Source organism: Diceros bicornis, chromosome 26 (genome assembly GCF_020826845.1).
Source record: "Diceros bicornis minor isolate mBicDic1 chromosome 26, mDicBic1.mat.cur, whole genome shotgun sequence".
NCBI lineage: Eukaryota > Metazoa > Chordata > Mammalia > Perissodactyla > Rhinocerotidae > Diceros > Diceros bicornis.
The window spans coordinates 4661034-4729638 of NC_080765.1; the positions used below are offsets into that span (position 1 = coordinate 4661034).

The following is a 68605-nucleotide window of genomic DNA, read 5'->3' on the forward strand; positions in this document are numbered from 1 at the left end:
GTTCGGATCCCGGGCGCGCACCGACGCACTGCTTGGTAGGCCATGCTGTGGCGGCGTCCCATATAAAGTGGAGGAAGATGGGCACCGATGTTAGCCCAGGGCCGTCTTCCTCAGCAAAAAAAAGAGGAGGATTGGCGGATGTTAGCTCAGGGCTGATCTCCTCACAAAAAAAAAAAAAAAAAACAAAGATGGGTAGAGTGGATTTAAAAATATGATCCAACTATATATAAGAAACTCACTTCAATATATAGATACAGTATAAGTAGATTAAAAGTAAAAGGATAGAAAAAGATACACCATGCAAACATTAGTCAAAAGGAAGAAAAGTGAGGGGCCGGCCAGGTGGCATAGTGGTTAGGTTCACATGCTCCACTTTGACAGCCCAGGGTTCACGGGTTCGGATCCTGGGTGCGGACCTATGCCCCACTTATCAAGGCATGCTGTGGCAGGTGTCCCACATAAAATAGAGGAAGATGGGCACAGATGTTAGCTTGGGGTCAATCTTCCTCAGCAAAAAGAGGAGAATTGGCAACAGATGTTAGCTCAGGGCTAATCTTTCTCACCAAAAAAAAAAAAAGAGAGAGAAAGAAGAGTGGCTATGTTAATATCAGACGAAGCAGACTTCAGAGCAAAGAAAATTCCAAGGGACAAAGAAGGACACTACATACTGATAAAAGGGTCAATCTACCAAGAAGGCATAACAATCCTAAATGTGTGTTCACAAAACAACAGAACCTCAAAATACATGAAGCAAAATTGATAAAACCAAAAAGAGAAATAGACAAATCCACAGTTATAGTTGGAGACTTTAATACCACTCTCTCATGAATAGATGGAATTACTAGTCAGAAAAATTGGCAAGGTATAGAAGAACACTATCAACCAACAGGACCTAATTGATATTTATAGAACACTCTACCTAATAACAGCTGAATATTCATTCTTTTCAAGTGCCCATGGGACATTCACCAAGATAGATCATATCCTGGATCACAAAACAAATCACAACAAATTCAGATGAATTGAAATCATAGAGTGTGATCTCTGACCATAATGGAATCAAACTAGAAATCAGTAACAGAAAGATAGCAGGAAAATCTCCCAACACGTGGACATTAACACATACACAATAATCCATGTGTCAAAGAGGAAGTCTCAAGGGGAATAAACCACATTGAACCAAATGAAAATGAAAATGCACCATATCAAAATTTGTGGGACATAGCTAAAGCAGTCTGAGATGGAAATTAATAGCACTAAATGTTTACAGAAAGATTTCAAATCAATAATTTAAGCTACTACCATAAGAAACTAGAAAAGCAAAATAAGCCTGAAACAAACAGAAGGAAGGAAATAATAAAGAGCCAAAATCAATGAAATGAAAAACGTAAAAACAACAGAAAGGCTATTAAACAAAAAGCTGGTTTTTTGAAAGATAATAAAACTGAGAAACCTCTAACAAGACCGAAAAAGAAAAGGAAGACACAAGTTACCAATATTAAGAATAAAACATTAGACAGCCTCGAACTGGTAGATCTAGGACAAGGAGGCTGACATGCAACAGTCCAGGCAGGAAGACACACTCTGACTCTATTCCAGGTTCCATGATGTATTCTAAGTTTTAAGTCCAGGCCAGCACACCAGGGAAAGGGAAGTCCTCGCCAGAGAAGAGACCAGTGGTGAGAATGATGTTCCACACCAAATGCTCACCTCCAATCTGCCGACAGAAGTGGCTGGACACATAGCCAGGGAGGCCGCAGGTCAGGGCATGCAAGAATGGCACCATGTTAATGACCCCACGACGGTGCACCCTGAACATGCCCAGCAGCACCGTGATTATATTGCCTGCAGGGCAGTAGTGGAAAGCTACATTAGGTCTCACCTATCCCTCTTCTAGCAATTTCAGAGAAATCAGCCCCATTTCTCCCAGACCCAGGGCCTCCAGCAAAACAATCTTCCCAATTCTGTTGTCCAGAAAACCCACAATAGAATATACTCATCCTCCCTAGAGCCACCCCACCCCTTAAGTCTGCCCCTCACCTTGGATAGTAGATCTGCAAACCTTTTCTGAACAAACTACCTACTTAGTTCTACCCCTTGAGAAAAATCCCTGATTAATTTTTATCACCTCACCAGCACCAGGGGCCAGGAACTAGGCACCCACACTAAGCACAGCACAGAGCAGACCATGGTATGGAGGGAAGCAGAGAACATCTGTTCCAGCCATTCCAGACAATGACATTCCAGCCATTGTCACCCTGGTCAAAGTCATCACCAGAATCTCCAGAGGTCATCTCCTCACCCGAGTTGTACCAGGCCAGGTCATTCTAAAGCACACACACGAGAATGACAGCCACAACACCTACCAGTAAAAACATAAGCACCATGGAGCTGGTGATGGGCAAACGATAGATGTCCAGTGTTTGGGGAAAGACACCACCACCATCATCACCATGACACCTGTCACTCCAGTGATCCACTGACGTCTCAGACCAGTGTACGCTGTAAGTGTGGCCACAACTCATCCAGGCCGTGGAGCTTGATGTCCTGCACTCAGACACTGGTACATATAATTCAGTCTCCACAGACTTCCAAGTGGAAGTCCAAAGGAGTCCAGAGTCCTGTCTTGTGGCTGTGTGGCAGGACGCTGCTCTCCTCCATGTAGCCCACAAAGCCACGACTGGCAAGTCGCCCACTATAGTTTCAAAGCAGTACAGCCTCAATGGCCTGGCACAGCCACTCCGCCTATGGAGAGCCAGTCAGGAATCAGACAGGGTCTCCCGGCATAGGGTTAGAGTGGGGTTTCTCAACCTCAGCACTACTGACACTTGGGGATGGATGATTCTTTGTTGTGGGAGCTGTCCTGTGCATTATAGGATGTTTATCAACATCCCTGGCCTCTTCCCACTAGATACCAGTAGTACCCCCCAGGTGTGACAGTCAAAAATGTCTCCAGGGGCCGGCCCTGTGGCGTAGTGGTTAAGTTCGCGCACTCTACTTCGGCGGCCTGGGGTTCATGGGTTTGGATCCTGGGCACGAACCTACACACTGCTCATCAAGCCACACTGTGGTGGTGTCCCACATATAAAAAATAGAAGAAGATTGGCACAGATGTTAGAGCCAATCTTCCTCATCAAAAAAAAAAAAGATATCTCCTGCCATTGCCAAATGTCCCTTGGGGGACAAAACTGCTCCCTGTTGAGAATCACTGGATTAGACCTTAGTATGTTGGGGTCTCCAAAGACAGCAAATGTGATTCAACAGAGTTAAGGCCTAGAAAGGAGAGAGGCAGGTGTAAGATGGTCTGGAGTTGACTAAGGAAAAGATTCCTAAGATAGATTTACTAAAGAAAAAGCATAACAGGAAAGGTTGAGTAGAGAGTAAAGAAACCAGTTGAGAGAGAGCTGAGAGGTAGGAATGGAAGGAAATAGAACTCAGTAGGAGTGATAGTTGGGACCTTATTACCAACAGAGAAGCTTGGAGTCAGGGCCCCTGGGCTCCAACATCTGCAGCTCACTATCCATGCAGTCTTCAAAAAGTCACTTCTAAGCAAGTATGTTTCTTCGTCAACTAAATGCAAATGATATACCTGCCCTGCCTGCCACATGGGGTTGTAGTTAGAATCAAGTAGATAATTTCCATAAAGATGCTTTGAAAACCAAAAAAAAATAAAATATATGTTATCACTATCAACTCTCAAGACCTTAAAAGGATAATAAGGGAATACTATATGTTCAACAACGTGGATGAAATGGAGCAATTTCTTGAAAACCACAAAATACCAAAACTCACTCAACATGAAATAGATAATTTTAAGTCTTGTAACAATTTAAAAAATTGAATTCATAGTTTAAAAAAAAAACTTCGTGTCTCAGTAGCCCCACAGCTAGTGTGGTGATTCACTGGAAGGACTCATACGGCGCCACATAAAGTTATACTCAAGGTTAAGATTTATTATAGCAAAGCATACAATGCAGGAACAGCAGGAAAAAGATATTCTTAGGCAAAGGCTGGAGGGGCCAAGTGCACGCTTTCTTATCTCTCCGTAGGGATACCACAGACACATTTTCTTCACATATAAACTGCAGGACATGTATGAGATGTCCTTGCCCAGGACTTGAGTAAAGTCCAAAGTTCATAAAGGGAGCTGGTCACATACCTGCCATGTGACCAAGCATGGCCCCAAACCAGGCACCAGGTGCACATCATGAATCTCAATGTTTACTTTAAACATGCTGATAACCTGGTTTTTCTCAATCCACTGCTTTGGGCATATAGAATAACATCTTACCCATTGCTATGTGACTATTCCAGGAGTTTAGTTCTCAGAGTTTGACCAAGGGTCATCGCCGTGGAGACAAAGATAAATGAGAAATGAGTGAAACAGACCTGCTGTGTTCACTCTTACCTCACACTCTCAAAAAAGAAATCTGCAGACCCAGATAAGTTTCACTGGAGAATTCTACCCCTATTTAAAGAAATATTAACACTAATTATCACAATCTCCAGAAAATAGAAGAGGGAACACTTCCTACCTTATATAATGAGGCCAGTATTACCATGACACCAAAACCAGACAAAGACTAGAGACATGTTTATGAGACATTTCTCATAAACGCAGATGCAAAATCCTCGACAAAATACTAGCAAATTGAATCTAGCACTATATAAACACAATTTTACAAGTAGGATTAGTTCCAAAAATGTAAGGCTGCTTCAATATTCGAAAACCAAACAATGTGAGCCAGCCCTGATGGCCTAGAGGTTAAAGTCTGGCACTCTCGGCTTTGGTAGCCAGGGTTAGGTGCCCAGGCACGGAACCACACCACTCGTCTGTCAGTAGCCATGCTGTGGCGGCAGCTCACATAGAAGAACTAGAAGGACTTGCAACTAGAATATACAACCATGTACTGGGGCTTTGGGGAGGAAAAAAGGAAAAAGGGAGGAAGATTGGCAACAGATGTTAGCTCAGGGCCAATCTTTCCCAGCAAAAAAAAAAAAATTCAAACAATGTAATCCACCATACTAACAGGCTAATGAAGAAAACCACATGATCATATCCATTGATGCAGAAAAGGATTTGACAAAATTCAACACCCATTCATGATAAAAACTCTTTCAGCAAACTTGGAATGGAAGGGAACTTCAACCCAATAAAGAGCATCTACAAAAAACCTAAAGCTAACATCATACTTAATAGTGAAAGGCTGAATGCTTTCCCCTAAGATTGGGAACAATGCAAAGATTTCCGCTGTCACCACTGTTATTCAACATGGTACTGGAAGTCCTAAACAGTGCAATAAGGCAAGAAAAGGAAATAAAAAGCATACAGATTGGAAAGGAAGAAATAAAACTGTCCCTATTTTCAGATGACCTGATAGTGTACAAAAAAAAACCTCAAGAAATTGACAATAATAAAAAAACTTCTAGAACTAATAAGTGAGTTCCACAAGGTCTCAGAATATAAGACCAACATACAAGAATTAATTTTATTTCAACATACTAGCAATGAACATTTAGAAACTGAAATCTAAAACATAACATTTACAATCACTCAAAAAATTAAACACTTAGGCATAAATCTAACAGGATTTGTATACTGAAAACTATGAAATGCTTCTAAAGAAAGAAGATCTAAATAAATAGAGATACATACCATGCTCATGTATTAGAAGACATAATAAAAATGCCATTTCTTCCCAAATTGATCTATAGGTTTGATGCAATTCCTTTAAAAATCCCAGCAAGAATTTTGGTTGATATTGATAAATTTATTTTAAAGTCTATATAGAAAGACAAATGAACTAGAATAGCCAAAACAACTTTGAAAAAGATTAAAGTGGGAGATATCACTCTACCTGATTTTAAGACTTACTGTATAGCTACAGTAATCAAGACAATGTGGTATCAGCAGAGGGAGAGACACACAGCTCAACAGAACAGAAGAGAGAACCCAGAAATGGACCCACACAAATGTACCCAACTGAGTTTTGACAAACGTTCAAAAGCAATTCAACAGAGGAAAGATAGTCTTTTCAATAAATGGTACTGGAACAATTGGACATCCACAAGCCAAAAAACATGAACCTCAGGGGCCAGCCTCATGGCATAGTGGTTAAGTTCTGTGCACTCTTCTTTGGTGGCCCAGGTTCCAGAGTTCGGATCCTGGGCACAGACCTACACCACCCGTCAGCCATGCTGTGGTGGTGACCTACACACAAAATAGAGGCAGATTGGCACAGATGTTAGCTCAGGGCTAATCTTCCTCAAGCAAAGAGGAAGATTGGCAACAGATGTTAGCTCAGGGTGACTCTTCCTCAGCAAAAAAAAAAAAATGAACCTCAACCTAAACCTCACACCTTATACAAAAATTAATTCAAAATGAATCATAGACTTTGTATAAAATGTAAAACTAGAAAACTTTTAGGAGAATATCTTCATGACCTAGGGCTAGGCTGTGGTTCTCAACCAAGGGTGATTTTGCCCCTCAGAGGACGTTGTTCGATGTCTGGAGACATTCTCGATTTTCATGACTGGAGGTGGGAGTGCTGCTGGCTGTAGTGGATACAGGCCAAGGATGCTGATAAACACCCTACAATACAGGACAGCCCCCAGAACAAAGAATTATCTGGGCCAAAACGTCAGACTGCCAAAGTGGAAAAACTCTGGTCTAGGAAAAAGTTCTTAGGCATGACACCAAAAGCATAATCTGTAAAAGAAAAAAACTGATAAACTTAACTGTATCAAAATTAAAACGTTTGCTCTGCAAAAGATTAAGAGGATAAAAAGACTAGCTACAGACTGGGACAAAATATTTGTAAACCACATATCTGACAAAGGACTTGTATCTAGAATATAAAGAACCCAGTGTAAAAAAAAAACAAAAACAAACCAAAAAACCCCAAATAATCCAATTAGAAAATGGGCAAAATATATCAACAGACATTTCACCAAAAAGGGTATAAAATGTTCAGCATCATTAGCCATTAGGGAAATGCAAATTAAAGAGATAGCATTAAACATCTGTCAGAACTAAAATGAAAAATACAGATAATAGCAAGTACTGGCAAGAATGCAGAGGACCTGGATCTCTCACGCATTCCCAGTGGGTCATTCACCTTTGCCAGACGTCTGGGGCACTATGAAAACCAGAACCACTTTCAGCTAAATGCCCTGCTTGCGTTTTCTGGTAGCACCTCTGAGATGCCCATTTAGTCTGCTGTTCCTCAGGAAGCCTGGTTTGCTTTACTGTCTCGCAGGGATCTTTCCCCTTGTGCCAAGAGAACATAGGTTTACGTTGGGTCTAACTTGACCCTGAGCGTGAGTTTCCGCGTTTTCGGGCTGCTCACCTTAGGTGGCCCTTGGACTTTCACTTAGGGTGAGCAAAACCGCAGCTCAGTTTCACAACAGTTCCCTGCTGAGTTGGTAAATATGCCTTCAGGGCAAAAGCAGTCTTAAGAATTCATTTACACACCAAAAGCAAAGGCAACACAAGCAAAAATAAACTAGTGGGACTACATCAAACTAAAAAAGCCATGCACAGCAAATGAGAAAATCAACAAAATGAAAAGGCAACCTATGGAATGGGAGAAATATTTGCAAACTATATATCTGATAAGGAGTTAATATCCAAAATACATAAAAGACTCATACAACTCAATAGCAAAAACGAACGATCCAATTAAAAATGGACAGAGGATCTGAATAGACATTTTTCCGAAAAAGACATACATATGGCCAACAGGTACATGAAAAGATGTTCAACATCACTAATCATCAGGCAATCACAAATCAAAACCACAATGAGCTATCCCCTCACACCTATCAGAATGGCTATTATCAAAAAGACAAGAAATAACACGTGCTGGTGGGGACGTGGAGAAAAGGGAAGCCTGTGCACTGTTGGTGGGAATGTAAATTGGTGCAGGTACTATGGAAAATGGTATGGAGTTTCCTCAAAAAATTAAAAAATAGAACTACCATCTGATCCAGCAATTCCACTTCTGAGTATTTATCCGAAGGAAACAAAAACACTGAAAAGAAATTTTCACACATTGAGGCATATGGGGAGGCCGTTCTGGTTTATACCTGACTCAGCCTGAACTGTGTGTGAACTAAAGAAGCCTGACTTATGGCCTGTCAAACATCCATCGTATGTCTGCTTTAACCATTAAAGCAACAGATGCATTCAACCACTATCCTACAGGAAGGAATGTGCTCTTTGAAGATAAAAATTAATGCCAGATGAGTCTCCCTTCCCACAGCTCCAGGGTCATGTTGACCAGTTGTGTACGTGCTAATCTGTAAACAAAATATCTCCTTGAAACCTTGAGAAAAAACCATACCTCTGTCATGCTTGATGTATGTTCTTTGTTCTGAAATGGCATATAAACTGTGCTAAAACCATGCTTTTTCAGAATGCTTTCTTCTATGGTGAAGGCTGTGCTCCCCAGCTAGTCCTCAGCTTGGCTCAAGTAAAACTCTCTTCTGTTTGTTATTATAGATTGATTATTGATTATTTGCATCAGCAACACTAATTCAAAAATATATCTGCACCCCCATGTTCATTGCAGCATTATTTACAATAGCCAAGATATGGGAACAACCTAAGTGTCCATCGATGGATGAATGGATAAAGAAAATGTGGCATATGTATACAGTGGAATATTATTCAGCCATAAAAAAAAATAAGGAAATCCTGCCATTTGTGACAACATGGATGGACCTCGAGGGCATTATGCTAAGGGAAATAAGCCAGACAGAGATAGACAAATACCATATGATCTCATTTATATGTGGAATCTAAAAAACAAAAAAAAACAGAACTCATGGGTACAGAGAACAGATTGGTGGTTGCCAGAGGCAGGAGCAGAGGGGTGGGTAAAATGGGTGAAGGGGGTCAACAAGTACAAACTTCCAGTTGTAAAATAAATAAGTCCTGGGGATGTAATGTACAGCATGGTGACTATAGTTAACGATACTGTGTTGTATATTTGAAAGTTGCTAAGAGAGTAGATCTTAAAAGTCTTATCACAAGAAAAAAATTGTAACTCTGTGTAGTGATGCATGTTAACTAGACTTATTGTAGTGATCATTTCACAATATATGCAAATATTGAATCACTATGTTGTACTCCTGAAACTAATATTGTTTTATATCAATTATATCTCAATTAAAAAAAGAGTTCATTAACCACCTCTGACATCTCCTGAATTATGGCCTGGTAATTCTTTGCTATCTTGTTAGGTCTTTAGTGCTTTTGAGTTATTTTATCAGACTTCCTCTAGCATTTTAGTTGCCCTCAGTGGGAAAGTTGGCCTGAATAACCTAGGAAGTAGAAATGTCCACAACATACAAATACCCTATTCACTCTGCTTAAAATTCTCCTCTCCATCTGACTAGCTTATCCTCTAAGTCCCAGCCCAAATATTAACTCTGCAAAAACTTTCCCATATCTTCTAAGAAGAGCCCCAAAGCACTGTGTACACCGCACCATTACAGGCTTTCTCATTCTGTATCATGGGCATGAGTAGCGACAAGTACAAACTGTGTCTTCTTCATTCATAAAACAGATATTTCTCAAGGGCCTACATATATCAGGCACTGGGCTAAGTCCAGGACACATAAACATGAACTTTAGTCCCTGACGTCAAAGAAGGCTGTTTTTAAAAGAGAAATCTATAGAGATATTTATAACTGAGTATGATGTGAGCTGTGAGAGCTGGGAGCAGAAGAGGCTGAGGAAATGCCCAGGAGAAGCACCTCGCTGAGACCAAGAGGGTCATGGAGAAGATGCTTGAGCTGAATCCTGAAAGAATCTAAGTTAGCCGGCTAAGGGAGGAATTTGAGTATTAACAGCAAAGGAAGGTATATGTGCAAAGGTCCAGAAGTGTGAAAGAACCTGATGTCAGAACGGCTGTGAGAGATCAGACAGGACCAAGAAAACTTTAGGCTGAGAAATGCCGGGTGCTGGTTTGCAGTTTAGAAGGTTCTTGGGGAGCAGGGAGCAGATGGTCAGCAGCGTGAAGGGTGGGGATCCGGGACAAAGGGCGAGTAGATCTGGCAGAAGTGCTGTTGAAGTCGTTATCTCTGTCCTGTGTGTCAGTCTCTCCTCCTCTGCTGGCACTTTCCCCATTGGCACTTAAACCTGTGGAGTTAATTATTAATTATAATAATCGACTGACTGTAATAAATATATATGTAAATTTGTAGCCACATGTCCTCCTCTAGCTGCCACCTGTCTCATTTCTCCGAAAGACTTCCTCCGTCCCCTCTGACTGCACTGCCGCACTTCTTGCCGAGGCACCTGCCTTCCCTTTTCGCTAACTCCAAGCCATCATTTTTGGACTTGACTTTTCGGCAGCGTGCGATGATACTGCCCCTTCTCATCTTCTTCAGACACTCTCTGTGGTGTGGGCATACATCTTCCTGGTTTTCCTCCCTCGTCTTGGGCTACTCTTCCCACCTCACTGGAGTGGGTCTCCTAGTGCTTCTCTAAGCTCGCCTCCTCACTACAGTGAGGGAACGACAGCTTTCTTATCCAGCCCAATGCTGATGCCTCTCAGGTCCTCACATCCTGCACGGTGCAGCCTCTGATTTTTAAGTCCAACTATTCGCAACGTGTGGACCCCTGCTCTTCTTTTGCTGCACATCCTTCTCCCTCGCTCTCTACATCCAATCCTACACCAAGGCCTGGCGATCCCACCCTCAAATATCTCTGGTATCCATTTCCATCCCCCTGCCTTAATCCAGACCCTCCCTAAATCAGTCCTCCATCAACGCATCTCTCTGTCTCTCCTTCAATACCATCCTCCTTCGTGCTGCCAGAGTGATATTGTTAAGACATAAATTTGACTGTGCTATTCTCCTGCTTAGAACTTTCAATGGCTCCCCACGGCCTCCAGGATGAAGTCCCAGCTTCTTTAATTTAGCACACAGGCCCTGCCTCATCTGGACGCTGCTCCCTCGTTAGCCTCATCTGTCATCCTCTGCCATTCCCCTATAATATAATCTCCGTGGGAATCCTTCATGATCTCTTGACCACTGTAACAGCTATGATTTATTGAGCACCTGCTTTTTTCAGGCAATGTGCATTATTTCATTTGATCCTCAAAATAGCAACGTGAAGTGGTTATTATTTCCATTTTACAGATGATAAAACTGAGGCTGAGGGAGGTGGAGAAACTTGCTCAAGGTCATTCAGTTGTTAGGCATTGGAGCTGGATCCAACCCAGGAGCATCACTCCAAAGTCAGATTCTTAGCCTTTGCACTAAACAGCACTGGATCCCTTTCTATGCCTGGCCAGCTACCCTTCAGCTTTCAGAACTCAGCTCTGCCAGCAACTCTTCAAAACTTTTCCTTAAATTTGCAGTCTTGTATTCAAGACCCCTTGTTCCTGTGATATGCACAGCTAAGTAAGAACACTTTGCCCACCATATTGTAAGAATTGCTTTACATAACCATTTTCTCTCACTAGCCAATGAATTTGTGTTGGGAAGGGTCTGAGTTTTTCTTTGTCTTTGGGTTCTCGTCCTTAACCTAGTACCAGGCAGGTGGCAGGTCCTGAATAAAGGTGAACTGCATAGAATTCCTGGCTCTGCTACTCACTAGCCTCTGTAAACTGAGGAGAGTGATTTCACCTCTTGGTGCCTCAGTGTTCTCATCTGAGTCCTTTTTTGTAAAATGGGTATAATAATAGCTGATATGGAGAGTTGCTGTAAGGATGAAAGGAGAATTTCTCTCCAGGCTGGCATACAGTAAGTGCTTAATAAGTGCTACCTATTATTAGACTGTAACATATGCCTTCACAAAGATTGACCTCTCTACCCTGCCCTTGGGGCTAAACATCCTTATTGACATTTCAGTGTCAGCTGGGACCTAGCTCCTGCCCCACAGGCCCGGTGAGGCTCCAGGGGATATGGCTAGTACAGAGCCCGCTCCCCACACCCAGATCTCCCTGCAGGGTTGGCAGGGCCTGCTGAAGGAAGTAAGAGGAAGCCGAGTGACCCAGGCCTGGCCAGAGCAGAGGAGGAAAATGTGTTAGGGGGTCACATGCTAGCCCCTCACTGAGCATGAGAACTGCCACCCCACACAAGTCTGAAAGGGCATCGAAACTCAGCTCTGTCCCCTCTCTCCAGCCCCTCCTGTCCTGCAAACCCCTGCCCCAGAACACCGAGTTGGGTTATCGGAATGTCAGGGGCCAACAGACCCCTGTTCAGGGCCTGGGTGATCGCAGCAGCTATACAAAGACCCTTGTCTTAGTACCTTTGTGGAGTTGAGCACCGGTATCTGAAAAACTGTCTCTGCGTTCCACACTCAGAGTGAATGGCAGAAACAATCAGAGAGGCCAGGCATGCACAAGGCTTGCCTGGGAATCAGATCAAGAAAGCTCTGGAATAGAAAAACTGAACCCAAGGGAGGATTGTATTATGCAGCCATCAAGACTTTGTAAAGAAGATATCTGTATAGATATAAAAAGAAATGTTTTCTGGGGCCGGCCCCATGGCGTAGCAGTTAAGTGTGCGCGCTCTGCTGCTGGCGGCCCGGCTTCAGATCCTGGGCACGCACAGACTCACCACTTCTCCGGCCATGCTGTGGCGGTGTACCACGTAAAGTAGAGGAAGATGGGTACGGATGTTAGCTCAGAGCCGGTCTTCCTCAGCAAAAAGAGGAGGATTGGCGTGGATGTTAGCTCAGGGCTGATCTTCCTCACAAAATAAATAAATAAATAAATAAAATAGAAAGAAATGTTTTCTCAAGCAAAATGACTTTTGCATGTGGTATTAGTTTGCTGGGACTGTCATAACAAAGTAACCCAGACTGGGGGGCTTAAACAACAGAAATTTATTTCCTCACAGTTCGGGAGGCTGGAAGTCCAAGATGAAGGTGTCGGCAGGGTGGGTCTCTCCTGAGGCCTCTCCCCTGGGCGTGCAGACGGCCGTCTTATCTTCTCCCTGTGTCCTCATGTGGTCTTGTCTCTGCGTGTCTCTGTGTCCAAACCTTCTCTTCTTATAAGGACACTAGTCACGTTGGATCACGGCCCACCCTCACGGTCTCATTTGAACTTAATTACCTCTTTAGAGACCCTGTCTCCAAATACCATCATTCTGACATACTGGAGGTCAGGATTTCAACACAGGAATTCTGGGGGGACACAGCCCAGCCCGCAACACATGCGAAGCTCAGGCAATCCAACACTGAACAAAAGCCTTCCAAGTATATACATATATATAAATTTAGATAAATTTAGATTTATCTAAATTACAAATCTCTTCAGGCTCCTCTACTGCTTCCATCCTGTCTCAGCTGTTATATCAAGAAAAGTCGCAGCGTTTTAAAAATACCTTAACAACTTTGACATTTAGGAAGGTTCCAGCTCTTAGATTTGCCCAGCTTGATATGATCTCATTTTTCAGAGGAAGCAGCCTCTATTCAGCTCTTAGTCACAGCTGGCCTTCTGGAACATCCTTTCTAGCGTCTGAACACTTCTAAGTGGTGGGAGGAGATGGTTTTTATAATGGAACATTTTGAGTAATCTAGCTCACACAGACATTCTTCTTCATGAATGACTGCGCTACCTGACTTTTTACCAAAAACAGATGATTTTAAAAAAAGAATTACTTTTTTTAAAAGTTGATCTACCACATATGAAAAGAGATAACAGTGCATAGAAACATTGTGGACTGAGAACCAGGACACCTAGGAATTTTGAGAAAATTACTTCATCTCTATAACCTTGTTTTTTCCCTTGAAACATGAGTGGCTGAATTAAAGGTCTTCAGTTCTTTCCTGCTATAAAATCCTAAGTTTAATATAAAACAAACATGCAGCTTTCATCACACTGTCATCCTCCTAATTCACCCTAAAAGTACAGCTTATTCCATTAAATTCTGACCTTAAGCATAGTTACCCCCCTATTACCCATCTCGAATATTCCTTAGCAATGCAGAGATGTAGCCCAGGGGAGTGACCAGATTTATAGGGCACAGCCATGAACATGCTGCAGAGATATTAGAGTCAGCAGCCACAATTCTGCCACTAGACTCCCATTTCTTTCTTTCTTTTTTTTTTTTTGTGGGGAAGATCGGCCCTGAGCTAACATCCGTTGCCAATCTTCCTCTTTTTGCTGAGGAAGACTGGCCCTGGGCTAACATCTGTGCCCACCTTCCTCCACTTTATGTGGGATGCCGCCACAGCATGGCCTGACAAGTGGTGCGTCGGTGCGCGCCCGGGATCCGAACCTGGGCCGCCAGCAGCAGAGCGCACGCACTTAACCACTACACCACGGGGCCGGCCCCCTAGACTCCCATTTCATTCAAAACCGATTCTTCTGACTTGGCCCTCATGCTCGCTCGATGTCTTATGGAGTCCTGCCTCCATGACTTACATGACTTCGTTGCTTTCCTATATTTATTACTTTTTAGATCTAATAAATATGTATTAAAGACCCCAGGGTATGGGAGAAAACCTCATGCAAGTCAAAATACAAGACCATGTGCTAAGTGGCATTATAGAAATTACACTTGTATTATTTCTCTCCTGTGTGAATGACCCAATGTTGCCACCAGTTTGAGCATCCTCTGAAGGCCTCCCACTGTCATTACACACAGAGGGCCACTCCACTGTGAATCCTCTAGTACCTAAGAAGCTCTGAGGTCGGCCTGAAGGTTTTTCCACACGCTCTACAGTCATATGGCTTCTCTCCAGGGTGCCTTCCCTGATGTTGAATATGGTGTGAGGCCCGAATGAAAGATTTCCCTCATTCACAACAGTCACAGATTGTCTCTCCAATATGAATGATCATGTACGGAGTGAGTTTTCATTTTCCCTGAAAGCCCTTCCACACTGACTGCATTTCTCTCTTGTATGAATCATAAGGTTGTTTAAGGTTTGAACTCTGGTTGAAGGTTTTCCCACCTTCATAGAGTTTCCCTGCACTAGGAATATTCTTGCGTCTGAGAGGATCTGACCTTTGTTGAAATGCTCTCCCACATTCCTTACATTCCTATGGGTTTTTTCCAGTGTGAATTCTCTGAGGTTCAAGAAGATGGACACCTTGAATAAAAGTCTCCCCATGCTCATTACATTCAAAGATGTTTATCTCCAGCACGAAGCCTATGGTGTCGCTGCTGGAGCGACGTAAACATTTGCTCATATTTATGGGATTTCTCTTCCATAGAAACAGTCTGATGTACAGTAATTGTTGAGCTCAGACTGCACTTTCTCCCACAGGGATCACACACAGAGCCTCCCCAATGCTGCTTCAGGTTGTTTCCGTAATCACCACACCCCCAGACTCAGACATGGGGACAACAGCCTGTGGGCATCTTCTCAATTGAGCAATTGGCGATTTCACTTTTGCAAAAAGTTCTTGCTTTTCAGCCAACATCTTGTTCTCACTCCCAGTCTCATAAGCAGAAACCATAGAAAATACAAATATCACCAATTCCCTGTTCAGGGAAAAGAGAAACTATTTATTGGAGGATATCCTTGGGGTTTTAGAGTCGAGCTTAAGAGAAAGAGTGCTTTTGAGCGTCTGTCTCTGATAGTTAGCGCTTTCCTCACAATAGACAACAGAAACTGTCTGTGTATTGCTATGGTCTGAATATCTGTGTCCCCCAAATTCATGTTAAAATCTTAACCCCAAGGTAATGGTATTAGGAAGTGGGCTCTCACCAGAGACCTACCCTGCCACTGTCTTTATCTTGGACTTCCCAGCCTCCAGAACTGTGAGAAATAAATGTTATTTATAAGCCACCCAGTTTATGGTATTTTGTTAGAGCAGCCTGAACAGACTAAGACATGTATTGAATATAAATAGATATAAAGACATTCTTTTGTGAAGCTAGTTTTTGTATTTCTGGTCTAGAGCTCTTTGGCAGGTATGTTTATAATGTTTATTCTTGTGGGGGTGATAAATTGATTTTACTAAGGACCTATTTCTTGATGGATTCTAGTCAAGGTTTCCTTCAGAATGACCTTGAAACAGGTGACCAATATTGGCTGTCTTGGATACTTAGGAACTTGGAGCTAGGATTCTATGAAGGAAAAGTGGAAGAGGTCCAGTAGAAGTTCTAGAATAGCTACATGGGAGGGACTTGGGGGTGGTAATTTGATTGGAAAGGAGTGAGAGGCTGACTAGGGAATTTATCTTGAAGCCATGTCTGCATAGCAAGCATTCAGATTTTAGTAAGACTGTAATGTAATTACTTGATGTGATTTTGGGAAGAGGGGGCTAATGGAGACTGTGGGGATCTGAGTCTTCCTAAACCACTCCTGGTGCTGCCGCAATTCTGCATCATTGCAGTGATAAATTCTGGTCCAGAAGCAAAATCTTCAATAAGGATTCCTCTCCCTTTGTTTTTGTCAAAGTTAAGCAGAAGATAATTAAATTTGACATTTCTAGTAGCTGTAGACACTAAAAACTGCACATAAAGCCATTAAGTACACAAGATAACACCATCAAATACAGTGATTATAACTGTTACCTTTTAGATCTTGGGAAGGCAGAGACTAGGAATGCTATCCTTAACTTAGTTGTCAGCTGTAGACTCATTTTCCTACCAGTAATCTGCACATTTGAAGAACACTTGCTAAATGAGTAGGTGAATGAATGAATGAGCATATCTGGACCCTCTTGTTTAACTTAACACTTCTACTTGGTGAAAACATTGCTGAATTTGTTAAAGCTTAAGGAAAAGAAGCTAAGAACAAAATAAAGGGAACAGGCTGACTCGTATTTGATTTCCAACCAAAGGCTCAGTGGTGGAGGCCATGCCTATTTCACTCACCCTGGCCAGGAAAGCACCCCTTATCCGCAGTTGACCACAAGGCTTACTTCCAATGAGCTTCTGTGATTTTGTCATTAAGTCATTCTTCTGGCTGTCAGTCACAAAGGCAAGGCAGACAGAAAATAATGGGAGCCAAGTGAAGAGAGCAGGAGGGATGACCAAGAGGAAGTGAAGAAACAGAGAAATGGGAAATTCAGATGCAGAGTCGAGGCTGCACAGGACAATATCTTAGGGAACAGATTGTAGTGAACAGGCTGCCTGGCCAAAAGCTAGGCAAAAAGGGAAATGAATAAAAGTTACAGAAAAGCTTATTTAATTGGAAGAAAATAAAATAATGTTAACTGTGAAATCAAAGAACAGCACCACTTATAATCTCTACCTTGTTATAACTTATAGATTGAAAATAAATTTAATATGTGAATTCAAAGATCTCCTCTTTTTTGCTGCAAGGTGTTCCTGAGAATCAGGTTGCAAAGCAGATCATATTTTCCCAATGAATAAAGTTGCATTCCAGACCAGAGACAGAGCATCATCTAAACCACAGCTTTAAATGACAAAATAGCATGAAAGAAATAAAAGTTGGCTCCAAGTCCTACACAGTTAGTATAGAGGTACTTATAAAATGGATTCCTCTTTTAGTTGATATGATATGAAATATAAATTTAGAACAAAAACCATAACTCTATTGTATCAAAAATTTAAGGTAGTTAAAATCAGTGTCTAGTTATCATTGAAACTACTACTAAACATTGAACACTACATTTACTGGAGAAGCAGTGTGCTTCAAATTAATTAGTACACATCAGTTAAAGCTCAATCAGAACACAGGGCAACCCTGAGCTCCACAGAAAATGCCCCAGAACCTTTAGGACCAAAGAGTGGTCCCCAGATGCACCGGCCTCACTTGGATTTGTTTAGAAATACAGATTCTTGAGCCCTACCCTAGATCTACTCAATCAGAAGCTCTGGGGGTGTGATCCAGCTGTGTGTGTTTTAACAAGCTCTCCAGGTAATTCTGGTGCATCTAAAGTTTGAAAACTACTGTTCTAGAACTCAAGTGAAAACCTGAGGCTCGGCATTAGCTAAAACCAAGTCTAAATAGTGAAGCTGACAGTGGCATCTGAGTGAAAGTGTGCTGCAGGGTTTGGGAAAGGGGAAATGACAAGTCCCATACGACTAGGGTGACCAGATGTCTGGTTTGCCAGGAGCGTCCCAGTTTACTCCTGGTGTCCTTGTGTAACTATTGACATTGTAACCACCGTAGACCGAATCACACCGGCCCTATTGTATCATACCAGCCCTATTGTATCAATAACAAAATATCAAAGTTCCCTTGCAGCGGCAACAAGCAAACACTGCAAGTCATATAGCTGGAGCTTCTGCAGAAGATGGAAACCGTGTCCTCAGATGACCTCGAGCCACCTCAGAACCGAAAGTTCCCTAACTACGGAACTCGATGTGCTGAGAAAGCACAGGGAACCTAATAAGAGGCGAGGGGTCCCTTGATTTGTGGCACGCTGGACTTATAAGACCATTACACTCCCACCCTCCAATCAGATTCCGCCCAGCCAGCATTTTGCGTAACCACCCCCACTGCCAACTCCTTGAAAGTCTGTCCCCACTTCAGCTCAGGGAGACAGATTTGAGCTTTGCCTCTTGCTTCCTTGCTGGTCAGCCTTGCGATAAACCTCTTTCTTTTCTCAAAAGCCAGTGCCACAGTACTGGCTTGTGTGTGCGTCGGGCAGCAGGCCCTTGCTCGGAAACAATATCACCACTGTTTCACCCTCTAAAGTGTCCCTGTTTGGACAATAAATTATATGGCCACCAATATGATGCTTCATTTTATTAGATACGGTAGGAGGGGGAACACCACTGAGAAGACCTTTCCATGCCTTACATGCAAGCATGACAATCAGGTCCTTAGGACTTTTGATTATTTCTTATTTCTCTCCCATCTGCCTTGTCCCGTTTCTCTCACTGACCTGTGACAGCCCCTCTCAAGGCCCCTCTGTCCTCTTGCTCTCCATCAGCTGGACGATCAGAGCAGATGTGTTAGCTGGAAGTCCTGATGATGGCAAAGGAAGTGGGAAGACGTGTTTGTGATGGAAAAGTGAACCTGAAGCCAGCCAAGGTCAGTCTTAGCTCTTGAAATCTTTGGAGCAGAAGAGAGAAATGACCAGAAGGATGAGCATGAGTTGGCCAAAGAAGACTCAGGGATGAAGCTTCCCAGGACTGAGTTCCTTGAAGAAGGTAGATAAAATGATCTAAACGCAAAGGACAATTAACTCATTGGCTCTTTCTCGAGTAAGCATATCCAAATTAAAATGCTGGGAGAAAGGAAAAGCATTTTCCATAGAGATTTTCAAAGCTTAAAACGTAATGTACAACTTAAGGAAGCTTCCTATTATTGCCATAGCCCAGATTGGTGTATGTTATTATTGGTGTATGTTGATGGTCAGTTTACATTCATACAATAAGTCTCAAGGGGGCCGGAACTTACTCCACTCATCAGCCATGTGGTGGAGGCATCCCACATACAAATAGAGGAAGACTGGCACAGATGTTAGCTCAGGGTTAATCTTCCTCAAGCAAAGAAAAAAAAAAAAAGGAAGATTGGCAACGGATGTTAGCTCAGGGTGAATCTTCCTCACCAAAAAATAAAAATAAAAATGAAAAATAAAAAATAGAATAAGTATCCCTACATGAAGTAAAATAGTTGACCAGCAAAGGAAAATTTGGGAATATGTTTTATTTTAGTAGAAAAATAGATCTCTTCTGACTATTTAGCATGATTAACTGATTAAGTAAATTTGTAAACAAAATCTGACTTTAACAACATAAATGTTCAAGTGATCAATAAGATACATTTTCTTCTTAGAAATAATATTGGGTAACAATGACCAATAAAATGAAGTTAAAATTTTTTACCAGATGTGACTCTCCCTTTATCAATGATTTCAATTTAATTTGGAACCCTGAAAAAAACTATGTGATAACTTCTGCTTCTAATAATAGTAGACAAGGTAATTCAGCCCAGGTCTCCTACTGATAGACTAAAAAACCCAGGCAGAAGATAAAACACATCTGCTTGCAGGCATGAGAGAGCTAACAAGAGACTGAAGAATCACCAGCCCAGAATCCAGGAAAGGACGGAGGCTCTGCAATGTGACGCTGGCCTCAGGGCTGCCTTTCTCCTGGGGACATATGCCAATTCCAGAGCTGCTGGCTGGGAGTCCAATTAGCTTTTTTTTTTCTTTGTTAACATTTTATCAAAGTAAATTATACATACTGAAAGGTGCACAAATCATGTTTACAGCTCAATTTTTTTTTTTTTTGCTGAGGAAGATTCTCCCTGAGTTAACATCTGTTGCCAATCTTTCTCTTTTTGCTGAGGAAGATTCGCCCTGAGCTAACATCTGTGCCCATCTTCCTCTATTTTGTATGTGGGTCTCCACCACAGGATCGCCGCCAACTAGTGGTGTAGGTCTGCACCCAGGAACCAAACCTGGGCTGCCAAAGTGGAGTGTGCCGAACTTAAGCAGTAGGCCATGGGGCTGGCCCCCAGCTCCATTAATTTTTACAATGTGAATATAGGCACCCAGACTGAAAAATAGGACAGCATCCCAGAAACCCCCTCACAGTCCTTTCCGATCTCTACCTGCCCCCACAAAGAATGACTGCTAACACAATCTCTAAAATATAGATGACTTTCGTCTGGTTTTGCACTCTATTTAAATGTAATCATGCAAAATACAGTTGTTTTAGTAGATCCATACAATGGAATATTATGCAGCAATGAAAAATGAACAAATTGGAGTTATATACAACAATATGGACGAATCTCACAAACAAGAAATTCAGTGAGAAAAGCCAGACACTAAAAAGAACACGTAAGTTTAAACACACACACACACAACTAAACTATAGTATTTAGGGATGCATGCTTAGGTGGCAAAACTATAAAGAAAAGCAAAAGAAGAAATTGTGACCATAAACATCAGGATATTGGTTACTATTGGAGAGGTAGGAAGGTGTAATATCGGTAGTGGGTCCAAGTTGTAGGAGGGGGAGCTTCTGGAAGACTGGCAAGAAGTTCTGTTCTTGGCAGTTCTGTTTCTTGACTGGGTGGTGGGTACGTGGTGGTTCATTCTGTAAAAATCATTGAGCTCTACACTTTGGTTTGGTGCACTTTTTGTGTGTGTGTGTTACACTTCAAAATAAAAAGGTTTTTAAACTGCTCAACTAAATGATATGATTATAACCCAGATACAACTTATTTGGTTGTCCTGGGAATTCACATAATTGCCTGAAGCTGTGAAGACCTGTGATCAATGCCTGCCAGCTCTGCATCCGGGGTCTGTCAGAGAGCATTCCAAGTCTCCTGGCAGGCTTAGTGCTATGCTTCATTTTGTAATTTTCAACCGTGGGGATCAGAAAGAAACTCCACTAATTCCCTGCATTGTGTATTTGTGGCAAATAATAGAAACCAACTTGAGTTAACTTAAAACAAAAAAGAGTACAGACTTTCCCCCAGAATCTAACCTTAGGACTGTGGTCACACGCAGGAGGGACTAGCCAGGACCTGAAAGGACGCCAGCCCACCAAGCCAGCTCTGCCCTCAGGATCTTTCTCGTTGGGTCCACAGGTTCTCTTGTGTCCGATTTTCTCTGTATTTCCACTGCATTCTTCTCTCTGTATATGTAGACGAGCTTTGTCTGCTTCTCATGAACAGAGCAAAACGAGTACTCCCCACAGTTGCTGAGTTTACAGATCCCGCAGGTCAGCCACAGGCAGAGGCCGGACCAACGACAGCTAGGTCCCAAGAGAGAATCTGATTGGCTCATCTTGATCCAAAAATTGTGGGCCATCCAGTTCCACCCTTTCTCAAAGAAAAGACATCATGATGAACTGCACAGATGGTCTAAGAAAGATTTCTGCTGCAGAAATCGTTTTCCAAATGGTGATAGAGCAGTAATGAATTGCACAAGTCACATACTCAGATGTTTAAAAAAGTCATTTTCCTTGTATTTCAGAGAGTTCTGAAAGAAAACGTTTGGTCTCTATATTGAGGGTTGCTTCTGCCCGTCTGCCACTGTCTAATCCAGCCATCGCCAAATAGGTTTCTTATTTAAAATAAGTAATTACTTAAAGTTTTAAAATTAAATTTGTAGACAAATCCACAAAGATGGCGAGGGTTCCTCTTACAGTAAATTAGTTATAATTAGCATGAATAAAGCCAAGTCACAAAAAGCAGAGGTCAATACTGGAATCCAACATGCCAGTCTGGCCGCAGGCATGCTTTGTTAGGCTACATTGGTGTTACCCTAAAATTTGAGTTTGAATGCAGAAGGCTGCGCATGCACTGTCCAGCACCCCACAAGCTTCCTCACCCCTCACGTATTAACCCCTACCCTATGGATTTACAATCTTATTGCCAATAGACTCTAAAAGCATTAGTGTTTGTGGCTTCTTATCAATTTACATAATTAAATGATCAATGACTCAATCTCTCTTAATCTACCAACTATTTAAGTAATTAAATATGAAATGTAATGCATTCAAAGTAATTCTAGGCCAATTTGCTTAAAATCAACTATCTAAAGATAATTCACTTAAAGCTATTTATAGCTAATGGTTTGATTGATCTATTCATACATTTACTTATAATCAATCACCTAAAGTCTTGTCACATTTATAACATTTCTCTTTTTTCCAGCTTTATTGAGATATATTTGACATATAATATTGCATAAGTTTAACGTGCACAACATGATGATTTATACATGTATACATTGTGAAATGGTCACCACAATAAGGTTATTTGATACATCCATCACCTCACATAATTACCTTTTTTTCTGGTGTGGTGAGACCATTTAAGACCTACTCTCTTAGCAACTTTCAAGTATACAATACAGTGCTGTTAACTATAGTCACCCTGCTGTACATTAGATCCACAGAATTTATTCATCTTATAACTGGAATTTTGGATCCTTTGACCAACTTCTCCCTATTTTCCCTACTCCTCGGACCCTGGCAACCATTCGGCCTTTTTAGATTCCACATATAAGTGAGATCATTCAGTATTTGTCTTTCTCTGTCTGACTTATTTCACTTTGCATAATGCCCTCAAGGTCCATCCATGTTGTAGAAAATGGCAGGATTTCCTTCTTTTTTATGGCTGGGGTATTTTTCCACTGTATATATATACCACATTTTCTTTATCCATCCATCGATGGACACTTAGGTTGCTTCCATATGGCCCCAACATGGGGCCCTCTGCTCACCACAAGACATGCCAATAGTCAAAAGGCAAGGTGGTAGGAGAAAAAGGACTTTTTTATTACAGCTTGCTAGCAAGAGGGAAGATGGCGGACTCATGTCTGAAAAAAACTATCTAAAGGAGCACAAGGTCTTACAGCAGTTATATAGGCTGGTGGGTTATAGGGGAGGAGGTTAGGAACATTGACCTTCTGGTGTTACAGACTGGGAGTCGCCACACCAGATCTTTCAGTTTTCATTGATGACGGCTATCAGCATAGACTCTCTGTTCGGGGGTCATCACATTCCTAAGGAACTCAAAAGAACAAAGTTATCATCTTATTGCAGCTGGGAGGTACACGCACAAGCAGAGGTCGTAAAATCTACAGAGCAGTTAGATCTCCTGGAGGGTGCATATCCAGCTGGGCTAGTTTGTCAGAGGTCATTCAAAGTTACCATAGAGTTTTTCTTTTCTACAATATAGCTTCCGTTATGTCAACCTTGTCTTGAGCTGGTATCATCTTGGCTATTGTGCTGCAATGAACATGGGGGTACAGACATCTCTTTAAGGCAGTGATTTCATTTCATTTGGATATATACCCAGAAATGGAATATGGTAGTTCTATTTTTAATACTGGGGGGAACCTCCATACTGTTTTCCATAGTGGCTGCAACAATTTACATTCCCACTACCAGTGCACAAGGCTTCCCTTTTCTCTATATCCTCACCAACATTTGTTATCTTTTGTCTTTTTTTAAATTTTTATCTATTTATTTTTTTTGTGAGGAAGATCAGCCCGAGCTAACATCTGCCAATCCTCCTCTTTTTTTTGCTGAGGAAGACTGGCCCTGGGCTAACATCCGTGCCCATCTTCCTCTACTTTATATGGGACGCCGCCACAGCATGGCTTGACAAGCGGTGCGTCAGTGTGCGCCCGGGATCCGAACCAGCAAACCCCAGGCCTCTGCAGCAGAGCACGCGCACTTAACCTCTTGCGCCACCGGGCGGCCCCTTCTTTGTCTTTTTGATGATGGCCTCTGACGGGTGTGGGGTGATAGCTCATTGTGGTTTTGATTTGCATTTCCCTGATGATTAGTGATACTGAGCACCTTTTCATGTACCTGTTGGCTGTTTGCATGTCTCCTTCAGAAAAATGTCTATTCAGGTCCTTTGCCCATTTTTTAATCGGATTATTTGTTTTTTTGCAATTGAGTTGTATGAGTTCCTTATATATTTTGGATATTAACCCCTTATCAGATATATAATTTGCAAATATTTCCTCCCATTCCATAGGTTACCTTTTCATTTTGTTAATCGTTTCTTTTGCTCTGCGGAAGCATTTTAGTTTGATGTATTCCCGCTTATTTTTGCTTTTGTTGCTTGTGCTTTTGGTGTCATGTCCAAAAAAATCATTGCTAAGACCAATGTCAAGGAGCTTTTCCCCAACATTTCTTAAATAAAATGATTTCCTCCTCATTTGAAAATATTTGTATTTTTACATGCATTTTTTCTTTCACCTAGTTTTGAGTATTTCATGGAATTTTTAGCTAATTCATTAAGTGTATTTCCACCTTAAATTTACATTTCAAAAAAGTACTTATTAGACTAAATGCATTTCATACAGGACATATGGAGTTTATCCCTTTTTGAAGATTAACTATCCTTTTAGGTATCTTTTTTAGTTCTACCTACTTTCGAGCATCCAAGGATCTTTTTTTCCTCCCATTTTATGGTTGAAATGTTTAACAAAGCAAAGAAAGCAGCAGCAGCTACCACAATAAAAAGATATCTAGGGGCCGCCCCGTGGCGCAGCGGGTAAGTGCGCGCGCTCCGCTGCTGGAGGCCCGGGTTAGGACCCCGGCGCGCACCGAGGCACTGCTTGTCAGGCCGTGCTGAGGCCGCGTCCCATATAAAGTGGAGGAAGATGGGCACGGATGTTAGCCCAGGGCCAGTCTTCCTCAGCAAAAAAAGAGGAGGATTGGCAGATGTTAGCTCAGGGCCGATCTTCCCCACAAAAAAAAAAAGGACATCTAAAACACAGTGAGGGCAAAAAGACAAAAGAAAAAATTCGTTTAAAAAACATATCACACAATAAATATTTTACACTGAACTAAAATTAGAAGGCCAATTTGTCACTGTTTGGGTTGATTTTTAGTCAGCAGAGCTCGTATCCAAAGTTACCCAATTAGTTAAAACATGTCCTTGTTGGGGCAGCTCTGGTTAAAAGGCCTGGACCATTACTCACAACCTCTCCTTTTTCTTAGCAGCCCAGTGTATACCCCATTACCTCCACCACTAACATCAACAAAACGGAACTTACACACAAAATATGGCTAAATTAAGAGTTGTGGTTCTTAAAGCAATAAATATTAATTACAACAAAAACTCAAAAGGCCTTCTCTCTACATGGCAGAATCCTTACCCAGTAAAACCATGTTCCTGTAATTCTCCAGCATGACATTCTCTAAAGAGGGCCCTCTGATCCTGGTATGAGCAACTCCATTCATCTTTGGTGATGTATACAGCCATATCTGGAAGGTCAGTGAGTCCTGAAAAAATTCCTAGAATCAGGAATCCAGTAGCTCAGGGTGGGACGGGGGCAGTGTATGCGGTAGGGGTGAAAGACAGTCTGGTTCTTCTTTTCGCAGCTTGAATTCATTGCCAAATGAAAACTCACCGAGCCAGAAAATTCTCTTGCTTCTTCCTGATTTTTCCTTCTTATTCCCTTCCTCAAATCCTAAGACCAAAGTGGTGTTGAAAATAATAAGAAATTTTCACATATTGGAGGTATATGGGGAAGTCATTCTAGTTTAAACCTGATTTGGCCTAACTTGTTTCTCCCAAGAGCAGCCTGACTTATGGCCTGTCAAACATGCCTTGTACATCCACTTTAAACATTATCCCAAAGCAAAGAATGTTGCCTTTAAAGATAGGGATGAATGTGTCCCTTCCTCTGACATCAAGACCAGTATTCTTTTGAAGATAAGTTTTTCTTCCCAGAAGCCAGTGGCAGGTTGACCCGTTGTGTACATGCTAAACTGCCACAAAATATCTCCTTGTGACTTTGAAAAAGGATGTATCCCTGTCATGTTTGATATATGTTCTTTGTTCTGAAATGGTATCTATCATGCTCCAAACCATGCTTCTCCAGATTGCTTTCTTCCTTGGTGGAGACTGCACTTCCAGGCTCTAGTCCTCAGCTTGTCTCAAATAAACTCACCTTATCTCTCTTACCACTAGACTGATTATTGATTATTTGTGTCAACAGTGGTAAACAGCAAAGGTAATGTCATTTCCAGAATAGACAAGCAGGAAAATCACACCTAAATAGTTTAATTTAAGGTACATCTGTTGTTTGAAAAAATTCCTCTTTGTCTATGTCATTGCTTTCTGCAAGTCACTCCTTTGGAAGAGGCACTCCAAATAAGTGAAATGATATTATTCATTCTTCCAAATGAATGAATTTGTGGAAAATCACCATCAGTGAGAGGTAATATTGTTGTGGTCACTACCACTACAGCCCTGTCTCTTCTCCTTCAGTGGACTGAAAGAGTAGTTTAAAGTTATATCTCCATATGCTTACCTCCACGCCTCATCCCTTTTAAGATCTCTTTCTGTCCCTTAACACACTAGTGAAATTACTCTCTCTAAGCTCACCACCAGTGGCCAACTAGCGTCAAATCTAGTGGCCTGTTTTTGGTCCTCATCCTACCTAATGTCTATGCAACTTTTAGAATAACTGTCCACTGGCACCTCCTGAAATTCTCTCCTGACTCTCAAGACACTGACTTTCCTGGACTTCCTCCTGGCTGCTCCTAAGTCCCCTTCTTCTAAGACTCCCTTTCTCTCTTCTCTTTCTTTGCCTACGTCTTAAAAACTTTCTGATCCCTGTGGTTCTGGCTTTGATCTCTGTTTGTACTGTCTCTATTTACATATTCTTCCTTCTACATGTTTAGGGAATGTACACTCGTTCACTCCTATGCCAAGCTAGAAACCTGGGAGCGGTTATGGATTCCTCCCACTCCCTTGTCCTCCACATCCAATTAGCTACCAAGCTCTGTCCATTTTACCAAAGAAACATTTCCTCCTTCTAGCACTTTCCTGTTAATTTCACTGCCAGCACCTGAACATAAGTCTTCATTGATTCTAGTCTGACCTATCACCATAGCCTTCACACGGATCTCTCTGCTCCTCAGGATAGCATCCCCACTACAGTAGCAAGATTTGCCATCCTAATAAACATGGCAGATCCCCTGCTCCCCCTAAAGCCGTTTCCTCTGCCTAAAGAATGAAGTGTAAACATCATTGCCTGGCACCTAAGACCTCTATGACTTATTCTGCAGCCCCCTTTCCCGTCTTTCCCCCACAGCACATCACCTCCCACACCCAGCCCTTTCCTGAGACTACCTAGGGTACTCCCTGCTCCTAGAATGCATTTTCTCACCTTCCCTACTTGGCATCCCCATCCTGCAAGACCCTGGCTCAGATGTCAACTCATATTTCTTCCCTGAAGACTTTCCTGGCACCTCAGGCAGGTGGGTTACTCCTCCTGCACTGTCCGTTGGCAGTCCATTTGGATGGTAATGATAGCTAACTTCTATAGAATGCTTGTTATGTATGCCAAGAGCTTTACATCCATTATCTCACATTAACTCCTCATAATAGATTCACTAGGAAGGCATTAGTATTTTTATCCTGATTTTTCAGCTGAAGAAACTGAAGCTTAGCCAGATAAGGCCAACTGACCACAGCCAGAAGTCTGTGGAGGGGTGAGGTTCAATTCGACTTTTCCACTGTCCAGTGGTTCTCAAACTCCAGCGTGCATCAGAATCCCCTACAGGGCTCATAAAAACACTGCTGGGCCCCACCCCAGGACTTTGTGATTCAGCAGGTGTGGAGTGGGGTCCAGTAATTTGCATTTCTAACAATCCCCAGGTGATGCCCGCGCTGCTGGTCCAGGCACTGCACTTTGAGAACCATGTTTCACACGTTTGCTCCTCAAAGTGTCTCAGAGAATCTACAGCATGGGCATCTCCTCCTGGGAGCTTGTTAGAAATGCAGCATCTGGCGCCTCCCCCTAGACCTACTGAATCAGAGTGCATTTTTAACAAGATCCCAGGTGATTCGTGTGCGCATTAAAGTTTTTGTGTGCTTATCACACACTTTTGGACCGAGACGGACTCTAATAGAGGCAACAGGGAAATTTATTCTACAGACACCATCTCCGGGTCAAGGGTTAGCAAGGAGGACTTCGGTCACCCCGGGGCCATAGGTCCGGGTCTGGGGTGGGGAACGGCGGGGCGGGGCCTGAGGTTCGCCAGGCCTCTCCCAGGCCTCGGCACCGCCTCCTTCAACTCCCAGCCGCGGCTCGCCCCGCCCCCCCTGTGGAGCTGCGCCCGTTAATTGGCCGGCGGAGCCCTCGCTCCCCGCCCCGGGTTCTGCTCGGCCCCGCCTCCCCGCGGGGGGCGGCTACTGCGCAGACGCCGACGCCGTGCTTTCCCCTCGCTTCTCCCCGGGTCCTCCGCACCACCGAGCCCTCCTCCTAGAGCAGCCCGGGGAAAAGCACCCGCTTCTCTCTTCCTCCCGTGCCAACCGAGCCGCCACCCGGAAGTGCAGACGTCTCCGAGATTCCTAGCGTCTTTTTTGGAACGTCTGTCGTTTCTTTTTCATTCACCCCACAAACGATTCTTGGGTGCCTGCCCTTTGGCAGAGATGAAGGAAGCCCAGTCCCTGTCCACATAAAGGACTGTAAGACTGGGTGATAAATGCTGTGCCTCCTAGATGCTGGAGGCGCGGGGGCCAGAGAGAGGAAAGACGTCCCTGAGGGGGGCCGCCCCTGCGCCTGGCGCTTGCCATCTAGGCACTCAGGTGTCTGGTGGATGGAGATCTCCAGTTGGAGAGCACTCCAGGTAGAAGAAAGGTGGCAGTCGTGAAAACGTCTCCGCGGGCAGGGTGCATGGGTGCCTGGAGATGACGCTGGAAAGGTAAGTAGGCGATCCTTAAGGGCTTCTGTGCAGGATAAGAAATTTAAACAATGTCTTGGGTAGCCTCGACGGTATTTTAATCAGGATGTATGAGCTCTGATTTGCACTTTAAAATACAATTGGCAGCCAGGCAGAGTTGGAGAAGGAAAAAATCTGAAGGCTGTTGGAGTATGGCGGCAGAATGGAGGCGGGGGTGGCCTGACATTGTATATTATTCGTTAGCAGTCTTGTCTCTTCCACCAAGATGTAACTTCCATGAGAGGACTGTCTGTGTCTGTTTAGTTCATTTCTCTTACTCAGCACTTAGAAAAGTGCCCGGCACACAGTAGGCCCTTATCACATGTTTGTGGGATGGATGAATGAATCCGTTTCCGCTTGATAGCACTTCCTAACTGACTGGCTGGTAGATGAAAGTGGGAAGTACAGGAGACCCATCACTGAAGATTAGAAGAACACAAATAGTGGAATCCTGTTCACTGAGTGTTTGCTGAGCGCTTCTCCTTGGCTGATCACCGACAAGATGCTGTAGGGCAGAAGTCCAGAACAGGCTCCGACTTCTGGAGTAGTTAAGGGAGGGAGGGGCCCAGAGCACAGAATCTGCTAACAAGTACCGGTTCTAGGTTTTAGTCTCACCAACCAAAAATGTCAGTTTCCTTTCTGCCCACTGCCATGACCACATTTGAGACGTACACGCTTTTTTGTTTTGAATGTTACAATCTCCATGAGTAGAATCCAGATGACTGTGAGTTTAAGGCTGTTTACTGTTTCATTATGTTGATGTATTATCTTTTAATAAAAGCATTCCCTGGCATTGTTGTTGTTTTTTTACCTTCACAGATACGCAGGAATGAGTATTTTCATGCCTTCCTTTTTCTCTCTGTCTCTTTTTTTTTGCTTTTGTTGAATATTTCCACAGGTGTAGATTACTACTCAAATAATATTACATCTTGTAGCTCCTACCACATAGTGCCTCATTGCCTTCCAAAAAGTTAATAATGGCAACAGCAATATCCAATTATGCAACAGTTACAAATTGGTGCTAGGCACTGAGCTGGGTGCTGGGAGCATAACATGAGCGAAATAGACACAGACCCTGCCCGCATGTAGCTTCCAGTCTAGTAGGGGAGGGTGGCATCAATAGATCATCACACAAGTGTACAATGATAGACTGACAAGTAGGGTGAATTTAAAATACCAGGCATTAGCCAAGAGGCTGAAGCCAGTTTTACAACGATTTCAGCAGCACTCGTGGTAGTATGGGGGCTGTGTTTTTAATTTTACTAGTGTATTCCCTAAAAATGCTTTCTCAGGATTGCTTTGTCTTAGTTTCGAATTCACCTGAATTGCACCTTCCTGGTTCACCTACTGGTTAAGGGACGTGCTCTATTGTAAACCAACAAAAAACTTTACAAATTAGGCCTAAATTTTTAAAAGATGAATAACTAGAGTATACTTACAAACTCATCCTATCCTTTCCTTGTGTTTGTTCTTTAACTGGCTCCTCCTCTCTGAGCTGAAGAGGCGGCAGTGACCCGGCGCAGGGCAGGACTCGGGTTTGAATCCCAGCTCCTCCACTTTAGCTCTGTGACCCTGGACAGATTCCTGAACGTTTTTTGAGCCTCAGTTTCCTCATGGGCCGGATGGAGCCAATGATGGCACCTTCATGGGGTGATTTTCTTGGCCACATGTCATGTGTGAGCCTTCCTTTATGTGGGAAAAAAATAGGTGAGAGCAGCATAGAGTCTCTGGCTCCTGGCAGAGTGTGTTACCATACCCAAACCAATCCTTGTGTGGCTCACAAAAACACAGAGCAGGTTACACTTTCATTTTCTGCAGATGTAGGCCAGATAACACTCTCCCCCTGCACAGGAGCCCTCACCTAGTCTGGGTGCCAGAGAAGGCCTCCCTAAGGAAGAGCCTGAGAGCTGAGAACTTGGGATGAGTACGAGTTCACCAGGTCCATCCAGGCAAAAACCCTGTCATCCTGCTCTCTCTCTCTCGTGCATCCAATCCATCAGCAGATCCTGCCGACTGTACCTGCTGACCGTATATCCTGAATCCCGTCACCTCGACCACTACCGCTGTGGACCGGCCCACTTCTGGCTCCTGCCTGGGCCCTCCTGCTTTCCTTCTTGCCCCTGCAGCCTTTCCTCCACACAGCAACCGGAAGGATCCTTTTCCAAAGGATTCTTTCCCTCTGTTGCTCAACACCCTCCCATGCTTTCCTAGCACGTGTAAAAGTACATCCAGATTCCTCACCACAGCCTACAAGACCCTGCATGACCTGCCCCTGGCTGCCTCTCTGCCCTCACTTTCTGTCACTCTTTCCATTGCCCACTCCACTCCAGTCACATTGGCTTCCTGGCTGAATCTCAAACAACCCTTGTATGTTCCCTCCTCAAGGTGTTTGCATTCCTGCTTTTTCTGCCTGGAATGTTCTTCCCCCGTTTACCTGCATGGCTCATTCACTCACTTCAGTGCCCTGCCCAGGCGTCCCCTCTCCAGAACGGGCTTCTTCAGGCACTCCTCCGATAGTATCCTCTTTCACAATTCCTTTGCCCTGCTTTATGGCACTTTCACCTCCTGACATTATTGTGTTTTTAGTCTTTCACTTATTCAATTACTTTTTGATCAAGTAAATTATTTTTTCTGTTTTTCTGTTTTCCCCACTAAAATGCAAGCTCCATGAAAACAAGAAGTTTATTTTATTCAGTACTGATCCCTAGCACTGAAACAATGCCTGGCACATGGGAGGGGCTCAGTAAATACTTGTTGAATGAATTAAATCATGAATGAGTGAATGAGCCAAATAGGCAAAGGGGGAGGGACGATGTTCCAGATAGAGGGAACTATGTGTGCTGAGGGCCCGTGGCCACTGGGCATTTCAGAACTGAAAGAAGGCCTCTGGGGCTGGGGCACAGATGGAGAGGTAGTAATGGAGAGATGAGGCAGAGAGTTAAGCACGGCCCACACTAGAGAGAACCTTGTAGGCTGTGTTACAAGATTTTGGCCTTTTTTCTAAAGGCAATGAGAAGCCATTAAAGGGTTTCAGGTAAATTGAGAATTGTGTTTTTACAAGATCCCTCTGACTACTGGGTGGTAAAATTGATGGTAATGGGGCAAGAATGGATGCGGGGGACCAGTGAGGTGGCTGTCGAAGTCATCCAGGCAGAGATGACAATGGTTTGCATTTGGATGCTGGTTGAAGAAGATGGAGAAACATAATTGGGATGTAAAATTAACAGACACTACTTATCCCTGTGATCCAAAGTGGATGGCTCTGCTAACTTGACCCAAAAAGGGACAAACACAGGCTTAGGATCTCTTCACTGGCACAGAATTGAGCCACTTGAGTAAGGCATTCGTTTTTTCCCCACATGTATACATCCGGCAAACTCTGATGGAGCTTTTGCCATGGGCCAGGCCTGCGCCATGAGCTGCAGCAAATACAAAGATGCACAAGGTGGTAGCAGGCCACCGCAGAGAAGTAACGCTGTAGGAGAAGTAACACCCTTTTGGCCTTCCTGTCTAAATCCTAAATCCTGTCTTGCCAGCACTTGCCATCTGTCTTCGGTCCTGTTTTCACTCGTCTGCTTCATATTATGTACATCTTTTTATCCTCTCAGCTTACCCCAAGACGCAGCCAAAATCAGGTGCTCGATAGACGTTTGAATGAACGTGAATTTTTCTCCTTGACTCTTATGCTAGTGGTCATAAGGGAGCCGGTTCCTCAAACTGAAGTTTTTCTCAAGTTAACTGGGCTCATATCAAAATCATCTCAACTGTCCAAGCCAAATAGAGAAGAATAACTTGCCTACCTGACTCACAAGGCTATTACAAGAATAAAAAAATAATTCAAGGGGCTGGCCCAGTGGCGCAGCGGTTAAGTGTGCGCGCTCCACTGCGATGGCCCAGGATTTGCGGGTTTGGATCCCGGGTGTGCACCGACGCACCGCTTGCTAGGCCATGCTGTGGCAGCGTCCCATATAAAGTAGAGGAAGATGGGCACAGATGTTAGCCCAGGGCCAGTCTTCCTCAAGAAAAAAGGGGAGGATTGGCAGATGTTAGCTCAGGGCTAGTACTCCTCACACACACAAAAAATAAATAAAAAATTCAAGGGGCTTTGCAGATGTGAAAGGTGTTTGGATGACAATCCTCTGCATTTGCACTGCCTTCTTTACTATTGCTGGCTTTTTTTCGTGTTTATTCAGCAAATACTTATTGAACACTCACCTTGTGCTAGGCGCTGGTGATGCAAGGACAAACAGGACAGTCTCTGCCCTCATGGAACTCACATTCTAATGTGTACTGGAGCACTGTGGGTCAAGGTAAAAAGACTTTGAAAGTCACTACCTACACAGTCCCATCGCCGCACAGAACACAGCTGCCAGAAGAGCTAGCAGCACTTCTGCCAAGCTCCTTGCCAGTGACCCTGCAGGGCAGGCCTTCCCCTCGGGTACACCCAGAGGAGGCTTTGTCTAAATAACATTTCAAAGATCGGCCCCTCCGGACTGCCCTGGGGCCTAGCGGTTAACTTCTGAACCTTGGTGGCGGGGTTTGCAGGTTTGGATACCCTGCCTGGACCTACACCACTCATCAGCCATGCTGTAGCAGCAACCCACATACAAAATAGAGGAAGACTGGCAGCAGATGTTAGCTCAGGGCGAATTTTCCTCAGGAAAAAAAAAAGTAAAAGATTGGACCCTCTCTGCAAGTAATGACAACTTTTTTTTAAATTCTCAAAAACAGTATCCCCTGTTATTAGTACTCTGGTCTCTGGGTGTATGGATAACAGGTCCAGCTTTCTATCCTCTTGCACTGTAAGAGTCAGCAGAGGCCCTGGAAGCCCTGGTACTAGTTAGGATTTTCTTGCAGGCACTGAAAAGTCACGTAGCCTTCAGGGTCCTAGATTTCAGGGAGGGGAGAGCTAGGGGGTGGGGGTAGGATTAGACTGGTCCCTAAAATTATGTGATCCATGTCCGGTTCTCCACCGTCCTCTTTCCGCTATTTGCAGTCTGGGGGGCTAACCACTAAGACATAGTCTCAGACTTTCTGGGTGCAGCATCCGTGAAGGGAAGCACATGCACCTCACCCGGAGAGTGAGAGGGCGACCGCCCCGAGCATGCGCATTAGTGCCTCACCTGCGCGCCGACTGGGCGGGGGGGAAGGGCGGGGCGCCACTCGGCCGGCGGGGGGCGGGCTCGACGTCGGTTGCGAGAGACGATTGGCTCTGCATAGGGGAGGGGCCCCTCTTCCGGCCGAGGCCGGAAGTAGCTCTCCGCCCTGCTGGTGGGCCATGGAGGCGGTGGCACAGTAGTGCTTGAGGTGTGAGGTTTGCGGGGCGGTGGCCATGGAGGCCGTACTGAACGAGCTGGTTTCTGTGGACGACCTGCTGGTGAGGCCTAACCGGGGGGAAAGGAAAGAGATTCGGACGGGCGGGTCCTGAGGAGAGTCGGGTAGGGGCCAAACCCTCTTTCCAGCATCAGCTTTACCCAGGGAAGCCGAACTACGGCTCCCGGCAGCCTCTGCAGCGTCCGGCTCCTGCCCAGAGGTGCCACTTTGCCCCAGAGGCTAATGGGAGTTGTAGTTTCCTGCGCCACCCCGCCGCAGACTCAAGGCCTGGAATGTGGCGTGGAAAGACGGACGGGTTCTGGTTGCGAGCAGGAGTTAGGGGGTCAGGGTGCGGATACCTGTTTTTGAGTGCGACCATCACAAAGTTTCAGATATTGCTCACTGATTCCGGCACAGTGCTAAGTGCATTGCAGGCGGTATCTCAACTTTTGTAGCTTTATGAGGTAGGCACTCTTCTTATTCTCGTTTTGCAGATAAGAAAAGGTCCAGACCCGACATGGTGGGGCGGGTTGGGGGAAGCAGCTTCTGACAAGGGACGGCGTGGGCTGTTGTTGAGCCTTCTGACAGCGTGTTTACTGTTCGGCCGCTTGGGGTCAGCTGCTCTAGGAGCGGTGCCTGGAAGCGCCACCAGGTGGCATCTCCGCTCGGTACCACAGGGGGAGGGGAGCGGAAGGAGGACTGTCCGAGGAGACAGCCCGCCGCTAAAAGCAGAGTGCGTGGGTCCGAGGGATGGAGATAGCAGAACCTGGGGTGCCAGGTACCAAGACCTGCGAGGGAAGGGTGACAGAGGCTGGGGAAGATAGAGTGTAACTGGGAAATGGACACCAAGGTCCTGATAGAGAATGGTTCGCACCCTTCATGTCTAAATGACTCCTCTCCTCTCCTATGGCAGAAGTTTGAAAAGAAATTTCAGTCTGAGAAAGCAGCAGGCTCCGTGTCCAAGAGCACGCAGTTTGAGTATGCCTGGTGCCTGGTGCGAAGCAAGTACAACGATGACATCCGTAAAGGCATTGCACTGCTGGAGGGTGAGGTGCCAGGCTGCCCCACTCTCTCCTTCCCAACTGCCATTGGGGTCTGTCCTCTGCTGCCATTGGCCTCAGTCACTCCCTCCATCTCAAGTGCTGGGATCCTTTTTCAACAGTGGACCCTATAGTACAGTCACTTCACAGTTATTCTCCAGTAACTCACTGCGCTAAAGGGCTGTACTTAGCCTCACTTCTCCCAGCGTCCTTTTGGCTCATTACCACCTCATCATTGTTTTTCCAAAAAGTCAGAGCATGTCAGTCCCCACAGGACTTTGGTGATCTGGTCGTCCTAACCATAAGGAAAGTGGCTTTTCTGAGGTCACACAGCTAGCTGATTAATGGCTGAATTGGGACTGGAAGCTCTTCTCTTGTGTGTCTCGGTCCCATGCTCTCTGTCCCCCACTATGGTGCTTATTCAGCAGCTGTTTTTGAGAAGCTTTTGTGCAGGTGGCGTGGAAGACGTGCAGAAGACGGTCCCCAAAACCTGTGAGCAGATACTGCCTTTTTTGATTGGAATCCTATTTCCCGTTGGTTTGGGGTGGGTCACCATTTATCAGAGGCCACAATACTTGACCTTTAAATTTCTCTGTACCCCCATTCTCTCCGTCAGGTAATCATGTGTAAGCAATCAGTGTACTAGCAAAGGACGCCTATTGTAAATCTATAAGACTTAGAATCTTTCTTAATGCAAATAATCTCACCCTATTTGTTTATCTTGCCAATTCAGATTTTTCAGGTTTCCTCTACAGCAGGACACAGCTGTAGAAGAAGTGGTCTCTAAGCGTGGCCAGTCTAGTTAAGGAGACAGTACAGACACTTGGGAAGATTTATAAACACCTGCCAAACCACTTAGCATCAGTTTCTAGTGCATAGGGTACAACTGAGCACATAAGCCTCTGGGGAGTTACTGAATTAAGAGAGTCAGGTGGGGTCATTCAGGGAAGTCTAACTGAAGGTGAGTTTTGAGCTGATTTTTTAACAGGGAGGGAGTGCAAACTTATTTTCAACACTAATCTGGGCAGCAAGCAACTGTAGTGAAAACACACAGCAGATGCCACAACTGAGGAGAGATAGCTTTTGGCTTCTGCAGTGCCTTGATTTGCTTTCAGTTCACTTGGATGAACCAGAGTTGACTGTAGTATTGATACCGGGGTGTTGATCACCAGGGTGTCTGGGCAGCCTGGGCTCACGCTGCCCCAGAGCTCTGACTGGGAAGCCAAGAGTGACCAGAGCTGAAAGGGAGGCTCAGGACAGGGACTTTCTCCTGGGACTCTGTAAGGATTCAGAAAGTGGATGGGGTCTCGAGGACACAAATACTAGAAAGGAGAGAAGCGTTTTCACGTTCTTCCCTGCTCCCCAGAGCTGCTGCCCAAAGGGAGCAAAGAGGAGCAGCGAGATTATGTCTTCTACCTGGCTGTGGGGAACTACCGGCTTAAGGTGAGCAGAGCTCCCTCCTTCCTGTTCCACCCTACTTGACTGGGCCACAGGACCTTCTCACTTCTCTCCTCCAGGGTAGAGCCCTGGCCATCACGAAGGCTGAAGAGGGCAGTAGCGGGGGTGGAGTGGGGTGGGGGTGTTGGGTACAGAGGTGAGGGGTGATAGCAGGTCAGGACACTGGGGGAAGGTGAGGGATGGGATCAGGGCGCCGAGGGTGTGGGGAGCAAGGTGACGTCAGGATTGAGGTGCAGCCCCAAGCCTTGGGTTGTTATCTCCCCCAGCTTATCACCCCCACACAGTTGGGGTTGTTTGTGGACTCTACTCCATTGGGTGGGGCTGGAGTGAGGGAGGGGTGGAGGGAGGGGCCCCGGGCAAGTGAAGGGAAGGCCCCTCCATGGGCAGGAGCAGTGATGGGGTACTGAGGAGGGGTGTGTCTTCCCCGAGTGTAGGAATATGAAAAGGCCCTAAAGTATGTGCGAGGGCTGCTGCAGACAGAGCCCCAGAACAACCAGGCCAAGGAACTGGAACGGCTCATTGATAAGGCCATGAAGAAAGGTGAACGCCTTCGTCTCTGCCCTTCTCCCTCCATTCCCCAGCCTCCTGTCTCCCCAGCCCCCATCATCCCCAGGTCCCTCTCACTCTTTGTTAAGCCCTCTTCCTTCCCCCATGCCTGGTCCCTCCGGTCTCTCTTTAAATGACCCCCCTCCAAGAAGTTCCTCCTCAAAGCCCCAGAAGCCCTCTCTACAACCCTTGGAGTCCCTCACCCTGTGATTCCAGGTGGAGAGGCACACTTTCTGTTGATGAGCAGCGGGCAGGGAGAAGATGGTGGCCAGGGTCCCTACGAGGGTGGGGCTGGGCTCCTGACAGTCTCGCTTTTCCTTTCCCCAGATGGACTAGTGGGCATGGCCATTGTTGGAGGCATGGCCCTGGGTGTAGCAGGACTGGCTGGACTCATCGGATTTGCTGTGTCCAAGTCCAAATCCTGAATGGGACTGCACCTCCGCCTCTGCCCAGGGATCCGTGGGAGCCCGTGGAGGACACTTGAAGAGGGGCCCATCCATTCTCGCTGTCCCTTTCTTCTCCTGCACCCGTCGCTGTCCTCTGTGGCCTTCAACCTCCTCTCCCCTGAGACCTGTCCTTTAGCCCCAAATCATGTGCTTTGGGATGAGTGTAAATAAAGTTGGGCCTTGGCTTGGGAACTGTGTCCTTGTTGAGGAAGGAGTGGGTTCCATTGGGCCCAGAGGTGGGGGTCACACGTGGTCCTTTCCTGCTCTCCTGCCCCTACCCTCCAGGCTGGTGTGGGGTTCTTTGTCCACCAAACTGCCCAGGCCCCACACCCTTCCTTCCTCCCTTCCCCAAAGCCACATCCTTGAGCAGTGGTAGGCAGCACAGGGACATGGCCTTTGCATGGCCCCAGAATCCTGGGAGGAAGCAGTGACTGGAGGTGGGTAGGGCAGAGCTGAGGGGATAGGCTGGGATTTATGTCTCCCGTCTCCTCTGACCCACTCAGCTGCCTCTTAGTGCATGGAGTTTTCCACACCAGGGGGCCCCCCACTCAGTTTCCTTCAAAACCCCCACCCTTCCCTCTATTTGTCTTCCTGCGTCCTCCTCCTCCTTCCCTATTTGTCTCCTTAGGGGAGGGGGCCGCTGGTGGGGGGAAGGAAACGGAGTAGTGGGGGTCTTGGGAGAGGTGAGAAACTCAGGACGCCCGGGCTGTAGACGGAAGGTCAGGGCCCAGTCGACACCTGGCCTGCTTTGCCCCACACCTCCCTGTTCCAGGCTCAGTGTGGGCCTGTCTTGCTTCACTGCATACCTCTCGTTCCACAGCCAAGCCAGCCCAGCTGCTGCGGGGTTTGGGGGGAGGAGTCTGACAAGGGGAAGGGGGGCATGGGGGTTACACTTCACCAGCTCAGCGATGTCCTGTGTGACTGCCTGGGTGTAGGATCAGCCCCTCAGAGACAGCCCCAGCCACACTTGCCAGAAGAGAACCAGAGCAATCCCGGCTGTGGCCTTGGGGTGGGAAATGAGACCGTCTACACCAGGACAGGTGCTCAGCCTTGGCTTGGGGTGGGAACCCAGAAGTTTCTAATCTGTCATAATTAATAAAGCTGGTGACAGTTCTGATAATCCTAAGCTGCTTGAATTAGCCACAAGATCACATTCTTGGCCTGTGATTTATCCCCCTTGAGGCCCCTTGGCAGCAGGTTCAAGCTCACTGCTTGATCAAAGATCAATTGCTTGATCAAAGAGTCAAAGATCAGCCCCGCAAGGGGGGAAATTCAGGTTCAGGAAGTTGAAGTTGAGAGGTAAGCAGCCCCTGGAGGCCTCACCCTGGGCCTGTAGCACCCAAGCCCGGGCCACTCACCGAGGAGCGAGCAGCTGAGCTGCGGGGCGCTTTGATCTCTGGTCACGGTTATTACAACCTGGGAGGTGAGGAAGTTCACAGAAGCAGAAGCGAGCTCCAGCTGCACGCCCGCGGCTCTCTGGAAAATGACAGGGCCTGCTGGAGTCCAGGTTGCTTGGACTGCAGAGCCGTGGGTTTCTCCCAGAGACCCCATTCCCTTACTCAACTTAATCCTCCTGGAGACTCAAATGCCCCAACCCCTAGGTCTGTGAGTCTCTTGAATTCTCACCAACATCCAGAGCAGGGTCTCTGGTCCCTGGATCCTTCCCCCACCAAAGGCTGCAGTGGTCATTCCCTGTCTCTCCCTGACTCTTGTCTCTCAGCCACCTTCTCTCTCCTTGTCCATCTTATTCCATTCTCTGGCTCCTGATGAAAGCTGAGTCAGAGACAGACGCTTCCCCTTGACTCCCAGTGCCTCCCATGGGGGCCCCTCCTTGGCTGCATCCGTTAGTCACTCCCCCCACCCTTGTGGGGCGGGAGCCCAGGGCAGCCTGGAGGCTGGGGGGAGGGGGTGGACTTTTGGCCCATTCCGTTTATTCCCTCCATCGCCTCGTCAACAGCTGCCGTGCACTCTTGGCTCATTCCTCTGACCGACCTGCGGGGAAGCGGCGAGACCCAGAGGGAAGGAGACAGAAACTGGGAGACAGACCTCCTGTGGGGAAGCAGAGAGACCCAGAGGGAAGGAGACAGAAACCGGGAGGCAGACCAGAGCCGAGGCTGAAGGAGAGGCTGCAGGTGGCCTTCTGCCCTCCCCCTCCCTCATTCTCCCCCACCTGCCTTAACAGCCCTCCTTAGCCAAAGCCCCTTCACGTTCCTCCTGGGCTCAGCCCCTTCCTCTCTCTGGGGCCCCAGGCGCCCCTCGGGGCCTGCGTCCCACCATGTCGGTGGCTGTGGAGATCTTCGGCTTCTTCATGGCAGCCCTGGGGCTGCTGATGCTGGGGGTGACCCTGCCGAACAGCTACTGGCGAGTGTCCACCGTCCACGGGAACGTCATCACCACCAACACCATCTTTGAGAACCTCTGGTATAGCTGTGCCACCGACTCCCTGGGAGTCTACAACTGCTGGGAATTCCCGTCCATGCTGGCCCTCTCTGGTAGGGCCGGGGAGAGCCGTGGGAGGAGAGGGAAGCGGGAGGTTGGAGGGAGCCCCGAGGAGGGTGGGTGCTGCCTGTGGTCGGTCTGGGGCACCGTGTGGATGAGGGAGGCCTCAGCAAGCTCGGAGACCTGGGCTCCTGCAGCCGGGAGTGCTGGGGGCAGCCCCCCCCGACTCGAACTGCTCAGGAGACCTTGTCACACGTGGCCCCCTGCCCTAATGTGACACTCTGCCTCCATGGTTACAAGTGCAGGTACCGGGGTCAGACTGCTGGTACAATGCCTGCCGTTTACTAGCTCTGTGTCTCGGGCAGGTGATAAAAGATCTTCCTCTGTCCCGTTTGTAAAATATGCGTCATAATAGCACCAGTCAGAGGGTGGTCGTGAGGAGTATGTGAGATAAACCTGCAGAACGTTACATGATGTTAGCGTCTCTGTGCGCTCAGCCCCTCTGAGCACTTCAGTTCTGGGGTGGCGTGCTGGGAGTGTGGGCTGAAGAGGAGGCCGCATCTCGGATTCTTGGGGGTTGAGACACTTGCAGCTCTAGCAGGCTCCCCAGGCCTCCCCTGGGCATTGGCCTCGCTCTCACGGCGAGCTCTAAAGGGCTGTTTTAAAGGAAGTCTTGCCGCAGGTCTCAGCGTCTACTGTAAGCAGGTGGGGGCGAGGTTCAGGGTGCTGGGGGCAGTGTATTTTTTTGAGGTTCCTGGTGGGCTGGAGCCTACAGCTCTTTTGGCCCAGAAAGGCTCTCCCTGGTGGCTGTTGCATCTTCCTGCTTCCTGCTCATCCTGTGAGTGTCGCCCCCATCATCCCCCAGGGGAGTCTCCCTTCAGTGTGCCCTAGGCCCAGCTAAGAGGGGATGACCAGGAAGCCCATACGGCGTGGCTCCCAAGCCCTCACTGGGTGCTCCCAGAGCCATCGTGCTCTTCCAGGCCCCTCCGGCAGGTGCCAGGCAGTGGGGGAAGGAACTGAGACCGACACTCCACAAAATTGCTTAAGATGCTCTAAGCAATTAGGGGGTCTGAGGCAGCTGCAGGGGCTTCATGCTTTCACTCTTCTCTCCAGGACTACTGTTAGCAATGCAAGTGCCCCCCCAAAAACCCCTATAGAAGCTGAGTACGGTCTGGGCCAGAAGCCGAGAAGGCTGGGTGGCCAGAAGGGACATTGGAGGCAGCCAGCTCAGCAACCCTGGCTATCTCCACCTCACTTACCCCTCAACCACACCAGGGGGTGAGGAGGCGCCTCTGCTGTGAGCCTGTCCACTCGAGAGGCCACCCCCCCCCCCGGAACTGCTGCACTGGCCTGAGAGAGGACATGAGCGCGCATGGAAGACGGGGAGGCAAGAGCGTGCTTGAGCAGGAAGGGCAGAGAGGGCAGCTGCCCAGCACTGAGGGTCATCTGGGGTCCAGGCGTTCTGCTGGGCACTCCACACACCCCATTTCAGTGCTGTTTACAACAGCCCTGCTGTCGAGGGTGTTAGGAACCTCATCTTACAGAAGCTGGAAAACTGCAGGGTCAGCTTGACCTGCCCGAGCCACAAAGATGGTGGGGGCTGGAGTCCGGACGTGCGTGTCTGAGTCCAGGGCCAGCGGGTCTTCCAAGGCGGATTTTGGGCCTAAGAGGGGTCCTGACTGGCATTGATTCACTCCCGCAGTTCAGCGCATGCTCTTAATAATCGCCCTTTGTCTACCAGAGCTACCTGGGGATTCAGGGCTGGTCTGCCCAGGTGGAGGGGGGTGGACGGATGGGTGGGAAAGGATATGGGGCCAGGGGGAGAGGCGGGAAATGTGGAGGGAGTGGCTGGGAGTGAGAAAGGCTCCCAGAGAACTTTGTTCCTCCTCCTATCTACCCCTCAACTCTGCGCCACTTCACATCCTCCTGGCGGGGACCCAGCCTTTCCCCTTCAGCACCAGTGGCACTGCCCCACCCGGGGAAGGGGTGCAAGGTCCTTGGAAGCGCTTGGCAACTATCAAGAGAAGGGGGAAGGGAGCCAGCTATTTATTTCCTTCAGCTTTGAGAAAGGGGAAACTGAGGCACTGAAAGCATATGAGCTAGACTGACTTGGATTGGTCCTGGGCCCAGGTATCCCACCTCCCAGATCAGAAAGTGCCCTCGACCTAGTGACCCATAGGCCACTGCTGCCCCCTGTTGGCCACTCCAGGAGGAAGCGCAGTTCAGGATGTCCAGCACTCTGCTAGGCACTGGGTGGGAACTGGAGATGAGGCAGGTGTGGGGAAGGGGCTGGAGGAGCTCAGGGGCATTCTCCGTGACACACGGCAGAGCACGGTGGGTCATCTAACAGAGCGGTGGTTCTTGCACAGGGGCGATTTTGCCCCGAGTGGTCATTTGACAATGTCTAGACATTTTGATTGTCCCGCTTAGGGGGATTGCTACTGATTCTAGCCAAGGATGCTGCTAAACATCCTACAGTGCAGAGGACAACCCCTCAGAACAAAGCATTATGCAGCCAAAGTGTCAGTAGTGCTAAGCATAAGCCCTGTAACGGAGGTGGAGGTAGAGGTGAAGTGCGCAGGTTCAGCAGGGTGGGGCCGGAGGAGCTGAGACTCCTTGAGAGTGAGGTGAGCTTCTGGGCAGGAGGGGCGTGGATGGAGGCTGGATGGAGCCCCAAGGGGAAGGAGAGGACTTGAGGGCTTTTAGGGACTGAGACCTGAGCAAGGGCTGGAAGGGGCTGGCTCTGTTGTAGAGGGGGAGGGGAGACAGAGGGGGAAGGGCTGGACCAGGGACCAATGGCTGCACCCCACCTCCCCAGGGTACATCCAGGCCTGCCGGGCGCTCATGATCACTGCCGTCCTCCTGGGCTTCCTTGGCCTCTTCCTAGGCATGCTGGGGCTGCGCTGCACAAACATTGGTGGCATAGAGCTCTCCAGGAAGGCCAAGCTGGCGGCCACGGCAGGGGCCCTACACATACTGGCTGGTAATTGGGGGAAGGTGATGGGTGGGCCCTGCGTTGTGGTGGGGGGGTTGGGGGTGGCCCCCAGCAGCAGACCCCAGGGCTCTCTGTCATCTCCAGCTCCCCACTCCTGGCATTTGCCTTACCTGCCCCTTTGCATTGACACCTGCCCTCCCATGCTCAGCTCTTCCCTCTCTCCCTGCTCTCCCCAGCTGCACCCACATTCACCAAATCCCTTGGCTACAAATCAGTCCGTTAGCAATGTTTCTTGAGCCCCCACTAGGAGCCAGGCATGAGCGAGGTGTGGGAGGGACTCCAAAGGTGAGAGTGAGTGTCTCCAGAGCTTACAGCCTGGCTGGGAAGACCAGAGCCAGGATGTGCGGGCACACACAGACACACACACATACTGCGCACAATAACAATACTATGTGACTTGCAATCTCTTTTCATTTTGCAAAAACATTTCTGCACACATCACCTCACATCAATCCTGTGAGGTAGGGTGGTCTTATCCTGCTCTCCGGATATGGAAACAGGCTCAGAAAGGTCAGGTGGCTTACTGGAGGACAAGCCCCCAGGGAGTGGCGAGGCTGGTCCTGCAGTCCGGGAGTCTGGCTGGCTTCAGGCCTTCATGCACTGAGTGGCAAAGGCGTGCCACAGGCTCTGAGGGCTTTGGGAGGCTGAAGGAAAGGAGCACCAGGGCAGGCAGGGCCGGTCTGGGAAGACTGCTTAGGCTTTTGAGGATGGGTAGGACTTCGATGGGGTGGATTTTAAGTTATCAAGGCGCTAGAGGTAGGAGTGAACAAGGCAGGTCTGGGACAAAGGGGGGCAAGGAGGGCTGAGGAGCAGAGTGTGGGAGATAGACAGGAAGGGTGGGCTGCAGCTGGGTCCTGGGTGCTGGACTGACGAGCTTTCAGTGGACCCTAGGAAACAGAAGGGTCATGAGCTGGGGAGGGGCAAAGAAAGGAATGGAAGGAAACTCGCTCTGGGCCTTGATGCCTAGGGCGCCGGTACGGGCCTCCTCTCCCTCCCCCAGGTGTCTGTGGGATGGTGGCCATCTCCTGGTACGCCTTCAACATCACCCAGGACTTCTTCAACCCCTCCTATCAAGGAACCAAGTGAGTGTGGGAGACCCACCCTCGAGGGCAGTGGGTGGGACTCGGCCCCATCCCCCGAGCTAGCGACGTCCCCTGGCCGTCTTTTTCCCCAGGTACGAGCTGGGCCCCGCCCTCTACCTGGGCTGGAGCGCCTCCCTGCTCGCCATCCTGGGCGGCGCCTGCCTCTGCGCCCACTGCTGCTGCGCCCCCAAAGAGGACCCCGCCGCCAGGTAAGGGGGGGCGAGGGGCGGGGGCGGGGGGCGGGCGAGGGCCGCACCTCCCACTGACCAGGCCTCCCCGCCAGGGCCCGGCTTCCCTACAAGGCCTCCGCGCTGCGGTCCGCCAGCCTCTCCGCCCGCCTGTCCCCCGCGGCCGCGGATGAAGACGACAGCAGCTTTGGCAAATACGGCAAAAACGCTTACGTGTAGGAGGCCTGGCCTGTGGACCCCATTCCCTTCCCACTGCCAGCAGCGGAGAGGGGTCTCCGGAGCCCCGGGCTGCAGGCGCCGGCCCACGCCCCTTGGCACAACCTCAGGGGCAAACCACGCCCCAGGCCCCGCCCCGTGCCCGGAAGCCACGCCCAACTGACCGCACCTCAGGTCCAGTCTCGGGTCGATGCTCCGCCCGGGACACGCCGCCTTCGTCTGGCCAAGAACCCGCCTCCTGAGAACTCACCTCGGAGTCCTAAGGTCGGACCCGTCTTTCTTTATCTTCTGAGCCTGGGATCTGGGTGGTTAAGGGGCAGAGCTGTCCCCGAGTGTTTGTAATCTATATAAATACATACATAAATAAATTTGTATTGTGAACTGTCTAGGGGTTGAGGGTGTCATGAAGGGGCTGGCCAAGCAAGGGTGGCTGGGGCAGCACCCAAGGCCATCTCAGGTCTTGGACTCCAGACTGTCACATGTCACTCTCTCCACTGCCTTTGAACTGTCTCATTCAGCGAGAGGAGGGGTGGCAAGTGATTTCTGTTATAATTACTGTGTGGCTCTGTTATAATTACTGATAAGAATCATCAAGGACCAGATACAGGAAGACCAAGCTCTAGGAAACTAAAAATAGCAGATACTCCCCGGCCAGCCTGAGACAAGTCACTCCTCTACGGCTGGCCTCTCTCGCCGCTGTACAAGGAGACAGTTGGTCTGGAGCAGAGTGTCTTTACCTGGGCCTGAGAGCGGACATTTGAAATTGATGAGCCCTTTGAAGCTGTGCGTCAAGTCAGCCGGGTCTGGTGCAGGTATGTTTTTCTGGGGAAGGTTTAATAGCTTCCAGAAAAGGCTCTAAAGGTCTGTTCACAGAGGCTGTCATATCAGTGGGGTGTGTGTGACTTGATGGTGTTCAGCTCACACATGGCACTGGGTCATGGGCAGGCTTGGCAAGGCCTGGTGGGTACTGAGCAGAGCTGGTACCCACGAGAGACAGGAAAATGAGGCCACGAGAAAGAAGCCTGATGTCCAGTGGGAGGAGGGGACAGGGCCCTATCCTGGTCCCTGTCTGCTGCAGGGCCAACCATGGTGACCAGCTACTTGGGGGCAGCTGGGTTCTGACCTCAGTCTCCTCCTCTTTCTCTTTCATGCCATCCGCCCACCAGCACTGACTCTGCCCTGGGGGGCAGAGACTCCCACATCTGCTTCTTAACTGGGCCCAAGCTTCAGAAGTACATGTACCCCCTTGGTGTGTTTTCACCAGGCTGGACAAATTCATCAAATTCATCCCTTTGCCCCCAAAGCCACAGTTCCTGTCATTCTTGTTACCAGCATTGCCAACCTCTCAGTCGCAGATTGACAACCTCAGTCATCTCTGGCTTCTCCCTTCATTTCCCCCCACCGTCTCCTCACTCAGCTGCCAAATCCTACTGACTCTCCCTCCATGGTGTTCTTCACATCCACCTACACCTCTCCCTTCTCCCCTGCCTGGTTCTGGGTCAGGCCCTCATCCTCTCTTACCTCGGATTCGTCAGGATTACCCTAATTGAGCTTGTCACTCCATCTTTCTAGTCCATTCCATGTCCTTCTACTGGAGCACCATTCACTGTCCCACCCTGGCAGCTCTGTGGTGCCTCAGAAAAAAAGCCCAAGACAATTGAGACCTTGACACATTGCCTGGCCCTAGACCACCTCCCTACCCCCATTTCTTATCCCTCCTCTGTACAACTGTGCTCTCCCAGCAAACCGCATTGCTCACCAGCCTTAGACACACATGTCAGGGCTTCCTACTGGGCTCCACCCAGAAACACTTGTGCTTTCTGAGCTGTTCTCTACATAAAGGGTTCCATGGCCAAGTTCTGCGAAAATCTCTATATCCTACCCCGCCCCCATGCTCTGCTTTTGTAGTTTGTGGATGTCCCATGGCCAAGTCCAAAGTCCACATGGAAGGGACTGCACAAGAGCGTGGACACTGGGAGGCGCGTCCCACGGGGGTCCCTTGGTGTAACGATCTCCCGCAAGTACTGGGCCTGGGACTCGCTTGGTTAGCACACCGATGGTGGTTTCTCTCTCCAAGATGAGACACACTCCTTAAAAAGTGTTTTACAATTCTGAAAGGTGTGAAAGCTCCACAGGGATGCCTGTGCCCCCAACAGTGAAGGACAAAGGTCAAATACAACTCCTGACGCCCCCCCAGGCATCTCCAACCAACCTGTCCCTCTGCCCACCCCCAGCTCTCATCCTTTCCAGCCTGCCTCTTCTCACCCCGTCCCCCTTTGAGGAAAACTAACCTGAGCCAGGTTTCACATTTGAGCAGTTAGGTATGTGCCTTAATATGGTCACCGGGTACGTTCCGATTTCTGTCTGTCATGCATGGTCACGTGGCCATAAATGGCTATCAACATACTTACCCCTTTTAACAACACTTATTTGCTTCTTTGCTAGAAGCTAGAACACCAAGACATGCCCCCTGCCCTCAAGGAACCCACAAGCTAGGGGCAAACAGGAATGTAAACAGCTGGTCACCACACAGGGGCAAGGTGCTGGGAGGTCTCCTCCGGTCTTTGAGGGAACTGGCTGTGAGAAAGCTCCACGATCAACTGCTTTAGGTCTTGGGCAATGATGTCAACAGCTGTCATTCATTGAAGATTTACCAGATGCCAGGCCTCAAACTGGGTGAGGTGCAGTTTCATTTAGTCCTCACAATACCTGGGACAGAGTCAGAGAGGGAAAGTGACCTGTCCCTGCTGCATACTTTCTAAGTAGTGGGACCAGGATTTGTCTAAGACTGAAGACACCTGCTTTCCAGAATTCCTGGCTCTGCAAACAGATTCACTTCTATTAAATTCAATGCTCATTGAGGTCTTCAGGTGGGAGCCCCTACTCTCTAGCCTTCTAGGTCCTGGCATGAACCTCTTCTGCCCCCTGTGTACCCAGGAAGGGGCTGTGCTGCTCCCTCACATGACACTGGGTCTAGCCTCTGGAAGTTTTTGGCACATGTAGGTTTCCCAAAGACCTGAGTGTCTCCCAAGGTGTGGACCAAGTCTCCACTAGTACACGGGAAGCTGGCAAAAACTGGTCAAGGCTTTCCTTGAGGAGTTATGGTTTCAAATGGGGGTCTGGAGAACGAATTCTTCCTGGGGAATGTCAATGGATGACTTGGGGAGCCAATCAGAGCAACGAGAGGCCCTTGGGATCTGGCTCTGTCCTATCGAGGTGAGTTGGGGAAGGCCGAGTGTGTCACTGAGGAGACAAATCTTACACCTAGCAGAACCTATGTGATTCTTTTTATAACAATAAAATATGAAACAAAGTCAGAGAACTCAGGAAATAAACCAAAGAGGCTGTGCTGACTTAGTGGAAATCTGACAGGAATTTAACACAGGTGATCATAACGTCTCAGCCAAGAATAGTCTTTTCTCCTGTTTTCTTTCTTGAGTGGACTTCTTCGTGGAGAGGAAAATACAAAGGTGAGAGGCCAGGGAAGCTTCCTTTCCTGAGACAGAGACATAATAAACTTAGCCAGCAAACTGGCTTCCTGGTGCCCCAGGTACTACTGCTGCATAAAGAACCGTCCCAAGCTTCAATGGCATAACCTGATTTATTATACACATGGACTCTGTAGGTCCGGAATCTAGACAGGGCACTGCAGAGACTGCTGTGTCTGCTCCATGATGTTGAGGACACAGCGAGGAAGATTCAAATGCCTGAAGGTGACTTGATGCCTAGGGCTGGAATCATTAGGAAGCATCTTCACTCCTGTGACAGAAGCCTGGGCTGGGAGGGCATGAAGGCTTGGCTCAGCTGGGCCTCTCATCAGGGGCACCTGCACACGGCCTGTCCATGTAGCCTGGGCTTCCTCATGCATGGTGGCTTCCAGATGGTGGATTTCTTACCTGGTGGCTGAGGTCCAAAAGCAAGTGTCCTACGGACAAGGCAGAAGCTGCACTGCCTTTTACAACCTAGCCTTGCATGTGACATGCTCTCACTTCTGCCACTGTCTACTGGCTAAATCATTAGCCTGCCCAGATCCCAGGGGAAGGGGACCTTTCAATGGAAGGATGGTCAAAAAGTTTACAGCCATCTTTTAAAACCACCACACTTAGGATTGTCTCTTAACCCTGTCCTCACTACCATTCAACATGAAGCTGTCACCAACTCCACTTGCCCAACCACATGTCTTCAGAGATGGGGCAAGCAGTTCCTCAGGAAGACACGGGGAACATTTGGGCCAGCCCCAAGGAAGTCCCGCAAAGTGGGGAGAGAGCCTAAGAAGGTGCCTGTGACTGACTTGGCTGCATCTCATTAATATCTTCTTGAGGTCATTTTCTCAACAACAGGGTACCAGGCCTTAAGACAGCAACTCCAAGGAGCTTCCGCGTGCACAGCCGGCAGTCCACTTTAGAGAAGGCGTGGGTGTAAGACGCTCTAGTACCACACACGAGTTACCGCATCCAGGGCTGTATCTATACCGTGAATCCCCCAACGCTGCCCAGAAATTTCTGGGGTTTCTCCCCTGCTCACAATTTCACACACCACAACCCCTGAAAACAACAGCTTCCTAAGGACAACCGCCCCTCAGACAGGCAGCACCAAGGACAAGGGCTGGTCTCTCTCATTTGGTTAAGTACCAGGGGATGAAGTATCACTCTGCACCCCTGCCCCCAACCCTCACTCTACTTTCCTGTCACCAGTCCTGGGACCTAGCCATACTCTGAAGATACGTAGAGGAACTAGAGAAACAACAAGCAAAAACAAATGAACTAAATCAATAACCAAAAAAGTGACATAAAGCAGCAGCCAAGAAACGCAGAGACAAGGGGGTAGCAGGAGAATGAGACAATCTGTCACGGTCAGGGACCAAGAGACGCAGCCAGTGGGCGGGGTGATTGACAGGTAGGAGGAAAAGACAGAGCAGTGAGTAGGAAGACAGGCGACCCATCACCCTCACCCCCAAAACACCATGTGACCAAACAGGCAGGCTCCTCCTCACATGAGACCTTTCATTACAATAGCACTGTGAGGGCTCGGCCCACTTCCCTGCCACAGTCCCCGGGAGTGAGACTGGTCTTCCCTGGAGGATAAGACATGAGCTTGGTTGGGCGGGTGAATGGCTCCTCTCTTGGTCCAGGAAGAGCACCTCTCCTTTTGGTGAGGCCCTCTCCGAAGCTGGGGTGATGCAGGCAGGGCCTTCCTCTCTGGGGACGCCCAGGCTCACACAGTCCACTTCAGGCACCTGCAGGCAGAGGCAGCCCAGGAGGAGGAGAGTGGTCTGGGAAGCTGTGGGGGATAGGAGGGAGAGGGTGTGGACCCGGGGGAGGTTCCAAGCTCACCTGGTCTCCTGGTGGGTGCCCAGACAGCGCACAGTGCAGTATCGGGCACCACAGCTAACACAGGTGTAAGGGGAAGGGAAGCCGCAGACGGCACAGAAGGGGCGCTGGGGCCGGGACGGGGGTCCCGCACAGGCTGTCAGGTAGTTGGGGCCCTCAGCCACACTCAGGTTCTGCAGAGACAAGAGGGCAGGCTCCACAACTCCTCCGCCCACTCACCTGGCAAACACCTGCCAGGGACAAGGACCTCTGCAGGCTCACCCCTTCCCTGTGGGGTCCTCCCCGGCCAGCTCCTCTCTCACCTGCTCCTCCAGCAAGGCCTGAAAGTTTTTTCGGAAGCGAAGTTTAAAATGATCACCTCGAGTTTTCTTCTTTTTCTTTCCTAGAGGTCAAGAGCAATTAGTCACTTGCCATGTGCCAAGAAAGACACCATCCTTCTCTGTCCCATCATTCCCGATCCCCATGTGTCCATTCCCTGCCCACATACTCACCTGGGTTCTGAGTTGGCCTCTACCATCCTTTCCCCTTTCCCCCCACTTCTCCAATCCCAGCTTTCCTGTATCTCCAAACTCCCTAAATGTAAGGCTTGATGTCAGAGCTGGAAGGGATCCTGGAGCTCATCTGCTCCATCTTCTTTATTCTACATACATGAGAGGAAACCACGGCACACACAGGGGTGAGCGGCTGGCTCGCAGTCACAGGAGCCAGTCCCTGGCAGAGCCCAAGGAGCTGCTGGGTCATCTGCACCCAACTCGATGTCCTTCCACAGCCCCGACCTGGGCAGACTCTTCCCCTTCCTTCAGCCTGTCTCCCTGGCCCTCCCTGCCTCCCCCATTGCCTTACCGGTGTCTGCATCATCATCAAACTGAGGCAGCCTCTTGCCGAGCTGGGGCAGTCCTGCGTGGGGGTCGTCCTGGAAGTTGTCATTCTCCAAGGCCTCGAGCTGCCTGTTAATGCGGCGCTGCCGGGCGGCACGGTCCAGCACCCGCCGCTGTCCAGGGTCCTGGGAGCGAACTAGATGGGTGGGGCCCGAAGAGTCAAGGGGGGCACAGAAGAGAGAAGCTGGGGCGGCCTTGTCTCTGGGCAGTGTGTGGAAGATGTCCAGGGGTGTGGGGGGGCCACAGTTCTCTGATCTCATCCTCCTCACCAAGCCCTTGGCCCTATATCTTCTCACAATACCTCAGCCCCGCTGGTTTGCGTCCTTCCCAGCTGAGACTGCCATTTCAGTCACTCATGCCTGTTCTCAAGTTCTGTGGCACCAGTCTTGCCTCCCAATCCCAGACCCAGCCAGTGAAACGCATCCTGGAGACCTCCTACTGCTGGCAGAAACCACACAACCGTGCTGACCACCGTACACTAAGGGCTTCCAGGCGCCACTGGGACCTTAATATACCTGGCCTTCGGGCTCAGCCGTCTCATTTCCCACCTCAAAGGAAATGGGCCACCCACAGGTAGAGACGCTCAATCTTCAGCCCACTCTCCAACATAACAGCAGGGATACCCACCTGCCCACCAAGTCCCACTGCTAAAGCCAACCCTCCAGCTCCAGCTCAAGTCCTCCCCTCCCTCTTGCATCTTCAACCCCTTCTCCTCAACTGGCACTTTCCTCCAATGGATAAACCTGCTAAACTCGCACAAGTCTACCCAACTTCACACCTGTTCTTCTTTGAGAGGGTGGTCCAAGAGGTATTTCATTTCCTCACCCCCTGTCCACTCCTCAATCCCAGTGAACCAACTCCCATTCAGTGGGAACCACTTACGCTCAGGACACCGGTGACTCCTAAGGCCAAACCCAGTGTGCATTTCTAGAATCCTCCTTTGACTTGAGCCTGTGTTGACTATCTCCCTCAGGTTGAAAGAGGCCCTTCATTTACTTTCTTGCCATGACTCCAGGTTTTCCTTCTCCATCTCTAGCTACGCTTCTCAGCCTCCCATCTTGGCTACTCTCTCTGCCTCTAAGGAGATGGCTGTCACTGTCTTTCTCAGTCTTTACACTCTTCCTGGAATTTCTAATCCAAACACAGGGCTCTAACTATCATCCACAAGCAAATGACTGCAAAACTGATGCTCTCAATTCAGAGCCTTCTTCTGAGTTTCAGAACTGGCTATTCAATAGGCTGCAGGAAATCACCTACCGACCCCAGCAACTCAAAATTAAAACTCTTCCCATTCAAGTCTGCTTCTCCACCTGTAGACTCTCTTTAAGCGAATGGAACCATCTATGCAGACATCCAAACCAGAAACCTACGAGTTATTGTAAACCTCTCTCTTCATTATCAAATCAGCTGTTCACTGGGCTCTGATAATTCTACACAAAATATCTCTTCATTCATTAAACAAATATTTATTGAGTGCCTATAACCATAATAATAGCCTCAGCGCCAGTAGCTAACACTGGGTGTATACTCTGAGCCAGGCCCTATACTAAGCTCTTTGCATAAGTGGAATCTTTTAACCTTCGCAACAACCCTACGAGATAGATATCATTATCATTCCCACTTTACTGAAGTTCAGAGGGTAAGAAGTGTGTCCAAAGTTCACATAGCTGCTAAGTGGCTGGGTCAGAATTCAAACCCAGAACTGCCCAGCATCAAAACGCATGCTTGTGATCACTGTCCTATACTGCCTCCCTTCCAAGTGGCCGAGGGCAGTGCCCTTGGTTCTGGGAACACAATCAGAGCCAACAGTCTACTGGGGAATACATATGAATATGAACAAACCAGCAAGCACAGGGAAGTACAAAGTGCTACAGAGCACATGACAGAAACACCTAACCTGGGCAGTCAGGAAGATTTTCCAGAGGAAAGTAGGTCTAGGTTAAGGCCTGACTGAGGAAGACAAGTTAGCCCAGTGCGGGAGGGGGGAGGGTGTCTCAAGCCTTGGTACCAGCATGAGAGAAGGCCTGGAGGGAGACCGTGGTGCCTTCAATAAATTAAAAGAAGCTCTGTATGACTGGAATACATGTATGTGTGAGTGTGTGTGTGGGGGGGAGGGGCAGATATGAAGTCAGGCAGACCATTACAAGTCTTACCTTTAAGTATCTAAAGGAATTTGGATTGGGGTATTTCATGGGGAAGGTGATAGAGAGCCAGTGAGGGGTTTAAGGAGCAGCATGACTGGACTGATTACAAGTTAATCAGGCAAGGTGTTCTGACTCTCATCTCTTTGTATCTGGACTACTCAACAGCTTCCTCACTGGCCTTCCAACCTCTAGACCTGTGCTACACAATAAAGCAGCCACTGGTCACATGTGGTTATTTAAATTTAAATTTAGATGTAGATTCAGATTTTTAAAAATTTAAAATTCTGTTTCTCGGTTATACTAGCCACATTTCAAGTCCTCAGTAGCCACATATGGCTAATGAGTGCCATATTCAACAATGCTAATTAAGAACATTCCTATTATCCTAGAAAGTTCTACTGGACAGCGCTGCTCTAGTCGCTCCAATCCATCCTCCGCACTGAAGCCAGAACTGCCTTTCTAAAACATAAATTTGTTTCTGCCACTCCTCTGCCTTAAAAGTCCTTGATGGCTCTCCACTGCCCTCTCCACAGAGTTCAAACTCTTCGGCATTGTATATAATGCCTTTCAAGTGTACCATTCCCCAGCCCTCCAGCCTCTCTTACTATTGCTGCGCAAGCCCCGAACGGTGAACTTGGCTTCCTAAGCGACTTGCTTTTCCCTGCTTTCCTGCCTTTGCACGTGCGTTTCCCGCTGCCGGGAATGAGTCCCCGCGTACCTGCACAAAGTGAAACCATAACTCGACTTTCAAGATTCAATCCAAGCGTTTTCTTAACCTCCAAGCCTTCCTGGTCCCCTCCTTCCCAGAAGCTGGGTTCCCAGAAGCCAGAAGCTTCCCAGACGCCCCCCCTCCCTGCGCCCTGGCGCTTTGCATCCCTCTGACATACCACGTATCACTCTGAAATGCAGTGGTAGGTCTGCGTGTTTGTCCTCCCCCCAGAAAGCCAGTTCTTAGATGATAAAGATCTTTTTCCTTTCTCTATCCCCAGCGCCTGGCTTGGAGCAGGCATCAATAAAATGTGAATGGATGGTTTGGGGGGCTGCCCCGACGCCAGGACCCGAGGGCCGGCAAAAGGATTTAAGACTAATAACTGGGTGAAGAAATCCTAGGCCAAGTTCGGATTTGGGAGGAGGAAGGGGGCCAACTGCCAGGGGCTCACTTACCAGAGGTTTTCTTCTCCACCATTACCTACAACACAGCCGACGGAAAAGCTTACTGCGCATGCGTGCAAGACTACTCGCTCTGGTAGGGGCACCATCACTTCCGGCGGCGTGTACTTTTGCGCGTGCGCAAAATATCCCAATGCTTTGACGCATTACGCGATGTTCCCTTGGAGACGAGAAAGCTTTCCGCCATATTTAATAGGGGCAAAACTACTTCCGGCCTCAGCGTGGTTGTGTATTTTGTAGGACCCCCGAAATGGATCATTTTAAAGAGGTGGTGCCAGTGGTCTTTCGTGAAACGTTATTTTCCTTTGGTCCTTCTGAAGATGCCATCTTCACAAATGCAGCCCCTGGAGCTTCTCCCCGGGGCAGCATTGTTGATTGGCCGGACTACCAAGGAAAGTGGGGAGGCTTGAGTGGACAATTCCAGGGGTCCCCGGCGACCCTCTGCCGAAACCGCAAACCCAAGCTACTCTGGGGCCGCAGACCCCTCGGCCCTTGCCCTCCCTGCCGCCCGCTCCTCCACTCGTCCCGGCTCCGGCGCCGCCGCCGCCTCGCTCTCCCAGTCTTCCGCCTGGCCGCTCCGGGCAGGGCTGCGGCAAAGACCCGCCTCCGCGTCCGGCCGGACCCACCGGGGGCCACTTCCCCTCCCCGGGTTTCAGTTTCCTCGTGTGTCAGGCGGGCAGTGGGCCCAGCTGGCTCTGACCAAAGTCCTCGGCACCGGATCGCAGGCCCGAGCCCCCGCCCCGCCCCTCCCCCGCCTCCGGCCGGGCGCCCCCTCCGCCTGCTCCGCGCCGCCCGCGCGCCCGCGTCCCGGGACAATCCTCGCCTTGTCTGGGACGCCGGCATCTCGAGTTTTCTCTAGCCTCTGGCTACGCCTTTTTCCCAGGGCGGAGCCCCAGCCCTGCTCCTCCTCGCAGCCGGCCTCACTGCAGTCCCGGCTCCCGCTTCCAGAGCCCCTCTGGGATCCAGGCGCGCAGCCAGAGCAGTGCGGGCCTGGGTGCCGTCTCGACCCGCTCCGCGCCATGGCCTCCTTGGGCGCGGGACTCCGGCTCCTGCTGCTGCTACTGCTGCCGCCGCCTCCTGCGGCCTCGGCCTCCGACCGTCCCCGGGGCAGCGACCCCGTCAACCCAGGTGAGAACCCCAGACGGGCCCTGGAGGGCCGAGTGGGCGCCGGGCTGACGTGTCTGCCGGTCGGGGCCGGGGCCTCGTGGGGGCGGCCGGCATCTCCCACGCCCAGCGCGCTCCTAGGGGCCGAATCATGCAGCCTCTCGCCCAGTCCCCACCCTGAACTGAGGTTGCCAGCCTCCCCATGCGAACTGACCCCGAATTCCTGGGTGTCACTCCCATCCCGTTCTCAATGGTGTCGAAGTTTCCCTGGGTGGGTGGAAATGGGAAAAAAGAGGAAAGGGACAGGAGCAGAGTCAGAGGGAGGAGAAGGGGGCTGCGGTGGGCAGAGCGCGTGGGGCAGTGAGGTGGGCGAGTGAGTCCCGCGTGCCAATTCCTGGCTGGTGACAGAGAAGCTGCTGGTGATCACCGTCGCCACAGCCGAGACTGAGGGATACTGGCGTTTCCTACGGTCAGCCGAGTTCTTCAACTACACTGTGCGGGTGAGGAGAGGAACACCCTCGTGGCCCCTGGGAGGATGGGGGGGTTCCAGTGGGAGGAGTGGGCTGAGGGCTGGATGCCTGGGGCCCCACGGAGGTTCTGGTCAGGAGGTCCTGGGCGGCCTATCCTCTCCATGACATGGCGGGTCTCCCCCATAGACCCTGGGCCTGGGAGAGGAGTGGCGAGGGGGTGATGTGGCCCGAACAGTTGGTGGAGGACAGAAGGTGAGGTGGCTAAAGAAGGAAATGGAGAGATATGCAGACCAGGAGGATATGGTCATCATGTTTGTGGACAGGTAAAGGGGCTAGTGTTGGGGAGAAAGGGAAGAGGTGAACAGGAGGAGAGGGTGAGGATACTGAGGTTCCTAGTGGCTGTCCTGTTCATCCTCTCCTTCTTCACTTAGCTACGATGTGATTCTGGCTGGCAGCCCCTCGGAGCTGCTGAAGAAGTTCGTCCAGAGTGGCAGCCGCCTGCTCTTCTCTGCGGAGGGCTTCTGCTGGCCCGAGTGGGGGCTGGCAGAGCAGTACCCTGAGGTGGGCACGGGGAAGCGCTTCCTCAACTCTGGTGGTGAGTGGCAGACTGCCCGAGGCAGAGGGGCCAAGAGTGGTGGGGTACAGAGTGTTCCAGGTGCCTGAGGGCTGGAGAGGGAGTGGGGACCAGTCCGCGGGATCCTGACAGTTTTGGAGTGAGCACCTCCCCTCCCCCCACAGGATTCATTGGCTTCGCACCCACCATCCACCAAATCGTCCGCCAGTGGAAGTACAAGGATGATGATGATGATCAGCTGTTCTACACTCGACTCTACCTGGACCCAGGACTGAGGGTAGGGAGGGGCAGAGGAGAGGTGGCAGGCCTCAGGCTGGATGGGAGGGAAGGGATAAAGGGCTTTGGGGAAGACGTAAAGAGAAAAGACTGAGAGGTGATGTCCCTCCCCCTCTTTAATTAACTGCCCATCTCACCCCATCCAGGAGAAACTCAGCCTTAATCTGGATCATAAATCCCGGATCTTCCAGAACCTCAATGGGGCTTTAGGTGAGGAGAAGGCAATCAGAGGGGGCGGGGAGAGAGGCCTCTGCTGCTGGGGGTCCTGAATTTGGGAGGGGGTCCTGAATTTGGGAGGGGCTCCTGGTGGGACTGACGTGGGCTTTGACTCACCCTTGTGTTAACTTCTTCAGACATCTGAATGGCTGATGATAGAGTAAGTTGCACTGTGCTCATAGTAATAAACGCAGCAGTCGTCAAACCTAACATCTATTGAACACATACAGTCATGTGCCGCGTAACGACGTTTCAATCAATGGCGGACCGCATATACGACGGTGGTCCCATAAGATCAGTCCATGTAGGCCAGGTGTGTGGTAGGCTGTACCACCTACGTCTGTGTAAGTGCACGCTGTGATGTTCGCAAAACGACGAAATCGCCTAACAATGCACTTCTCAAAACGTATGCTGGTCGTTAAGCGACGCGTGACTATACCATGTGCCAGGGCGCTAGACCAGGGCTTTGCTTCTGTGATTTCATTTAACACCACAATCCTACAAAAGGAGGGTCTGTGGTTTTCCAGCTGTTATAGATGAGGAAACGGCCTCTCTGAGGGGCCAGTGGCTTGTCCGGGTCACCCAGGTAGTATGCTGGAGCTCCCCTGGGGTGGGGCAGCAGCCTGGTCTGTGCCCTCAGAGAGAGAAGGTACCCATCCCTGCCCCCATGGAGCCGCAGTCCCTCATCCTCAGAGAAACTGAGTTCCCCCCTATATAGAAGCATCTATTGCTTGGCGGCTTGAAGAGAAAGAGAGTCTAAAACCTGATCTTTCTTCCTCAGATGAGGTGGTTTTAAAGTTTGATCGGAATCGTGTGCGTATCCGGAATGTGGCCTACGACACGCTTCCTGTTGTGATCCATGGCAACGGTCCCACTAAGGTGCCCCAATGGCCCATACCCTTGGCCCCAGCCCCTGCCCCCGTCAGTCCTGGCCTCACAGCCCCTGCCCCAGGCCTGGCCCCAGCCCCTAGGTACCTCTAGCTCTTCTGAGCAGTCAGTCCTCCCAGCTGCAGCAGCAGAGATGCTGGGAGAGGTGCTAAGTGTCCCCTACTCCCCCTCCTGCCCTGTCCCCTGCCTGTCTCCCTGACCTCCCTCACCTCTGGCCCTCCCCACCTCCTCTGCCTCAGCCTCTCATCATCTCTCCCCACAGCTCCAGCTGAATTACCTGGGAAACTATGTTCCCAAAGGCTGGACTCCCGAGGGAGGCTGTGGGTTCTGCGACCTGGACCGGAAGACACTCCCGGGGGGGCAAGTAAGGAGGGGTGCCAGGGTGGGGCAGGAGAGTGCTCTGAAGCAGCAGGTGCTGGGAGAGCATGCTGGGGAGCAGTGGGGGGGACAAAGCTCCTGGGGACCCCCAAACCTGGCAGGGTTGTGGAGGGAAGACTGGGTGGGGACCCAGGCTCTTTTCTGAGCCCTGTCATGTCCTATGTTCCAGCCTCCCCCCCGGGTGCTTCTGGCCGTATTTGTGGAACAGCCTACCCCGTTCCTGCCCCGCTTCCTGCAGCGGCTGCTGCTCCTGGACTATCCCCCCGACAGGGTCACCCTTTTCCTGCATAACAACGTGAGACACCCTGGCAGTCTCTCCCTTGTGGGCCCTCCCGAGAGCCCCTGCCTCTGCCCTGGTCAGAACTCCCACCCCCACCCCAGACTCCGCCCTACACTCTTTCTGCTCACCACCTGCCCCGCTCCTGTCCCCCTGGGGGCCAGCCATCTCTTCTGCCCTCTCAGTCCCCTCCTACCTACCCCCCATCTCCAGGAGGTGTACCACGAGCCCCACATTGCGGACTCCTGGCCCCAGCTCCAGGACCACTTCTCAGCTGTGAAGCTGGTGGGGCCAGAGGAGGCCCTGAGTCCAGGCGAGGCCAGAGACATGGCCATGTGAGTGAGGACGGGGAGGACGGGTGGGGCTGAAGGGGGGAGAGGCTGCCGCCCTCCCGTCTCCACTCACCATCCATTCTCTCCTTGGCCTCCACACTGGTGGCCTCCCAGCCACCAGACGTGCTACCCTCCACTGTCGCACTCACACTGGCTCCTCCACCCTGCAGTCCTTCACGTCCCCCTCCTCTCCTGTTGCTGGTGCATCTGTGCATCTGCCCACTTTTCTCCTCGGCTGGTGGGGGCGTTCCCCCCACCTGCTGCCATTTCAGCTTATCTGTCTGTTGGTCTGTCACCTCCAGGGATAGTTGTCGGCAGGACCCTGAGTGTGAATTCTACTTCAGCCTGGATGCCGACACCGTCATCACCAACCCGCAGACCCTGCGCATCCTCATTGAAGAGAACAGGTCGCTTGTCCGGCTTGGCCAGAGGGCCCCCAAAGAGTCCCCAGAGAGCCCCCAACTCCTTCCTCGGGCAGGGGCTCGCCTCTGCCAGCCCTCACCTCCACCTGTCCACAGGAAGGTGATAGCGCCCATGCTCTCCCGCCACGGGAAGCTGTGGTCCAACTTCTGGGGAGCGCTGAGCCCTGACGAGTACTACGCGCGCTCCGAGGACTACGTGGAGCTGGTGCAGCGGAAGCGAGTGTGAGTCCTGCCCGGCTTCTTCTGACGTGGGCCCGCACACACGCCTGCACCGCATCCCGAGGCCCCAGTCTCGGGTCTGCTGTGGCCGCCAGTCAGACTTGCCCCGGCTGCAGGGTAGGGACTGACCGTGGAGTGGAACACGGGAGGGCTGTGGCCAGCAGTGCTGAACAAGGGAAGGGAAGAGAGTGGGGTGCCCTGAGGATGAACTGGGCCACACTGACCCTAGTGCGGGTGCCTCCAGGGGCGTGTGGAATGTGCCCTACATATCCCAGGCATATGTGATCCGCGGGGAGACCCTGAGGACAGAGCTGCCCGAGAGGGAGGTGTTCTCGGTCAGCGACACCGACCCTGACATGGCCTTCTGTAAGAGCCTGCGGGACAGGGTGAGCAGCGCCGTCAGACCCAGGGTGCAGGCCTGGGGGCCCCATGCTGGGTGCTGGGCAGCTGCCACCTCTTGTCTCCTCCTCACACGCTCCCCCCACTCCAGGGCATCTTCCTCCACCTCAGCAATCAGCACGAGTTCGGCCGCCTCCTGGCCACTTCCCGCTACGACACAGACCACCTGCACCCCGATCTCTGGCAGATCTTTGACAACCCCCTGGTGAGTGGGGGGGCCCTCGCTCAGAGAATGCGTATGCCTCACCCTTCACCAAAGGAGGACGCGCGCGCGCGCACACCCACACACACACTCACCCCTGTGCAGGATCTGCTCCTGCCTGAGGAGGGGCGGTCCAGGGGCTGGGGTTTCCTGGGTGGGACCAGATGGAGTGAGGAGGGCGCCCATCACTGTGCGCTCCCCTGACCCTCCCCAGGACTGGAAGGAGCAGTACATTCATGAGAACTACAGCCGGGCCCTCGAAGGGAAGGGATTCGTGGAACAGGTGAGGCCTGCTCAGGATCTCCGCCCGCCCTGATGGCCGTCGCCCTTGAGTCTGCTGTCCAGATCAGTGGCTTTCAAACTGACTTCTCCCAGGTGCCTTAGGGTCTTCTGCTTAGGTGAGATGAGGTAGAGGCTGAGCAGATGGGCCTTCAGCCCCACCCTATCATTAATCAGTGATCTCTCTCGTCTGTTGGGTATATTGGTGTTATGGGTGAAATGACATTTTTGTAAAGACGTTTGAACACCACTGTCCCAGAGCCTGGGGCTCCAGGCCCTCCTGCCATTGGTGCCGTGTTCTCAGTGCCACTCCCACCTTCTGTGGCTCTGCCTCCCCTGGCCCAGCCCACGCTCAGACCCCCATGCCCCCAGCTTCTCATCTCCTGGCTTCTCTTTCGGCTCCCTGCTTCCTCTCCCCGCCCCTCTTCTGCAAGCGTCACTCAGCCCTGTTGTCCTTCCCCTGCTCTGTCCTCAGCCATGCCCGGACGTGTACTGGTTTCCTCTGCTGTCAGACCAAATGTGTGATGAGCTGGTGGAGGAGATGGAGCATTACGGCCAGTGGTCGGGAGGCCGGCATGAGGTGAGAGGCTGGGCCACGGGAGGAGGGAGGACCCCAGGAGGAGGGCAGTGCTGGGTCTAATGGAGGGAAATGGAGTTAGGAGAGTGGGAGCAGATACGGGTCCCAGGGGGAGGGGCCCATGGAGAGCACAACTGCATCCATCCATTCATCCATCCATCCATCCATCCATTCATTCAAGAAATATCGGGCAGATCCCAGATGCCAGCCCCTGTCCTAGGTGGTGCAGGTGCACTGATGGGGTGTGCAGCCCAGCTCGCCCTCTGGAGCTCACCTGCTGCTGGGAGGAGCAGCAGCCCAGCTTCTAGGGCCTGAGATGGGCAGCCCAGGGGCTGTGGGAGCCACAGGAGGGGCCCTTGGCCCAGCTGTGGGGGGACCCAGGGTCTTCACGGAAGAGTTGAGACTTCAAAAGCTAGTAGGAGTGGTTCAAGCTGAGACTTCCAGACCGAGGGACACAGCTGTAAGGCCTGGAGCCAGAGGAGGGGGAGCTGGCACTGCCCTGTCAGGGCTCAGTGCCCACTGCCCATAGGACTCAAGGCTGGCCGGAGGCTACGAGAACGTGCCCACCGTGGACATCCACATGAAGCAGGTGGGCTATGAGGACCAGTGGCTGCAGCTGCTGAGGACGTACGTGGGGCCCATGACCGAGAGCCTATTCCCAGGCTATCACACCAAGGTGGGCCGCTGCCTCTGCCACCCTGCCTCCTCCGCCTTCCCACATCCCAGGCATGGCTGGAAGTCTCCACGCAGTGCCTTTCAGCCCCTGTAGCATTTGGGGCCCCAGGGAAAGAGATCCTGCAGGCGGGCACCCCTGGGGGGAGACTGCTTGGTCCCTGGGGCCCCTCACCCTCCCCGAACAGCGGCTGTCGCCTCCTTAGAAGGCCATCCCTCCAGCCTCTTCTCTCGTGTCCCCACAGACCCGAGCAGTGATGAACTTTGTGGTCCGCTACCGGCCTGATGAGCAGCCCTCTCTGCGGCCACATCACGACTCATCCACCTTCACCCTCAATGTTGCCCTCAACCACAAGGGCCTGGATTATGAGGTGAGCCCTACCACCCTCCACTCCAGGGCCTACACACACACACACACACACACACACACACACTCTCACATACTCACACGCTCTTACACTCACACTTCCCCCATGACTGTGTCCCGCCCCCTCCACCCCCCGCTCACACCCCTCAGTTGCCCTCCCTGCCCCTTGCCTACTCTCTTCACCTTCCCTGTTACTTGGTGGGTATCGTCTCCTGGACCCTTCCGGCTGGCTGCCTTCCCATTCCTCTGGCATCTCCCCCCTCTGCCGATACCCTAAGCCCCCCAACTCCATATCCCCCTCTCCCTAACCCTCTGGTCTGCCTGCCCCCCAGTCCCCAGGTCTGCTCACTCTCCACTGTTCCCTTCTCCTCTCCCCAGGGAGGTGGCTGCCGCTTCCTGCGCTATGACTGCGTGGTCTTGTCGCCGCGGAAGGGCTGGGGGCTCCTGCACCCTGGCCGTCTCACCCACTACCACGAGGGGCTGCCCACTACTCGGGGCACTCGCTACATCATGGTGTCCTTTGTTGACCCCTGACACTCAACCACTGTGCCAAACCCTCTCTGCCATTGTGCCTTCTTGTGCCCCCTCCTTGGAGGGGGTCTGTCCGGGTCCTCGCTTCCTGAGTGTATGTTCAGTGTGCTTGGGACTGAATGTGTCTCCTCACCCCCCACCACACGGCCCTCTCAGGAAGCTCCTGGAGCCCCCTTGCCCCTCCCCTCAGCCCCCAAGGGTTCATGGGGAGAGGGCTTCTGGGGGTTCCCAAAGTGATAAATTATTATTTCTCAGCCTCCCTCCCAATAAAGGAGGATTTGTAACTCTTGAGTCCATTTATCGCCTTTCATCTGCCTACTGACCCCGTATCCCTCCTGCCACCCAGAGTAGAGGGGAAACCTGGGGTTCCTCCAAAGAAAAAGAACAGGGAAGAGGGAAAGGCAGAAGCAGAATGTTAGAGCAGTATGGGGACCTGGAAGCTTCCCTGGGTCCCATTTCTCACTCCTCTTTATTGCCTGAGCTAGGGGAAGTGCCTGAGAAGGGCCAGATCAAAAGGACTTCCCTGATAAGTCTCCGATGAAAGTCGGCCCCTGCCCATCGCCAATCCTCCCCGAATCTCTCATCACTTGATGACGTGAAGGGGAGCAGGGCATAGCCCTGAGGGGGCTCCAGGGACAGTGCTGGGGCAGGAGTGCCCCCTGGAGGCATGTGCTCTAATGAGGGAAGACAGGCTGCAGCCTTACTGTGGCTTCTTGGACTGAAGTATTCAGTTAGGCGGGATCAGGAAAGGGGAAGCCCTGGAGGGTCATCCCAAGAAAGCTTCCTGGAAAAGGGGACTGTGAAGCAGCCTTGGAAAAGAGGAGACCTCCTGAGAACTGGTCTTGCCTCCAGCCTTGAGGGGACCATCAAGCCCTCGCCAGACCCCTCGAGGCACCTTGAGGACAGCAGGCCATGCTCCTTTAGCTTGGTCTTTTCCAGCCTTGCACCAGCCTTCCTTCCTAAATTTATCTCCCAACTGTTCCCTTGCAGAAGACTTTTAGAAACCAAACAAGCCTATTCATCTTTCCTGGGACGTTTCCTGCCTCTGACACCTCACTTGCCACCCACAAACTAGAATCCGCTTCTTCCTTCCTCCTGCCCAGACTCCCAGGAAAACTTCCTCTATGAAGCCTTCCCCTCTGGTGGCTGGGGCTGGTTGGTCACCTTTCCATGTGGACTGAGCATCTCTCTGGCCTTCTCACCCTGGCCTCCACCACCCTCATCTGCATGGCCTGTGGATGGCAGGGGGCTGAGCAGGGACAGGAGAAGATGCCACTTGGCCAGGTCCCCAGACAGGGAAATGGCACAAGAGTGAGGCAGGGGATGGGGACAGTAGGTCCTGGGCATTGGAAGCTGGCTTCCCCTGTCCCCTGCAGACCCATCACTCATTTCCAGAGCATCTCCCGTCGCAAGGGCTGCAGTGATGAGCACAAGGCCGCTCTTCTTGTTGCTTACAGCTTGGGGGAGATCTTCATCCGAGAAGGACTGTGATGGAGGAAAAGTATTTTATGCTAGGAGAGCACGTGACAGAGGCTCCTGAGGAGTGTGTGTCAGACTTCCCTACAAGAAGTGATGTCCCCTGACTTGGAAAAGGTGCCGGCCCACAGGCCTCTGGTCACTGCTGGGGAGGGCCATGGGGGTGGTGAGGACTGGCCTCGGCCCATTTGGAGGGTGTGCCCACAGCCCAGTGTGCTCTCTCTCTAAGGGATTCCCCAGTCCTTAGCCTTTCCCACAAAGGCCTCCCCTCCGGAACGTCTCCCCACAGAGGCCTATGCTGCTCCTCAGGGAATAAATCCTGCAGGTCGTCTCCTCCTCAGGGGCCAAACCTGGGTGACACATGGGGAGCCCTGCCATTAATAGTACACACCACTCTGGCAACCCCCGCTTTCTCAGACCTCTGCTAGTCCGGCTCCTCGCAGAGGCCCAAGGTCTTGACCTCCACAGAGTCCAAACACCTTCCTCCCCCTCAGGCTCCTGGCCACATCCCTGGTCATTTCCGGTTGGTTTTACTGGTCATAGCCCTGTGAGCTCAGGTAGTGGTTAATCCTTCCTGGTTGGGGCTCCCGAAGGCCCAGTGTGCAGGTCAGCAAAGGGGTCAGAAACGAGGGCGGGGCCGGGGCCAGGGTCAGGGCCAGAGGGCTGGACCCAAAAAGGGTGTTCTTAAGTGCCATAGCAGCCCCTGTGCGGCTCCCCTCTACAGAACGCCGGCCTCCTCCAGCCTCCTCCGCCGGGGTCTCCAAGTATTTGCTGTCCTGCAATGGGTCCTCTCTTTTTTGGGGCTCAGTGAGTCCCTGAAGCCCTCCAGCCCCCTGCCCCTGGCATTCTGCTTCCCCATTACCACGAGAGAGGGAGGCAGGGCTGGGATCTCAGAGTGGGGTCCTTGAAGGAGTGAGAAGGAAGTAGGTGGGACAGAAGGGCCTGAAGCCACGGAAGGGGAGGCGGCAAAGGGGGGACTTGGCACTTAAACATCTGGGTCCTGAGCCCCCACCCCACCCCATCCCATCTTGCCCCTCCAGCCCAAGTGTGCCTGGCAGCGTTGCTCCTTGCACTCCTAGGCCCAGCCTGGATCCTAGCGGTCCTCTACTTGGTCTGGCTCTGCGGAGACAGGGACATGCCCTGGGCAAGAGGCCACCGCTCTGCATGGGTCCATGACTGGGTTATCTGGAGACATTTCTGTGACTACTTCCCCATCTTGGTGCGCGCACCCGGGAACGGTGTGCCGGTTGGAAGCAAGGCTTCAGAAGAGCCCCTTAGGACTACCATTGCCAAAAGTGCAATCTCACCGGCCGGGTTGGGGTACACCCTCTGTCCTGCAGCTGGTTAACCTGCAGAGTTGGATGCCTCCCGCTGTCTCTTCCGCTTCCACCCTGGCGGGGTCCTTGTCGTCGGGGCCTTCCACAACTTCTGCACAGAGGCCACGGGCTTCTCCCATCTCTTCCCCGGCCTCCGGCAGCAACTGCTCATGCTGCCCTGTTGGTTCCACCCCCCTCTCTTCCGGAACTACCTTATGTGTGGTGGTGACAAGGGGTGAGCTGGCTCAGGACTCCCAGTCTCTGCTGTCACCTCCCACCTGCCCTCCTCCCATCTGGGGCTGCCCAGTCCCAGCTCTACCTTCCCAGTGCCCCCCTCCCTCTTCTCTCCAAGACCCAGGCATCAGGCCCCCCAGCCTCTGCCCTCCCTCCAGGTTTGGTGCCCTCTGACAAGACCAGCGCCTCCTATCTGTTGTCCCGGCCTGGGGGGCGGCCAGGTGGCAGTCCTGGCCTTGGGAGGGCCCCTGGAGGCGCTGGAGGCAAAAGCCGGAGGGCTGAGCTTGCGGATCCGGAATCAAGGGATTTGTCAAGTTGGCGCTGGAGCAAGAGTGAGAAGCTGCCGGTGGCCGGGCGGGACACGCCCGGGCAGCCCTGGTGGGGAGGAGCCCGGCGCGCCCTGGGGCCCGGAGTCAGGCGCGGTCCTGCTTCCCCAGGGCCTCCCTCGTGCCTGTTTTCTCTTTCCGGGAGAACGAGCTCTTCCAGCAGTTCCCGAACCCGCCGGGCTCGTGGGTGCGGGGGGCACAGGAAGAGCTGCAGCCACTGCTGAGCGTGGCCCTGCCGCTGTTCCACGGCCCCCTGGGCCTCCTCTTGCCCTTCCGCGCGCCCATCCACACAGTCGGTGAGCCCTGGCCTCTGCCCCGTCCGCTCCCCGGCCCGCCCTCGCGCTCCTCCGGAGCTCAGGCCCCCGCCCGGTCCCCGCGCCGGGTGGCGAAGGTCCCTGGTTGGGGCCTGAAATCCTGGCTACCGGCCGCGCATCGGCCACGCCAGCCTGCCCCCCCGGGCCGGTCTTGGGCCACTGCCCCAGCCCTGAACTCTGTCCCGGACGATCGCGGCGGGCAGGAGGGAAGAAAGGACCGGGCGAGGGATCCCAGCGACCGCCCCTCTCGCCTGGCGTTCCGCCCACAGTGGGGGCCCCAATCCCGGTGCCAAGAAGCCACGCGCAGGTGGACATGCTGCACGCGCTCTACGTGGAGAGGCGCACGCGGCTGTTCGAAGAGCACAAGGCGCGCTACGGCGTTCCCGCCCACAGGCACCTGGTCCTTACCTAGGCGCCCCCGCGGCCCGGGCCCTCCCCGAGCCCCAGGGGGCCTGCGGGTGCAAGGGTGAAATTAAAGGTGAGAACACACCTGCGGTGTTTGTGTGTCGGTGCGCGGCGGGAGAGGGCCGGGTGGTGGCGCCGGAGGGTCTTGATGCTCCCGGAGACCTGCAGACAGATGGGAGCTCGCGTGCAGGGGCCTACGCGGCCGCACTGGAGATCAGACGGCCTCAGTTGGGCTTCTAGGCCCCGCCAGCGTCTGGGACCCAGTTGGTGGGCTCTCCAGCTTCTTCTGGGTCCCCTTCCCACATCATTTCCTCCGGCACCCAGTTGACACACCTTCCTCGCACACCCCCTACCGTCCCTCCCAGCCCCGCCCAGCGGCCAGTCCAGACCCACTGAGCAGGAAGTTCAAAGATCAGTGAGGGGAAGCCTGGAAGCGTCGGGGGCTCCAGATCCAAGCATCTCCCTATCCACACGCATTCCCGGGAGGCCCCAAGAGCTTGGCCCCAAACCTTCATCGTTTGCCCTCGGGGTCCTGGAGCCCTGCTGGCCCAGGAGAGCTCTGGAGTGGGAGTCTCTGCCGCCCACCAGCCTCGCCGCCCTCGCCCACCATGAAAACCCTTCAGAAGCAGCAGCTGGAAGCAGTGAGTGCCTCCCAATACGTGCTCACTTTCCTCTTTATGGGTGAGAGCGGGGGAGAGGCACAGGTGCATGGGGTCCCCAAGGGGAGAAGGGACAGGGGAGGGGAAGAGGGTGAAGGCTGGAGCCCCACTTGCCTGGATGTCTGAGGGCAAAGGGAGGGGGTGAGGGCCAGAGGTCGGAGGGGAGGTAGGGGGGTGATACCACCGATCAGGCTGCAGGAGAGGAGCCGCCAGCTAGAATGAGTGAGTTTCATCAGAGAGTTCATTCTTCTTTCTCCTCTTTCGCCCAGGCCCTTTCTTTTCCCTTCTCCTATTCCTCCTCTTCCCGTCGCTCTGGTCGCTCTCTGTTCTCTATTCAGTGTGGCTTTTCCTGGACTGGCACACACCCAACCAAGGTGAGCTATAGAAAGAGCCCCACTGGGACTAAGAGATGGCAGTGGGTGCCTCCAGGGATTCCTGCACACATCTCTCTCTGCCCCAAGGTGGAAGGCGCTCTGAGTGGATAAGAAGCTGGACTGTTTGGAAACACCTGAGGGATTATTATCCTATCGGGGTGACAGGTCACCCTCCAGAGGCACTCTGTCTCCCCCACCTATTCACCTCGCCCTCTGCTGGAGCCTGAGCCCCTGCTGCCTAAGCTCAGGCAACGGGGCAGGGGGCAGAGTGGTGTTCAAGAGTGGGTCCAAGGAGAGTGACGTCAGCATCACGGTGGAGTGAGCTTCCCCCATTGAACTCTCCCCCTCTAAGACACAACAAAAAGGACATTCATATTCCAACAGAAGCTATTCACACAACACAGGGAACGTCTGAGGCACCCAGGCAGCCACACACCCCAGGACTGAGGTGCTGGAATCCCCAGAGCAAGTGGAAGGAGGTAAAAGGAGGTCCCTTCCTTCCCCAAGGACTGAGACCCTGAGACTGAGACCACGCGGCTCTCAGAGGAGGGGAGGGTGTGGCTTGCCACATGAAAAATGGTGCTCTCCAAGACCCCTCATAGACCAAGGGGATCCACCTACAGAGAGAGCAGAACTGTTGCAAGGGTACTTTCAACAAGCTAGCCCCTCAGGAGAGCAAGGAGCAACAGTGAGGTGAGAAACCTCTGAGATGGGGGAGGCGAAAGTAAATGCCCCTCCCCAACCCAGCCCACCCGACCAGTGCTTCAGCTCAGTCCCGTCCCCAGAGGCAGCGGCCCCCAGGTTCCTGGGCCCAACAAGCAGCGGGGCGAGCCTGCACCCCAACACCAGAGGCACAGCAGCACAGGCCCCACCGTGCCAGAGCCCCAGCTGCTCCGGCTGGACCAAGCCAGGGCCCCAGCTTGCCTGGCTTCACTGTGCCATGGCCCCAGCTCCTTCGGCTTGACCGCCCTCCCTCCCCCTGGCTCCAGCTGCTTCAGCTTGGCCTGTGCTCAGGCTC

The 68605-nt window shown here is 50.6% G+C and overlaps 6 protein-coding genes and 1 pseudogene across 7 annotated transcripts in view; 5 read left to right on the plus strand and 2 right to left on the minus strand.

The window, feature by feature from the left end:
* Positions 1-1621: 1621 nt before the first annotated feature.
* Positions 1622-34389, minus strand: LOC131422890 (transmembrane 9 superfamily member 1-like; annotated as a pseudogene).
* Positions 34296-39976, plus strand: FIS1 (fission, mitochondrial 1). 2 transcript variants are annotated; one of them, XM_058569082.1, is made up of 5 exons: positions 34296-34432; positions 35282-35414; positions 36775-36851; positions 37301-37406; positions 39816-39976. In XM_058569082.1, exons 1-5 carry the CDS (start codon positions 34388-34390, stop codon positions 39974-39976), a joined length of 522 nt encoding a protein of 173 aa, XP_058425065.1. In that variant the 5' UTR covers positions 34296-34387. The 2 variants fall into 2 exon arrangements, with proteins under 2 accessions (XP_058425065.1, XP_058425066.1); XM_058569083.1 differs by lacking the exon at positions 39816-39976 and adding an exon at positions 37740-38050 and having other exon boundaries at positions 34305-34432.
* CLDN15 (claudin 15) lies at positions 39933-45164 on the plus strand. The gene is made up of 6 exons (XM_058569081.1): positions 39933-39990; positions 40108-40350; positions 43116-43280; positions 44293-44374; positions 44467-44583; positions 44658-45164. The coding sequence occupies exons 2-6, from the start codon at positions 40134-40136 to the stop codon at positions 44779-44781; spliced, it is 705 nt and encodes a 234-aa protein (XP_058425064.1). The 5' UTR covers positions 39933-39990; positions 40108-40133; the 3' UTR covers positions 44782-45164.
* A 4597-nt stretch (positions 45165-49761) lies between these two features.
* On the minus strand, positions 49762-54358 carry ZNHIT1 (zinc finger HIT-type containing 1). The gene is made up of 5 exons (XM_058569084.1): positions 54295-54358; positions 50952-51122; positions 50411-50490; positions 50112-50281; positions 49762-50014 (listed from the first exon to the last, which is right to left on the minus strand). The coding sequence occupies exons 1-5, from the start codon at positions 54314-54316 to the stop codon at positions 49993-49995; spliced, it is 465 nt and encodes a 154-aa protein (XP_058425067.1). The 5' UTR covers positions 54317-54358; the 3' UTR covers positions 49762-49992.
* A 552-nt stretch (positions 54359-54910) lies between these two features.
* Positions 54911-62774, plus strand: PLOD3 (procollagen-lysine,2-oxoglutarate 5-dioxygenase 3). Its single transcript, XM_058569080.1, has 19 exons — positions 54911-55428; positions 55813-55904; positions 56061-56197; positions 56306-56469; positions 56613-56725; positions 56871-56934; positions 57722-57819; positions 58091-58192; positions 58376-58501; positions 58697-58818; positions 59118-59222; positions 59334-59459; positions 59701-59842; positions 59947-60060; positions 60272-60340; positions 60812-60916; positions 61443-61589; positions 61831-61956; positions 62331-62774. Exons 1-19 carry the CDS (start codon positions 55320-55322, stop codon positions 62484-62486), a joined length of 2217 nt encoding a protein of 738 aa, XP_058425063.1. The 5' UTR covers positions 54911-55319; the 3' UTR covers positions 62487-62774.
* Positions 62775-64055: 1281 nt separating this feature from the next.
* Positions 64056-66619, plus strand: LOC131422891 (2-acylglycerol O-acyltransferase 2-B-like). The gene is made up of 4 exons (XM_058570528.1): positions 64056-64125; positions 65315-65510; positions 65688-65841; positions 65927-66619. Exons 1-4 carry the CDS (start codon positions 64056-64058, stop codon positions 66617-66619), a joined length of 1113 nt encoding a protein of 370 aa, XP_058426511.1.
* A 533-nt stretch (positions 66620-67152) lies between these two features.
* Positions 67153-68605, plus strand: part of MOGAT3 (monoacylglycerol O-acyltransferase 3) — a 15822-nt gene continuing 14369 nt past the window's right edge. Inside the window, 3 exon segments of the mRNA XM_058569086.1 lie at positions 67153-67235; positions 67483-67587; positions 67675-67745. Of these exon segments, the coding sequence (XP_058425069.1) occupies positions 67163-67235; positions 67483-67587; positions 67675-67745 (249 nt within the window). The 5' untranslated portion in view covers positions 67153-67162.

Coding starts and splice junctions, on each gene's coding strand:
- ZNHIT1 (XM_058569084.1), bottom strand. CDS start 54,316: ATGGTGGAGAAGAAAACCTCTG. Junction 50,491..50,951: donor TGATGATGATGCAGACACCG/GTAAGGCAATGG, acceptor CTTGACCTCTAG/GAAAGAAAAAGAAGAAAACT. Junction 50,015..50,111: donor GGCACCCACCAGGAGACCAG/GTGAGCTTGGAA, acceptor CTCTGCCTGCAG/GTGCCTGAAGTGGACTGTGT.
- LOC131422891 (XM_058570528.1), top strand. CDS start 64,056: ATGTCCCCTGACTTGGAAAAGGTGCCGGCCCACAGGCCTCTGGTCACT. Junction 64,126..65,314: donor TGGGGAGGGCCATGGGGGTG/GTGAGGACTGGC, acceptor GTTAACCTGCAG/AGTTGGATGCCTCCCGCTGT. Junction 65,511..65,687: donor ATGTGTGGTGGTGACAAGGG/GTGAGCTGGCTC, acceptor CCCTCTGACAAG/ACCAGCGCCTCCTATCTGTT.
- CLDN15 (XM_058569081.1), top strand. CDS start 40,134: ATGTCGGTGGCTGTGGAGATCTTCGGCTTCTTCATGGCAGCCCTGGGG. Junction 43,281..44,292: donor GGCCCTACACATACTGGCTG/GTAATTGGGGGA, acceptor TCCCTCCCCCAG/GTGTCTGTGGGATGGTGGCC. Junction 44,375..44,466: donor CCCTCCTATCAAGGAACCAA/GTGAGTGTGGGA, acceptor CTTTTTCCCCAG/GTACGAGCTGGGCCCCGCCC.
- FIS1 (XM_058569082.1), top strand. CDS start 34,388: ATGGAGGCCGTACTGAACGAGCTGGTTTCTGTGGACGACCTGCTG. Junction 35,415..36,774: donor AGGCATTGCACTGCTGGAGG/GTGAGGTGCCAG, acceptor CCTGCTCCCCAG/AGCTGCTGCCCAAAGGGAGC. Junction 37,407..39,815: donor TGATAAGGCCATGAAGAAAG/GTGAACGCCTTC, acceptor CCTCGTCAACAG/CTGCCGTGCACTCTTGGCTC.
- PLOD3 (XM_058569080.1), top strand. CDS start 55,320: ATGGCCTCCTTGGGCGCGGGACTCCGGCTCCTGCTGCTGCTACTGCTG. Junction 55,905..56,060: donor TCTTCAACTACACTGTGCGG/GTGAGGAGAGGA, acceptor TCTCCCCCATAG/ACCCTGGGCCTGGGAGAGGA. Junction 58,193..58,375: donor AGACACTCCCGGGGGGGCAA/GTAAGGAGGGGT, acceptor CCTATGTTCCAG/CCTCCCCCCCGGGTGCTTCT.